The 72,089-nt window shown below is 37.2% G+C and overlaps 1 pseudogene across 1 annotated transcript; it reads left to right on the top strand.

Moving 5' to 3' along the window:
- Positions 1-18,586: 18,586 nt before the first annotated feature.
- On the top strand, positions 18,587-62,759 carry LOC308421692 (eukaryotic translation initiation factor 4 gamma 2-like; annotated as a pseudogene). Its single transcript has 3 exons — positions 18,587-18,660; positions 25,657-25,795; positions 60,172-62,759. The product of its transcript is annotated as a eukaryotic translation initiation factor 4 gamma 2-like (transcript).
- The last annotated feature ends 9,330 nt before the right edge of the window (positions 62,760-72,089 follow it).

The raw sequence follows: 72,089 nt of genomic DNA, 5'->3' as shown, positions 1-72,089 counted from the left end.
AGCTCTTGTGGAAAGAGAGGAATCTGAGAAAGGAGAATGACTGGAATCTCATGGGTGATGGCCTGGCATACACAGTGGCCAAAAATGAAAAAACTGAGTCTCTAACACAATGGAAGATGAGGACCAACATCATAGGCTGTCTTCTATACTCCAGATATATGCATGGAAATGCATATACCTACACATAAACACACACACACACACACACACACACACACACAGACACACATGCTCTTTAGTATTGTGCTTTTGCTTTCAGTATGTGACCTAAACTTAAGCATTTGGAGTAGAGATTGGCATCTTTGAAACACTTATTTTTTCATTCCCAAATTAAAATTTATGGTGATGCGACTGACTTATTTTGAATATGTTTTGGTATAAAACCATTAAGACCACATATATGCAACATTTAAAAAATTTTTATAATTTAAATTTTAAAGTAATGTGTCTGATTAAAGTGATACTGTGTCAAGTCTTCATGGAATATTCTCCAGAATCACATGGAGGTCAAGTAAAACATATTCATAATTAAAGTCAGTAACTTGATTTCATAAAGTTCTGATGTTGTTTATTGACTGTAAGAAACTGTGTTCAAGGAAGAAAAGTGACATTTTCACTTAATCGATGCACATTTTATTAAAATCAATGTAGTCTATTAGATTAGGTCTATTGGAAGAATGTTAATAAAGGCTGATCTGTAAAATGTAAGACATTCTACATTTCCCAATATTTAACCTATTGATAGCTACAGTGATCATTTACTTTATCAACACGCATTTACAGAACACTCATGATGTCATAGGCACTGGAGAAGAATCAATAAAGAAATATGTTTCTTCATTCAAGGTGTTTGGTGAGACAAGTAAAATACCTTAACATTATACACAGGATCTAGTTTTCTCTGGTTATACAGTATTTCTCCATCATTTTAGAGAATTGTTTCTCTTCCATTTTGAATGAGAATTCAATTTGTGAAAATATTGAAGGATAATGGCCTTCCCAAGTGTTCCAAATGAGTATGTGTATGTATCCATATGAATGTGAGAATGGGAATGAGCAGATGCACATGCCTTCATTCAGAGACCAGAGGATATTGGGTGTCTTACTCTATCCTTCACTGAGGGAAGAACCTGTACCTTTGTCTGGCTAAGCTGTCTGCTCTGAAAGCTCGGGGTATCTTCCTGGCTCTGTTCCTCATAGCTTTATTATGGACATGAAAAGCCATGCACAGATTTTACAGGGGTGATAGATATCTATATTCTGGTCCTCGGGCTCATACTGCAAGTGTTTCCCTGGATCACAGTTGTGGATATTTATACTTTGTATAGTGTGTAGTTTTGATAATCATGGGGCTTGTTCTCCTGTTTTTAAAGTCAGGCTTCTAGACAATGTTTGCACATTGGCTTCTAAGAACGGTGAGGTATTTAACTCAGTGCTAAATGAGGTACTACAACTGAGGCTAGACCTTTGTTTTCCTCTTATTTAATCTTCTATATAATCAATCTTCTGTTTCCTAGATTTTTCTCTCTATTAATGTTAATATTGAATTTTATTCCACTATAGCTGTTTGGTTAGGTGATAGTTCAAAACCTATTATTTAGTGTAGTGAAGATTAAACAAGGAAATCAAAAAGAATTGCATAAAAGAGAGAAATTTTTAGTCCAGGGAGGAGTCTTGGCTTGTAAAGTATTTGAACTATAAGCCTGCTGACCTGAGTTCATTCCCCAAAACTGATATATACAAAACAAAACAAAACCCTGAACATGATGGAACACACTTGTGATATCTGTAATGGAGAGGTAGAGAAAAAGAGTTTGAAGCACAGAGCTTGCAGCCCAGCTCATTTAAATTACTTCGTGAGTTTCAGGAAAATGCTCTCTAATATTAGAATAGTGCCTGAGAAAAAACATTGGGGTAATTGACTGGCACACACACACACACACACACAGAGAGAGAGAGAGAGAGAGAGAGAGAGAGAGAGAGAGAGAGAGAGAGAGAGAGAGAAGAGATACACACATACACACATACACACAAATACTTTCATACACATGCACATTTACACACAGGAAATAAAAACAACATAAAAATATACTATGACAAAGTATTGCAGAGCACCTGCCATGGGAAATCTTTGTTGTAAACTTGTCATACCTGGGAATAGAGAACCTCACTGAAAAACTGTCTTTATTAAATTGTTTCCCAGCTAAGCATCTTGAAGTTGCTGTTTGACAAAATTCCTGGCCTGAAACTTCACTGCTTTTGGTGGAAATTTGCTATGAACCATGATCTTTTATATTTAAATTTCTCACCCTTAAAGCTCTTTCTCTATCTCTGCAAGCTAAAGCTAGGATAACAAAAATCTGGTACAAGAGATAATGAAATTAATGAAATTTCCCCAGAGAAAACAGTTTTACAAAAGAGTTGAGTTATTTGTAAGAACATTACTTAAATAAACATTTAGATTCACTAATGAGTTTTATTAGTAAATATAACACAGAAAATTTGAGAAAAAATGTTAACGATGACAAACAGGAAAAGTCTCAGAGATGATAAACTTTAATTAAATAGTTTCTATGTTTGTTTTCATATATATTGAACTAGTATGAACAGAAAAAGAGTTTGATCACACAGTTAATGACAAGACGTGTCATCTTCCTGAAGGTAAAGTAATCATATACATGAATCTTGCTATTCTGTCCTTTACAGAATTGTGATAAAGATAGAAATCATATTGAAACAAGCGTCCATAGCAGAGACACAGAGGAAAATATTTTGTATCAATGAACTTTCTGAACAGAATTATTAGTGCAAAACTTTTCTGATGTTTTAGAGATAAGAAACAAACAAAAAAATCAAACGAAAACATACAACCTTTGCTTCAGCAAGGGGTGGTACAGTATTTTAAGAATCAAAAGAAAAAAAAAGGATGGTGGTTTTATGGCAAATGTTAAAGAAAAATAGTGGAAGTAAAGGGAGAATTACATAAGTGTCATGGATGTTGAACTTTAGCAGAAAACCATGTTTGATATAAAGGAAGTAAATAATAACTTTTGATATATTAATTCTGTGTGAAACTGAACAGAATCAAATTTAAGTAGCATCATTCTGTTCAACATGTCTCTAACCACAAGTTTTATGACACCAACCTTATGAAAGATGATAGTGAATTTAAATTTTAATTTAATGTTAATTCTTTAGTTTTTATAAAATTGCCATTTGCTGTGTTCCTTCTTTATCAATATTCTTATGTAATCAAGTGTGACATTAGAAATAAATGCATCTTGAAATGCTTCATAACCAATGAATAAAGTTTCTGAGAAAGTTATTTTACGCATAAATAAATAATGTGAGAGACACGGGTTCTAAGAGTAATAGATCAAGCCATACCAATATATGGTTCCTCTCTGTCCCTACTCTCATAAAATGAAACTGAATAATGTCATGTGTCTGATTCTTCCTTCAATGGTCTAACATCAAACTGTTCCATGACCCGCCCTCAGCTGCAGTTGGTGCCCAGCAAGATTGGCTTGTTTAAATGTCTGTGAGAAAATTTCTTGATTTTTAATTGTCTTAGTTTGTTCTCTAATACTGTGACAAGGTGCTATGATAAAAAGCTACATGGAGAGAAAGAGTTTATTTCACCTAACAAGTTGTAGTTCATCATGATGAGAAGTACTCTAGAAACTCAAGACAGGAATCTGGAAGCAGGAACAAAAGCAGAGACCATGGATTAATTCTACTTACTGGTTACTCCTCATAGTTTTCTCAGTCTGTTTTCTTAGAGCACCTTGTAACACCTTCCCAAGGGTGCTGCTAACTTGTATGTTGCTGCCTTCCAATGTCAATGGTTAGTTAAGAAATTGCCTTTACAAACTTGCTGTATTTTAATTTAACTCCCTTCCCATGATAACTCTAGCTTACATCAGCTGATGAAAAACTAATCAGGACACTAACATATATATATAAAAAAAAACAAGCTCATATTAGGTGTTACCATCCCTAGGCAGGTTGGCCTAGCTGTATAAAAATTGTGGATTGGAATCAACAATTAAAACACTTGCTGCTCTGACCGAAGACCAACATTTTCAAGTGCATCGGATGCCTCGGGCTTCACTGCCATCAATAATCTTATGAGCCTACCAGCATCAGGAGACACAGCAAACACATTAATAAAAAATAAATTAAGGCCAGGTCTCTGTCATCAGGACTTGGCATCTGCATGTGGAAGGCTGAGCTCCCAGATCAGTTGCACAGGTACTTGTCACCTGGACAAGGGGTGATCCTGGCGCACAGGAATGGGGAGGAGCACAAAGAGTATAATAATCTCTGGAAAAGGGTTCATTCCAGCTCAGAGAGAAGGGCAGGTCTCTGTCATCGGGACTAAGGCACTGCCCACAGGATGATGAGCTTCCATAAGAGCTGCACAGGTACTTTTCTACCTGGAACAAGTGTTAACCTGATGCATAGGACTGCCAGCTGTTCAGCGAGGGAACACAGGGAGCTCTCAGAGTGCAGACAGCATGGTGCCTCTGGAAAAGGGTCCTTTTTGGTGTAGAGTAAGAGCCAGGTCTCCACAATTAGGACTCAGGACCTGTAGGCAGAGCGCTGAGCTCCCAAAACAGGTTCAAAAGAGCTCTCATACATGAGTTCATGAAGACAGAACTGAGTCACTGCCACAGAAAAACCAAAAGAGATCAGTCAATGAATAAATACAATAAAGAAATCACAATAAGAGACAACCCTAGATATGGAAAACCAAAAAAAAAAAGAAAGAAAGAAAGAAAGAAAGAAGGAGTGATACATACAAGCAACACCAACACATTGCAAGAGATGGAAGAGGCTGGAGACAACGTAAAAAACATAGAAAAAAGCCAGAAAATATGCAAAACCCAAAATCCTCCTAACCCAAAACGTCCAGGAGATCCAGGAAACAATTAGAAGACCAAACCTAAGGATAATAGGTGTAGAAGAGGGCAAATAATAACAATTTAAAAGCACAGTAAATATTTTCAATAAAATCATAGAAGAAAACTTCTCTATCATTAAGAACGAGATGACCATGAACATAAAAGTAGTCTAGAGAACTTCAAATAGATTGGGCCAGAAAAAAATTTTTTTTTTCCTGACACATAATACTCAAAACACTAAATGTCAAAAACAACAAAGGAATGCTACAAAGCAGTAAGGGATGAAGTACATGTAACATATAAAGGGAGAGCAATGAGAATTACATCAGACTTCTCAACAGAGACTATGAAAGCTAGAAGATCCTGGACAAACATCATACATACTCTAAGAAAACACAAATGCCAGCCCAGGTTACTCTATCCAGCAAAAGTCTCAATTACCATAGATGAAAAGACACAGATGTTTCAGGAGAAAAGCAAATTTATAAAATGTATGACCGCAAATTCATCCCAACAGAGGATAATAGATGGAAAATTCAACACAAGGAGAGAAACTACACCCTAGAAGAAGCAATATATATATATTAAGTATGTAAGAAAACCAAAAACAGAAAGACACCAAAACTAATTCTACCTCTAAAAAATAACAGGAAACAACAATACTATTCTCTATTATCTCTTAACATCAATAGACTCAATTCCCCAAAAAAGAGAACGGATAGAAACACAAGATTCTGTATTTTGCTCTACACAGGAAACTCATCTACAAGAAACTATCTCGGAGTAAAAGGCTTGGAAGACACCATTCAAACAAATAGGCCTAAGAAACAAGCTGGAATAACAATTCTAAAATATAATAAAATATTTTTTTTCAACCAAAAGTAATCAAAAAAGATAAAGGAATGACACTTTTTAATCATCACATAAAAATCTATCAATATAAACTTTCAATCTTGAACATCTATGTTAAAAGTACAAGGGTACCCACATTCATAAAAGAAACATTACTAAAGCTCAAAGCATATATTGTAGCACACATAATAATAATAATAATACCCCACTCTCATCAATGGACTGATTATAGAAGAGGAAACTGAACAGAGACACAACAAAAGTAGCAGAAGTTATGAAACAATTGGAATTAAGTAACATCTACAGAACATCTCCAAAAACAACAACAACAACAACAACAAATATAGCTTCTTATCAGTACCTCAAGGCATCTACTACAAAACTAACCACATAGTCGGTCACAAAACAAGCCTCAACAGGTATGAAAATAGTTGAAATACTCCTATGCATCCTATCAGATCACCATGAACTAAGACTAGTCTTTAACAACAACATAAACAAAACAAAACAAAACAAACAAAAAAAAACGAATATACATGGAAGCTGAACAATGTACTATTCAACAATAACATGGTCAAGGAAGATGTAAAAAAAAAATTAAATTTTTTTTTAGAATTTAATGAAAATTAAAGCACAACATATGCAAACCTTGGGTTGCAATGAAAACAGTGTTAAGAAGAAAACTCATTGCTCTGAGTGACTCCAAAAAGAAACAAGGGAGCATACACTAGTAACTTGACAGCACAGGTGAAAGCTCAGAAACAAAAAGAAGCAAATAAACATGAGAGGTGAAGACAGCAGAAAATAATCAAACTCAGAGCAGAAATCAACCAAATAGAAACAAAAAGAACTATACAAAGGATCAAAAAGAACTAGGAGCCCAGGAGACGATCTTTTGAGAAAATCAACAAGATTGATAAACTCTTTTCCTTACTAACTAGAGGGCACAGAGAGTGTCAGAATTAACAAAATCATAAATAAAAGTGGTGACAAATAAGAGAAACTTACGAAGTACAAGAAATTATCTGATCCTACTACAAAAACCTATACTCAACAAAACTGAAAATTCTGGACAAAATGGACAAATTTCTAGACAGATACCAGATACCAAAGTTAAGTGATGATCAGGTAAACCATATAAACAGTCCCATAGCACCTAAAGAAATAGAAGCAGTTATCAAAAGCCTTCCAAACAAACACACAAACAAAGCCCAGGACCAGATGTGCTCACTGCAGAATTCTATCAGACTTTCATAAAAGACCTAATATTAATATTTTTCAAACTATTCCATAAAATAGAGACAGAGGGAACACTACCCAACTCATCTATTGAAGTTACAATTATCTCATTCCTAAATCACACAAAGACACTACAAAAAAGAGTATTTCAGAACAATCTCCCCCATGAACTTAGATTAAAAAATAATGAATAAAATTATTGCAAACCAAATCCAAGAACATATCAAAACAATAGTTCACCATGATCAATTAGGCTTCATTCCTTTGATGCAGAAATGGCTCAGTATTAAAAATATCCATCAACATATTTCACCATATAAAGAAACTAAAAAAAAAAAATCATCTCACTAGAAGCTGAGAAAGCATTTTACAAAATTCAACACCCCTTCATGGTAAAAGTCTTGAAATGAGTAAAACTCCAAGGCCCATGCCTAAACATAGTAAAAAGAAATATACAGCAAACCAACATCAAGCTAAACAGTGCAAAACTTGAAGCAATCTCACTAAAATCAGAAACTGGACAAGTCTTTCCACTCTCCTCCTACCTACTCAATATAATACTACAAATTCTGGCCAGAGCAATTAGACAACAAATAGATAGGAAGAAGTCAAAATATCACTAAATGACATGATAGTATACTTAACTGACCCCAAAAATTCCACCAAAGAACACTTACAGCTGATAAAATCCTTCAGCAAAGTGGCTAGTTATAAAATTAACTCAAACAAATCAGGAAACTTTCTCTACTCAAAGGATAAACATGCCCATAAAGAAATTAGGGAGAAAATAACCTTCCCAATAGTCACAAACAGGATGAAATACTATGGTGTGACACAAACTAAGCAAGTGAAAGATTTGTATGACAGGAACTTTAAATCTCTGAAGAAGGAAATAGAGGTAAATCTCAGAAGATGAAAAGATTTCCCATGCTCATGAATTGGAAGGATCAACATTGTAAACATGGCCTTCTTACCAAAAGCAATCTACAGATTCAATGCAATCCCCATCAAAATTCCAACTCAAATCTTCATAGCATTGGGAAGAGAAATTTGCAAATTCATCTGAAACATAAAATCTAGGAAAGTGAAATTTATTCTCAACAACCAGAAAATATCTGTGTGAATCACCATCCCTGACATCAAGCTATATTACAAACTAATTTTGTTTATAACTGCATGGTATTGGTACAGAGATAGGCACGTAGAACAATGGAGCAGAATTGAAGATCTAGAAGTAAGCCCTCACACATACAGTCACTTTATCTTTGACAAAGGAGCTAAAAACAATCAGTGTAAAATAGTACAGCCTCTTCAACAAATGGTGTTAGCTCAACTGGCAGTCAGCATGCAGAAGAATGCAAGTCAACTGCTCCTTATCTCCTTGTACAAAGCTCAAGTACAAGTGGATCAAAGATCTACACATAAAACCAGTTACACTGAACCTATTAGAAGAGAAAGTGGGGAAAAACTTAGAACACATAGGCACAGGGGAAATTTTCCTGAACATAATACCAAGGACCTATGCTCTAAGATCAAGAATCGATAAATAAATGGAACCTCATGAGATTGCAAAGTTTCTGTTAGGCTAAAGACAGTGTAAAAAAATACAAAAAGGCAGCCAGCCAACTAGCAAAATATCTTTATCAATTTCACATCTGATAGAGGTCTAATATCCAATATATTCAAAGACCTCAGGAAATTAGACTCCAGAGAATCAAACAATCTTTTAAAAAATGGGTACAGAGCTAAACAAAGAATTTTCAATGGAGGAATATTGAATGGCCAACATGCACATAAAAAAATGCTCAACATCCCTTTTCCACAAGAAAATTTAAATCAAAACAACCCTGATATTCCACTTCACACCAGTCAAAATGGCTAAGTTAAAAACTCAGATGATAGCAGATTCTGGCAAGGATGCATTTTCTGATTATATGTAATACAGTAATAGAAAATAAACTGTGAGACACAACTTATTAGACAGAAGTGAAATACTGCTATGATATATCTGACCACATCATTTTGGGAGAGGACTATTACAGTAAATATTAGAAAATTTAATTGATTATCTTTTTTTCTGCCCCATGGTTGCACTTCGCAGGCCCACTTCTAGTGTGGAGCCAAATTCATGGATTCTGTTGCTGGGTCTGAGCCTCCACCACAGTCTCACTCCATCCACATGATTCCCTTCCCTGGTGGTATTGCTCTGCCTGCCCCACTGCCTCCATCTCAGAGTATTTCTTTACCCCAAATCCCAACACAAACACAACTCTAAGGCCTGATAGCTTTTCATACTTGTTTATATATATTCAATTCTCAATCCACTAACCCTCTACACAACAAGATTTCATAAAATAGTCAAAAATACTAACTGCCCTTCTCTGTGAGATATTAGTGCTATAAAATCTTTAAAATATTCATAATAACCAATATAGCCCACCTGAATCTAATTCATCCTTCTGGAGGTCCATCTTGGAACTTCTCTCAGTCCTCTCTCATCTTCTAACCTCTGACACTCTTTCTCTCTACCTTCTTTACCCTGCCCACTCACTGGCTCTTGCATTTATTATACTTATTCAAATGAAAAGGTTTTGATGATGTCCTGAGTTTGTGACTAGGCAGCAATTCTTGGGGAAGTAGAATTAACATTAAAATACAAACAGCATCAGGACAATCTACAAAGGTCTTTAGAGTTATTTGGACCAATTAGCTAGAAAAGCCATTGAATGCTCAAACCTTGGTGTTCTGCCTTTGTGGAAGCTATGATAGATAAGTTAGAAGAAAATAATTCTGAAAGAAGTTTGGAAGATAGTTGCCTGTCTTAATGAAGTTTTAGAGTGTTGTTTTAGAGTGCCTGTAAAAAATACATAAAGACCACTCATATAATATATTTGAATTAAGAATCTGGAGTTCTGTATTGTTCCTCATTGGAACCATGAATAATGTTTATCTGGTAGTCAAGTGGAATAAGCTATGGTTAGTAAGAGAGAAGCATCTGGGCTTTTTTAGTGGCTATTCCCAGTTCCCCTATGAAAGCAAGAGACTTCCAGAACCCAATCGGGATAGCATTGGCTGAAATACCCATAAATAGAGATAGAGAGCCTGTAGAGGCCATATCCAGAGATGAAACATGGACCCTGGTTGAGGGATGGGGGCATCTACCCGTCTCAGAAATATTAACTCAGAATTGTTCCTTTCTAAAGGAAATAGGGGCATAAAGAGTAAGTCAGAAAGTGAAGGAAAGGCCATTCAGAGTTTGCTCAACCTAGGTACCATCTGCAGACACCCAAGCCAATCACTATTGCTGATACCAAAAAGCGATTGGTGATATATCCTGAGATATCCTGCCAACCTTTGGAATGAACATGGTGACCACAATGGAGGACTTGTTCAAATGACTGAAGCAGCTGAAGGGGTTTGCAACCCCACAGAAAGAACAACATTATCAACCACCCAAACCCCTGCCCCAGAGCATCCAAGGGACTGTCGTACTAACAAAAGAGTACACATGGAGGACCTCATGACTCCAGCTGCTTATGTAGTAGAGTATTGCCTTTTCTGGACTGAATGAGAGGGCAGGCCCATTTTCTGTTGAGACCTAATACCTCAATATAGGGGATTGCTAGGGTGATAAGCCTGGGGTGAGTGTGTGGATGGGGGAGCGGCCTCATAGAAGCAGGGAGAAAGGGGAAGGATAGAAGTTTTCAGAGAGGAAAGTGGAAAGGGGGAAAACATTTGAAATGTAAATATGTAAAATAGCCAATAAGAAAATGAGAAACCAAAAGAGGCATCATTGATGTGAAGTTAGGATGAAGGTGTCTCTAAGAGTAACCTCACATAAGGGCCTTAAATATGAGATCACTCCATTCCTTTACAGCCCAAAACGTCATCAGTGAGTCCTACATGTCAGCCATTGTGCTGTTTACATTGCAAGATTTGGGGTTTGCACCCACAGTAACATTTTTATGTCACTATTTTTTAAAGTAATAATATATAAAATGTCATATCTCATGCCACATGACTCTAAGGCTATCAAAGTAGAGCAGAAACAAGAGGTTCTTGAAACATGCAAACAATTTGGTTTGGTCTAGTTAAGCACTATGCCAAAGCAAAACACTTCCTCAAAACACAAGGTATATGGTATCTGTGGAACTGCACCTGAGGTTAACCTCTGATGTATACATTTATATACATACAGAATGAAACATTAAAATAAATATCTATTGGTATGCTTGTCTTTTACATATACATTGTGCAGTCCCATGCCTTTCTTCAAATGTTGCTCTTCCCCATGTCATGCTTGTCCCTGTTTGGGGTGTAAAGCACCTGTAATTACTTTAAGTCATGATAGCATCTCTGTCTCTGTCTCTGTCTCTGTCTCTGTCTCTGTCTCTCTCTCTCTCTCTCACACACACACACACACACACACACACACACACCAAAACACACACCTATACACAGGTCCACATCTACATGTACATGAACATTCATTAGCAAAAAGATCTTTTTAACAAATTAATAAATAGTTCCTATAGTAGACATTGCCTACATGCAAATGTAGGAAAAATTGTGACTTTAAGTAGTTTACAACCTGTAAAACTTCAAGATGTTTAGTGATGCATTTTCTAAACTGCAAGTTTTCTAAAATGCATTTTCACTATGTGATGGCTGAGAGAAAAAAACAATACCTCTTCCCGTTTTCCCCCACTTCCTGGCTCTGTGGTTTACTTGGATTTCAATATTAACCTGTATTTTTTCTCACACACCAAACAGGAGATCAGAGTCTTTCTGTTCTTTGTGTATGAATCAAAATGAGCACTCTCATCTTGTCAAACCACCTGACAGGTAGTTTTGCTACAACAAATAAAAACACTAAATATGTAACCCCCATCTACTTTTATGGCTGACATTTCTTCCCAGCATACAGCACACATAATCCCAAGATGGAAGCATCTATAATTCGTGAACACTTTATTTGGCTATAAATCATAAGGTATATTTCCACTGTAAGTCTTTTTTAATGTAATGCCAGCCTTCAAGTACATATATTTTTTTTATTTTGGGGGGAATAGTTTGCAGAAAGTTTGATTTGAGAAGAGCTGCAAGAATAATAGTTATGACCACAAAAGGATTAAAACTATCAGCAGAAATATTTAATGGGACTACACTTAACATAAATATCAATATTAACAATAAGGCCCTAGCATGGCAAGATATTCTCAAGGGTGCAATAGTGGCACTCAGAACTTCATGGTACATAGTCGTTGATTAATTGGACTTAAGGCCTGCTCAGCTGGAGGAAAATCATTATGTTGTGTTGGAAATCAGAGTAGCTAAGGAGGTCTAGTGATGTCACAGATTTAGAGGAGAACCTGCTATCCCTATTTTAGTAGACTTGCAACAATTCTAACTGCATTCTAAAACTTATTCTGAAACCTATACATAAATATAGTTTTCATTTTCCATCAGAAAAACATCTCTCTTCAGAAAGCAAAGGCCATTCCAGAAAATACCCTGTCGCAATGCACAAATCAGTAAATTGTGCCAAGCACAGTCCCCACAAGATAACTCTATAACTCCTGAACCTGAGATTCAGGAAATATCTTAAAGAGGTGCAGGAAGACAGAGTCAAAAGATGAGGAAGTATTCTCTGAGACTATGTCTCTTACAGATGACAAGGAAATTATACCCATGTTATTTCAACAATAAGATTGCCTAAATAAGACCTACACAATGACAAGTTAATGAGGAAGATGGGGATCTTAGAGGGTCCCAACCCTAGAGAAACAGAACAAAACAAACATTAAAAAGTAAACAAAATATTTGCAGGAAACTAATACTTGGCTAGAGAAAATTTTTCTTTTCCAAAGATAAAAAGTAATTGATTTCTGATAAAAAGATGTTAATTCTGAAATGATGAACAGCACATGCAACAAAAAGGACTCAGCAGCATCTGCATATGTGTGTGTGTGTGTGTGTGTGTGTATTTGTATATATGTGTTTGTGTGTGTATTTTTGTATGTATGTGTTTGTATGTAGCAATAATAGCTAAAGAAAAATAAGACAATAATTTGAGAGTGACTGAGCCTTAGCATGGGAGGGATTAGAGGAAACAGACTTGGGAGAACCTGGAGAAGAAAGAAGAAATAGTATAACATATTATTGTTTTAAAAAATAATACAATTTATTTAAATAAAAATGAAGAAATGGGTAGTGGTCATTATCTATGCAAATTGTTTTTCTGCCAGTTCATTTCTATTCATCAGCATTTTGCTAAGATCAACCATATTCTATCTATACAAAGTGAGTTTTCAGCAACTGCTCATTCCATGTTTGATGTTTGCATGAGTCAGTCTCATTTCCTACAATTCAGTGTCAATGTTCACCTGTGCTACTTTTGTCTGAAATATTCTATAAATCTGATTTTTGCTGTATTATTAAATTCAGAAAATCCACAAAAATATAAAACTGTTAAAATATCAAAATGTTCAGTTTTTAATTCTCACATCAACTATAGATAACATTCACAAAAGACAATATTCTTCAGTGTCTGTTTATGCTAGCTTCTTGAGCAGAGGTGTACACACTTTTAGTTCATCTTTACAAAGTCAGTACAGATGTACTTTCCCATTTTCATGAACAAAAATTACAACAAAATGTTATCTGTATCAGAGATCTCAGACAGTGCTACTTTGTGTCCAAATATGGGAATCACCCAAAATATCCAGCAATCGACTTGGGATCTTACTTTCAGCACTTTCTGCTTTTCCTCCCCCTTCCCTTACTGTAAGATTTTCACTGGCTTTGTTGACTTATACCAAAATATCCTCTCATTTAATTGAATTTTATTTTATTTTACTTTTCCAGAGGTAGAGCCAAATAAACAGTTTTTGTTATGTGTGACTGTTGTAAATTAGATTTTTCGCCTAGGCCCAGACAGACCACACCAAACACGGTTCCACATGGAGAGATTTAATAGAACGGGATAGGGCAGGGGTCAAGGCTGGGCAAAGAGAGGAAGAGGAAAGAGAGAGAGGAGGAAGGGTTTTGGTCTTTTGTAGGGGTAGTGACGTCACTTGCTCCCAGGTGGAGATGGGATTTAGAACTGATGTCTTCTGGGAATGCTTTGGCTGTTTCCATGGCAATTGATGTGCTAGGTTCCTGTCACCTGTGGGTGGAGCCATTGCTGGGGAAGGGGGCTATCCTAATGCCAACATTCCTCCCTTTTTTCTTATATAAAAAAAGAGAAAAGGGGAGGGTAGGGAAGCCGATGGTGAAAAGGGAATAGGGGCGTCGGGTCTCCTAAACTGCTTCCTGCTGTCTTGGGGCGTCGTAGGGCTGTAGCTGGTTTTCTCCATCGGGTTCTACTTGGTAATCATTAACATCAGGATTTTCTATAGGCAATGGCTTGTAGTCCTGCAACAGGAACTGATTAATGGTTTGGTTAGAAATTTTTTGTATCTGTCGTTGAAGGAATATAGAGACAAGATTGATAAGGCAGGGAACAAATAGTAATGCTAGAAAGATGACAAGAAGAGGGGTTACGAAGGGGAGTATCCACTTCCATATAGGGTTTTCGAAGGTCCAGAAACTGGAGGTCTCACATTCCCTGGAATTTTGTATGTCAGATTGTAGCTCTTGGATCTTATCTCTCACTATCCCGGATTGATTGACATAGAAGCAGCATTCTTCTTGGAGGAACAGACAAAGGCCACCTACTTTAGCTGTCAGAAGGTCCAGCCCCAGTCGGTTTTGAAGAACCACAGCTGCCAGGGAATCTATCTGTTTTTGGATGGTGAGCAGAGTTTCAGACACTTCTTGAAACCTGTTGTTGAGGGTAGAAGTGATCTCATTATATTTGGTCATGGGAGTAGTTTTTCCTGCTATCCCAGTGCTAGTTCCTACTGCTATTCCTGCAGCTACCAAAAGTGGCACGACCTGAACTGCTCTTTTATGTTGGGCGGCTATCATATTGACGACTGGGATTGGCAGGGGCTCATTTCCCTGGATTACTCCTAGTTCGGGGAAAAGGAGAACCAAAGTGCAGCTTCCTGACCAGCTGCCAGGTAAACGATGGTATGCCTGCATGCCACAGAGGATTGATGTATTTTGGATCACTGGGCACTGTGGCAGAGATGGGGTATCAAGGGTTGTGATCATATTGCAGTCTAAGGAGCCTAACATTCCTACAGGATGTGTCCCAGATGCCTTAAAACAGTTTGCCGTGCCAAGAAGAGAGATAGAGGAGAGGTAAGGGGCCATGGCAACATCAGAGTCGGGACAGCTGACGATGGGTGAGGTAAGGTTATTGGGCAACATTACAGGAGAAGCTGTAAGTGGCAATTGTGAGTTTGTTCCAGGAGGAACACATAGCCAGCAGTCTTTAAAACGACCGGGTCGGGTGATATTAAGGAGCTTGTATGCTGATGTCAAAGTCTGAAGCAAAAGGCGGAAGGAGAAGCTGGTGCCATTTATGAGGGGGGATGTCAAGGAAGTAAGGACCTCAGAGGAGTGTTTGATTATTTTTCCTACCCCTTCTATATCTAGGGGTTGGGCAATTGAGACATATTTTCTCTGAATTTTGATAGTACTCACTGGGGATCCTGGTTGGTTTTTACGGTAGAGCTTACCGACAACTCCAGTCTCCCACCTGGGATCCCATGGGTCTTCTATGTAGAAAAAGAGCGTCTTGCGCTGTTGGTAGAAGAAGTGGCAGGGCCATGATCCTAGCATGTGTATCTGGCAAGACCAATATGGGCAACCCCCATATTCATCTGGCCATTTCTTACAAACATCTGATGTCTGGTCAAAGAGAAAGCAGGTAAAGAGATCATAGTACTTGGATGGGAGGACCGACACAGGGACGACAGCGATTTGAATCGGTTCTTGACATTCCGCCATAGAGCAGTTTCCTGAACCTATTTGGAAGGACTGTTTGTTATCTGCAGAAGTCTCTTGAACCTCAAATCTCCAGATATATGGGCTTCCCTGGATAAAGACAAACAGTAAAGGGAAGATAAGAAGCCCATGTCTAATCCAGTGGTGTTGAATGTTGCTGGCAGGATGGGGTCTCATTTTCTGGAAGCGAGGGTAAGGTGGGTTGTCTCGACGTCTTCTGGAGCTTGACAGAGCACGGTCCTGTTAGGATGTGTATGAAGAATGTTTAGGTGGGGGAATAAAAGGTTTGAGATGGGACAGGTGGACACAGTGAGGGAGTCCCTCCAGTTTGGCTGCTGTAGGTGTCCTGAGAATCACTTTAAAGGGGCCCTGCCATTTAGGGGAGAGTGATGAGGGCCGGTCGTCTGGAGGAGATAGAAGAACTTGGTCTCCAATGTTGACAGGCAGTGGGCAAGGTTCAGTGTGTGGTCAGGGTAGATGGTGGTCAGCGAAGTTCCACAAGAGAGAGCGAAGGTGGCAAAGTAACGGGGTGAGTAGATGGTCTGGGAGGGGAGAGCATTTAGGTGAGAGGCCAGGAGTTAGGACCGGACGCCCATACATGAGTTCAAATGGTGAGACCTGAAGAGGTCGCTTGGGAAGAGCTCGTAGTCTGAAAAGAGCCAGAGGTAGGAGTTTTACCCAATCAAGGTGAAGTTCCTGTGACAGCTTGACAAGGGTGGTTTTTAAAGAGCGGTTAGTTCTCTCTACCTTCCCTGAAGATTGAGGGTGGTAGGGGATATGAAAATGCCAGGGGATGTCTAGAGCCTTAGACAGGTTTTGAGAGATTTGAGAGGTAAACTCAGGACCATTGTCTGATTGCAAGGAAGCTGGGACACCAAATCGGGGAATTATCTCTCGGAGGAGGAGATCAGAGACTGTCTGAGCCCTCTTGTTGGTTGTGGGAAATGCCTCTACCCACCCTGAGAAAGTATCTACCAAGACCAGGAGGTATCTGACTCATTTGACAGTGGGCATGTGGGTAAAATCAAGTTGCCAGTCAGTTCCAGGAAGAGAACCTCGGGCTTGATGGGTAGGAAAAGGAGTACTACGATATTTTGAGCTAGGGTCTGACGCCTGGCAGATTTTGCAAGAAGCAGTGATAGATTTTAAGAAACTTAAGTCTTCAGGGGTAGGCTGCAAGTGGGTCTTAACAAAATAGGACAAGGCCTGGCTGTTAGGATGGAAGAGTTGATGAAGATAGGACAGAGTTTGGCGAATGTCCGGGGGTGAAGGTGGGATGGTGGGCTGCAGTGTAAGAATGTCTTGGGGAGGGTGAGTCGAGCCTAAGCCCCTAAGGGCTGCAGCCCTAGCTGCCTCATCGGCTCAGTTATTTATCTTGGAAACAATGAAATTATTGGTCTGGTGGGATCTGCAGTGGATAATCCCAATAGCCATGGGAAGGTGGGAAGCCTTTAGCATGGCCATAATTTGGTTTGCATTAGTTACTGATCCTCTTTTTGTTGTAAGTAGCCCACGTTCCTTCCAGATGGCAGCATGGGACAGGAGGATATGAAAAGCATATTTAGAATCTGTGTAGACATTGAGGGATTGTCCCTGTGCCAGTTGAAAAGCATGGGTAAGGACTATTAATTCAGCCTGTTGATTGGTGGTATGAGCAGGGAGGGCCTGTGCCTCTACCACCTCTGTGTCTGACACTATGGCATAGCCAGCTCTTCTGTGCCCTTCATGTAGAAAGGAGCTGCCATCTGTATACCAGGTGTGGGTAGCCTGAGGCAGTGTGCCCTCCTGTATGTGTGAGAAATGAGGTAATAGTTCATCTAAAGTTTCAGTGCAAGAGTGAGACAGGGAGTAGTTAGTATCTGGCGGAGGAAGTCGGCTGGAAATGTTAAGAGGTGGGCATGATTGGAAGGTGAGTGTAGAGTCTTCAATTAGTGCTACCTGGAGAGAAAGAACCCTGGAAGGGGGCAGGGTCTGTAGGCCTTTGTAAGTCAGGAGCTGCGACAGGTTATGAGAAGAGAAAACAGTTATGGGCGAACCAAAGGTTAGCTTTTTTGACTCTCTAATGAGGAGTTCAGCAGCTGCTAAGGTGCGAATACAGGGTGCCCATCCCTGGACGGTTAGATCTAGTCTTTGTGACAAATATGCTACGGGTGCAAAAGATGGCCCCAGTTGGTGACCTAGGACTCCAAGGGCAAATCCCTCCTTTTCAGTTACATAGAGGGAAAAGGGGCGAGTCAGGTCAGGTAGATGTAAGGCTGGATCCTTAAGGAGGGCCTGTTGGAGCCTTCGAAAGGGCCTGGTAACAGGCTTGAGGGGAGGTTCATGGATGGAACCTGATGCTGCTTCATATAGGGGGCGAGAGAGGAGGGAAAAGGAAGGAACCCAGGAGCGTAGAAAGCTAGCTATCCCTAGGAATGATAAAATTTCTTCCTTTGTAGAAGGAACGATTAGGGACTGAATTAGGTTTTTTCTATCTAAGGTAATAGCTTTGTGGGTTGGGGTTATTGTTAGTCCCAGATAGGTGACCTGAGAAGTGGACAGTTGGACTTTGGAAGGTGAGACCCTGTAGCCTCGACTGGAAAGGAAGTTTAGGAGAGTGGAGGTGTCATCCTGGCTGATCTCTGAGGAAGGACTACAGACAAGAAGGTCATCTACATAAAGTAGGACCTTAGATCTGAGGGGGGGCAAAGATGACAAATCAGAAGCCAGAGCCTGACCAAACAAGTGTGGGCAGTCTCGGAACCCCTGAGGTAGAACAGTCCAGGTAAGCTGGGTAGAGAAATGGGTGTCTGGATCTGTCCAGGTAAAGGCAAATATGTCCTGTGACTGTGCGTCTAGAGGGATGGAGAAGAATGCATCTTTGAGATCTAGGACTGAGAAATGGGAGGTCTTTGAGGGGATAGTGGAAAGAAGAGTATAAGGATTAGCCACAACAGCATGAAGGAGAACCACTGCAGAGTTGATGCGCCTGGGGTCTTGAACCAGGCGATAGGTTCCATTGGGCTTTTTAACTGCTAGTATAGGGGTGTTAAAAGGAGAAGGGGTAGGGCGAAGAAGTTTTTTTCTTAAGAGGTCAGAAATGATAGGTTTAAGTCCCCTAAGGCTCTGGAGGGAGAGAGGGTATTGAGCTTGGGTTATGTACCTGGTAGGGTCCAGTAATTGGACAACAACAGGAGAATGATGTTTAGCAACAGAGGGGTTCTGGACGTCCCAGACTTGGGGATCTACCTGAGAAGCTGGTAAAGGAAGCAACATGTTTGTGTTAGTAGGTTGGCTGGCTAGGAGGAGAAGCAGAGGGGTTGCTGGCGAGCTTGGGTTTAGGCAAGTGGGGGGAGCAAAGGAAATGGAAACTCCCAACTTCGCTAGAAGGTCTCTTCCCAATAAGGGGAAAGGACATGTAGGCACTAACAAAAAGGAATGGGTGAGAGGTATGCCCCTGAAGGTACAATTAAGTGGTGGGGTTTGGTGAGGGAGATAGGGTTGTCCTCCTACCCGACAATAGGAAAACGAGAGGGAGAAGTGGGTTCCCAAAACTCCGTCAGGACCGAGTAAGTGGCCCCAGTGTCCAAGAGGAAGGAGATGGGCCGCCCACATACCATGATAGATACCCGTGGCTCTCTGTTTGTAATGGTAGTGGTCGGGTCAAGGGAGCCCAGGCTCCGTCAATCGTCCATAGCCAAGCCTAGGAGATCGGCTGGAGAGTTATTTGGGTGTGATGCCCCTCTGTCTTGTGCGACATAAGGGCAGTCTACAGCCCAGTGTCTCTCTCGATGGCATCTAGGACATGGCCCTTTTGGTTTGCGGGGGCTAGGGCAGGCTTTTGCCCAGTGACCTTGCTGACCACACCTATACCAGGGAGCCGGTGGTCCCTTTTGACTGGTGGTAAACCAGTCAAAAGTTCAAATATTAATCTTGTATTCACATATGTATTGTTGCCATAAGACTTTACACAATGATTTTTAAAAATTGACCTGACTAAGGGTGCGTATCCTAGGCTTTATTATGTGGACACATGTAATACAATGAAGGTTCCAAGATTTTCCAGGCACACTGTGTTCATATTCTGTAACACACTATAATCGTTAAAATAAAATTCTGTGTTACTTTATGAAAAATGTCTTCCTGCTTTTACTTCTTACCATGAATCATGGTTTATGAAGTGGGTAGTAGGGCAAGAGAAGATTATATACAGATATATTTACATACCTTTGTAAAAATGGCTGAGTCACCCAGCTCTGTTTACAATGACTCTTCGTTGCAAAGCAATGAAAACAATAACTGGGATTGCAGGTCATTCACCTGCATCCTGCCACGAAGACTAACAGACCCCATAGTACTAAATACTATTTTTCTTTTTGTGTTTCAACAAAAAGCTTTCCAGAAACTTTAGGGAATATGTATGTAGAGTCAAAACTACTGTTATAATAATCCAGATATGTTATCTTTCCTGTTACAGTATACCAACTTGTAGCTGTGGCAGCTTTCTCTGGTAGAACTGAGTCCCATAATGTTCTACGTGCCTGCTATTTCTTTCCTACTGGTCATGAGACCAAGCACCATTATCTCCTGGGGTCTCTTGAGATTAAAAAAAAATGCAAGGAATACTTTCACCATCAACCTAAATATTTGCCTTTATTAGAATACTCACACAGCACCAACAAGCCATTGTTTGCAGGGCACTAGATGAACTTAAAAGTTTAGAAACATATTCATAGCAGAAACTACAGAATTAGGTCAATTGACGAAGTTTTTTGCATGAACATGTGAGAAACTAAATTTAATACCATACTTAGAACCCAAGAGAAAAAAATTGAATATAGTGGCATTGGTTTATAATCTCATTATTGTGTAGGCAAAATCAAGAGTTTCCTTGGGTCTCATTGGACAGCTGGCTTAAACTGCTTAAAGTGTTCCAGTGAGAAATCTTCCCTCAAAATTGGTTGTGGAAGAGGTTTAAGAAACAAAATTTAAAATTGAACTTTATCCCTCATATATACACATGACCATACAGAGAATAAAACAAGAAAAAGAAGGAAGAAAGAAAGAAAGAAAAAAAGAAAGGAAGGAAGGAAGGAAGGAAGAAGGGAGGGAGGGAGGGAGGGAGGGAGAGAAGGAAGAAAGAAAGGAAAGAAGGAAGGAAGAAACTCAAAACTCAATGATTTTTCAAATATTAAGATGACAGGACTTTGAATCTCATGTTAGATATGGCTCCCAGCAATCTTTCTGGCTTTCTGGACAGAGTTTTAAAACAAAGCCACTAGAAGTATTGTCCATTGAGGGTGTAGTTCATTACTATAGCATCTCCTTCAATTCCCAGCAACTACTATTAATGAAAGCATTAGAGAATGATCAGAAATGAAACAGAGGCCATTAACTAGGAACACACTGATTATGAAAGAATAAACTCAGTGCTATATAAAGAGGAGGGCTGAGAAACAAAAACTTGATCACATATGACAACTGCTAAGCTACAAGCATTCTGTCCAGTATCAGCTCTCCTGCAATCTAGATGGGCTGCATAACTCTATTGTAAAAATTACACATAGACTTTTGTAATCTTCAGAAGTGTTGCAGAGAAGAGAAACCCCATTATCAGAGTAAAGTTCCCTGGGACTTTAAATAGTACCTGGCAGTTTAATTGCATTGTGAGCCCTAAACACAACCATCACCTTTAAAAGGGGGCAAATACGTGCAGTAATGTGTAGAATATTGTCACATGTACATTTATAAACCTGATACATCTCCATGCTAATAAAAAATAAAAGGCTCTATCAATTGAAATCACCATTGCTATATGCTCGGGTACAATATGAGATCAGAGGCAAGAAGACTTCAAGAAGTTCTAAAATTCCCAGGCAATGTTAGCAAATAAATTACAAGTGTTCTCATTTTTATTAAGCCTGGGCATTCCTTTCTTTCTCTGAAAAAGGTAAGAGAGAGTGCCAGCTTTATCTCGTGGGCCAGAACACTCCTCAGAACACCTACACAAGGACTCTGTATATGTAAATTATCAATAACTCTTCTAATATAATGCTTGACAGAAAACAGTCCATATCAGTACACCAGTTGAACACCATATATGGATGAGTGGAACAGAGCTTTGGTAATATAAAATAGATGATTTTTGGAGCTTTGTGCTGAGGTAATGTGGTTTCCAAGCAAATGCAATGTACTGGGATTGGTCCTCTGCTACAAAGAGAAGGAAAAAGAAGAAGTGGAGGAGGAAGAGGACAGTTTTAACTGAGGAGATAGCTTGTTCGGGTTCCATCTTACAGTTTAGCTCTGAGTGAGAAGAGAAGATTGTTCAATGTGTCGGGATGCACATCAGTATTTCTGTGCTTTGAAAGAACAATTCCTATTGACTCTGCTTTGAACAATTAAGATTGTATTTCAGAGAAAATAACCTTTCTTCCTTTTGCTACCTAAAAAAAAAAAAAATATTGTAAAACAGTGAGAATAATGCAAGGATTCAAAAGATATGACAAAGAAAGATAACCATGAATTTTGTTTTCTCCCAGGGTCATCAATATTAATAAACTTTCAGGAGGACAAATTTCAAAATCTATGGTACCCACAGTGACTGCATAAGTGCAAACTATCATTTAAAGCATTGCACAGTGATGACTTGGCCACCGGGACACAATAATTCTTAGCCTTCTTGTGCATAGTGATGCATAGACATCTTTCAAAATCCTAAAGATTCAGTTTTATATTCCAGTGAAAAGCAGAGGAAACTGAGTAAAGAAGCAGGAACATATGTGAAGGCAAAAGAAAGATTGGTTTCTCTCACAAACTGTGGAAATTCCTGCCATATTAAATTCCTTCATTATGTTATGTCGATCCACCACTAGTACTAATTGTGATGTGTGGATGGCACAAAAATATATGATGATGATTCTAGAGTTGAGATTATGACAGGCATAGATTTGGGTTCCTACTGACCTATCATTGAGAATTAAATCAGGGATATGTGGCTATGAACAGAAATCTACAGTGTTTGAGGTAATTTTATATCCAGCCACTTTTCTGAAGGCAAAATACAGATTCAAATAAACCCCAATCAAAATTCCAACTCAGTTTTCTATAGAATTAAAAAGAGCAATTGGCAAATTCATTTGGAATAACAAAAAAGCCAGGGTAGCATAAACTATATTCTCAACAATAAAAGAACCTCTGGGGGAATAATCCTTCCTAACCTCAAGCTGTATTACAGAGCAATAGTGATAAAAACTGCCTGTTTTGGTACATAGACAGGCTAGTAGATCAATGGAATAGAACTGAAGACTCAGAAATGAATCCACACACCTTGGTCACTTGAATTTTAATCAAGTAATTAAAATCATTCAGTGGGAAAAGACATTTTCGACAAATGTTGCTGGTTTAACTGAAGGTCATTTTATAGAAAGATGCAAATCTATCCATTATTATTGTCTTGTACAAAGTTCAACTCTATGTGGATCAAAGACCTCAACCATAAAACCAGATACATTCAAACTATTAGAAGAAAAAGTAGGGTAGAGCCTAAATACATAGGCACCGAGGGAAATTTACTGAACAGAACACCAATGGCTGATGGTGTAAGAACAACATTCCACAAATGGTACCTCATAAAATTGTAAATCTTCTGTAAGGTAAAGGACACAGTCAATAGGACAAACCAACACACTGGAAAAAAAATACCTTTACCAATCCTACATCCGATAGAGGAGTAATATTCAATATATACAACAAACTCAAAAAGTTAGACTACAGAGAATAGTAAAATTATTAAGAAGAATGAGGGACAGAGCTAAACCAACAATTCTCAACTGAGGAATATCTAATGGCCAAGATGCACTGAAAGTATTGTCGAACACAATTATTTATCATGGAAATGCAAATTCAAACAATGCTGGTATTCCACCTCATATCAGTCAGAATTGATAAGATCAAAAACACAAGTGACAGCAGATGCCAGTTAGGATGTGGAGAAAGAGGAACACTCCTCCATTGTTGTTTTGATTGCAAGCTGGTACAACCACTCTGGAAATCAGTCTGGTGGCTCCTCCGAAAATTGGACATAGTACTACCTGAGGACTCAGCTATACCACCCTTGGGCATATACCCAAAAGATGCTCCAACATATAACAAGGACACACATGCTTCCCTATGTTCATTGAAGCGTTATTTATAATAACCAGAAGCTGGATAAAATCCAGAATTGCTTCAACAGAGGTACATTTACACAATGGAGTACTATTCAGTTATTTAAAATAAGGACTTCCTGCAATTCTTAGTGAAAATAATGGAATTGGAAAATATCATCTTGGATGAGATAACCTAATAACAAAAGAACACATATGCTATGCACTCACTGATAACTGTATATTACCCCAAAAGCTCAGAATACCAATAATAATAATAATAATAATAATAATAATAATAATAATAATAATAATAATAATAATTCACAGATCAGATGATGCTCAAGGGGGAAAAAAGACCAAATTGGGAAGGCTTTATTCCTTCTTGGAAGGGGGAACAATATACTCACAGGAAGAAAATATGAAGAAAAAGTGTGGACCAGAGACTGAAGGCAAATGCCATCTAGTTATTGCCCCACCTGGGGATCCATCCCATACGCAGTCATCAAACCTAGACAGTATTACGGATACCAAGAAGTTGATACTTACAGGAAGAAGTTGATTTAGCTTTCACCTGAGAAGCTCTGTCAGAGCCTGACAAATACAGAGGCAGATGCCAACCACTGGCCTGAGAACAGGGTCTCCAATGGCCTAGTTATAGAAAGGCCTGAAGGTGGCGAAGGGGTTTGTAACCCCATAGCAACGACCACAATATCAACTATCAGTACCTCCCAGAGCTCCCACGGTCTAAACCACCAAGCAAAGTGTACATGTGGAGTGACCCCTGGCTTCAACCGCATATGTAGCAGAGGATGGACTTGTCGGGCATCGATGGGAGGAAGAACCTTTGGTCATTGGCTTATACGTGTAGGTGAGTTTGTTTGATTTACTAGGGCTACCAGGTCTCAAGCTGTGACCCTATAAAGACAAATGACAAAAGACTCATCTTCCTGTCTTATCCATGTCTTTTCATTCCCTTCCTATGCTCACCACATTGCCTAGCTCCCTGCTTTTAATTCTATCCTGGCAGTTCAATGCCTTGTAGCTTTTACATTAGAATCTCTCCCTGACTTCTTAACGTACTGCTATGATTCCCAGTGGACATGGCACTATGTCTATCCGGATATTTTGGAAAAATAGAGAACATGTTCTTTTCAGAAACCTTACCACTCTGTTCAGGGGTCTGCTTTCTACTAAAGGAACTTATCTTTGGCCCGGGAGGCCTGATTTTTTTTTCAAGTCTCCATCTGAGAGAACTCAACTGTCAATCACTTTCCTACAAATATGCTACTCTTTTTTTGTACATGGTAAAAGCACACTTTCCTTCTTTCAGAAATTTTCTACTTTGAAGCAAATAAAGACATCTAGTTTGAATTTTAAATTTTGTCTTTTCTAGGAAGTAAAAGACAACACTGATTAATATTAACAACTGTTTAATAACAAAACAGATTAAAGTAGCAAACAGCTCACTATAAGATAGATGTTACCAGATAAATCTTGCTATATTCTTCTGTGGTCTTTTTTTTTTTTTTTTTTTTTTTTTCTGTCCACTTATCCTGACTCATATCTAAATTTAGCCTCATTGAATACCTAGTTTTAAATTAAAATTAGCTGTGGTAATTCATTAATTCTTACAGGCACAAAATGGCAGCGTATGATTCTAGGTTCTCTCCAACTCTCCCTGCAGTGATGCCGGCTGTGGACCTTTCAAGAGCTGTGCCAGTGATAACAAGTCCCCGGCAGCTTGCACCAAATGCTTTATATCCATTTTTTCAGGTAAGTGCCTGTAGAGACAAAAGCTGCTTAACAATCCAGGAAGGCCAGAAATTATTTCCAATCAGAAAAGCATTTTCTACTTCCCAATCTTCAGCTCAATAGGGATTCATATGACACAGATAGAACCTTGCTCACAATAATACTTCACAGTGAGCTTTAAAGGAAGAAGAAAGTGATTTCTTTCTTGTAATTCAGGTAGCTTTAAAGCTTCCAGCCAACCAGAATTGGAAAAAAAATTCCTTTGTTCTCATTTCAGAAGCAAGCTTTTTTTTTTTTTTTTTTTTTTTTTGTCTTTCCAACTTACCTATTCTTTTTTAAATATTTTATTGGATATTCTCTGTATTTACATTTCAGATGTTATCTCCACTTCCCCCAACCCATCCCCCCTCCCTCCCATTGCTTCCATGAAGGTGCTCTCTCTACCAAATACCCTATCCCTCCTTAATGCCCTGGCTTTGTCCTTCACTGAGAAAACAAAACTACACTTGAACAAAGGCCTCACCTTTCACTGATCCCAGAGAAATCTATTTTCTGCTGGATATGCACCTGAAGACTTGGTCACTTCATGTGAACTCTGTGGTTTTTGTTTTAGTCCCTGGGAACTCTAGAGGTTTTGGTTGGTTAATAATTTTGATCATCCCATGGGAGTGCAAACCATTTCATCTCCTTCAGTCCTTTCTCTAACTCCTTCATTGAGGTCCCTGTATCCAGTCCAGTAGTTAACTGCAAACATCCTCCTCTGTATCAGTATGGGCCTAACCTGCTGCTGAGGAGGCATCCATATCAGGTTCCTTCCAGCATCAGTAATGGTGCTTGGAAAAGTAGTCTTAAGTACTACGTGCTAGCCTTAAACTCCGGATCCTCATTCCTCTACCTCCCAAATTGGAGATAAAAGTTTGTGCAACCATAAGCACTTTAAGGTGCTGTGGATCTCTTCCTCTTAGCCCTGGACAAGTCAAGTAGGCACAAACAATTGAGCCTCATCCCAAGACACTGAGAAGCAACTTTAAATAAGGATTTGTTTGATTTCTACTTGCCAAAGTAAACCAAAACTGTCACATTTTCCAACTGGCATTGAGAGTAACTGACTTATCCTAAGTAATACATTTCTCATAGTGTTATGAAAAACGACAGTATTGGTGGAGGATCTGTTATTTTATCAAGTACACTGAAATCTCATTTATAAAAATTTGTTGTGGGCCTACTATGTGTAAGCTTTATTCTAGGAGAGAAAAAAAATATCAAATAACAAGACAATTAAAAAATAAATTTTTTTGCAAGAGCGGAGACTGGCCCACCTGCCACCAGGAATGGCGGCTTGTAGAGGCTGAGAAACTGTGACCGGGAACAGACCTTAAGAACTTCTGTTTCCACCCGGAGGCGACTTCAGGATGTAGAGCAAAGCCTGGCCCATCTGCCACCCGGAACGGCAGCTCGTAGAGGCTGAGCAAATGGTAGGTGGGAGACCTGAGCTGCCAGGGAGCAGAGAGATCTCTGCGGAGTACACACATAAAGTGAACCCCCTGGCTTGCCCTGCACCGCCCTGTCTGATCCAGCAACCAGGAATAGAACTTTGGAAATTCTGTTCCCACCCGACTACTCTGAGGCATAGAACAGGGCTCGAACCATCTGCCACCTGGACCAGTGGAGATCCAGGGACACAGACCACATACAAGGGAAAGGCAAGAACATATCACTGACAACAAAATGGCAAGAGGAAAGCGAAAGAGTATATCCAAAGGAAACCAAGACAACCTGGCAATAAGAGAACCAAGGTCTCCCATAACAGAAAACATCGGAATTCCAAACACTCCAGAAAAAGAAGACACAGACCTGAAATCATACCTCAAGGTGCTGATAGAGATACTTAAACAAGAACGGGAGGAAAAGCAAAAAGATTCAGAAGCTTTTAAAGAGGAAACAAGAAAAAAACTCAAAGAACTAGAGGAAAACAGAATCAAAGAGATGAAGGATTGGAAGAGCGAATTTAAAATGGAAATTGACACAATAAAGAAAACACAAAAAGAGATAACCCTAGAGGTAGAACACCTAAAAAAGAAATCAGGAATCACAGAAGCAAGCAATTCCAATAGATTACAAGAGATGGAAGAGAGAATCTCTGGGGCAGAAGACAACATTTTAAACATAGACAAAACAGCCAGAGAAGATGCAAAAAACAAAAAGCTCCTAACCCAAAATGTCCAGGGAATCCAAGACACAATGAGAAGACCGAACCTAAGGATAATAGGAATAGAAGAGGGAGAAGAGTATCAACTAAGAGGCACAGTAAATATCTTCAACAAAATCATAGAAGAAAACTTCCCTAAACTCAAGAATGAGATGACCATGAGCATAAAAGAACCCTTCAGAACTCCAAATAGGTTGGACCAGAAAGGAAATACCTCCCGACACATAATAGTAAAAACATCAAGTGTCCAAAGCAAAGAAAGAATACTAAAAGCAGTAAAGGAAAAAGGTGAGGTAACATATAAAGGCAGCCCAATCAGACTCACACCTGATTTCTCAACAGAGACTATGAAAGCTAGAAGAGCCTGGACAGACATCATGCAAACCCTAGGAGAACACAAGTGCCAGCCCAAGCTGCTATACCCAGCAAAACTATCAATCACCATCGATGGAGAGATGAAGATATTTCAAGACAAATCAAAATTTACACAATATCTGACCACAAACCCAGCACTACAACGAATTATAGGTTGAAAACCCAATACAATGAGGGAAAATACAGCCTAGTAAAAACAAGAAAACTCCTAAACAAGAAAACTAAAAGAAGAAAAAGACACAGACACAACTCAACTCACAAAAGCAATAATGGCAGAAAACAGAAACAACTATTCCTTAATATCTATTAACATAAATGGACTCAACTCCCCAATAAAGAAACATTGGCTATCAGACTGGATACATAAACAAAATCCAGCCTGTTGCGGCATACAGGAAACTCATCTCAGAGACAGAGACAGACACTATCTCAGAGTTAAAGGGTGGGACAAAAACTTCCAAGCAAACAGCTCCAAGAAGCAAGCTGGAGTGGCTATTCTAATATCGAATAAAGTAAATTTCCAACCAAAAGTTATCAAAGAAGATAAGAAAGGACACTTTTTACTCATTTCCGGGGAAATCTGTCAGGAGAAACTTCAATCCTTAACATATATGCTCCAAATAAAAAAGCACCCACATTCATAAAAGAAATCCTACTAAAGCTCAAAAAATACATTTCACCCCAAACAATAACAGTGGGAGACTTTAATACCCCACTCTCACCAATGGACAGATCATGGAAACAGAAACTGAACAAGGACACTGCAAAACTAGCAGAGACTTTGAACCAACTAGAATTAATAGATATATTCAGAACATATTATCCTAAGGTAAAAGAATACACCTTCTTCTCACCACCCCATGGCACCTTCTCGAAAATTGACCACATAATTGGACACAGAGCAAGCCTCAATTGATATAAGAAGGTTGAAATATCCCATGCATCCTCTCAGATCACCATGGTCTATGGCTGGTCTTTAACAACAACAAAGACAACAAAAAGCCCACATACACATGGAAACTAAAAAACGCTCTGTTAAAGGATAGCAGGGTCAAAGAAGAAATAAAGAAAGAAATTAAGGATTTTCTAGAATTCAACGAAACGAAAACACAACATACCCAAACCTATGGGATGCAATGAAAGCAGTACTGAGAGGAAAACTCATAGCCCTAAGTGCGTCCAAAAAGAAACTGGAGACAGCTTACATCAGCAACCTGAAAGTACAGCTAAAAGCCCTAGAACAGAAGGAAGCAGATATACCCAAAAATAGTAGACTGCAAGAAATAATCAAAATTAAGGCAGAAATAGACCAAATAGAATAAAAAAAGAACCATTGAAAAAATCAACAAAACCAAGAGTTGGTTCTTTGAGAAAATCAACAAGATTGATCAACCCCTAGCAAGACTAATTGGAGGGCAAATAGAGAGTATACAAATTAACAACATCAGAAAGGAAAGTGGGGACATAACAACTGAAACTGAGGAAATTCAGGAAATCATCAGATCTTACTACAAAAATTTATACTCCACAAAATTGGAAAATCTGGAGAAAAAAGATGAATTCCTAGACAGATACAATATCCCAAAGTTAAACCAGGACCAAGTAAACCATCTAAATAACCCTATAACACCTAAAGAAATAGAAGTCATCAAAAGCCTCTCAACCAAAGAAAGCCCAGGTCCAGAAAGGTTCAGTGCAGAATTCTATCAGACATTTATTGGGGATATAACACCAATACTCTCCAAACTATTCCAAAAGATAGAATCAGATGGAATACTACCTAACTCATATTTTGAGGCTACAATAACTCTTGTACCTAAACCACACAAAGACCCTACAAGGAAAGAGAACTTCAGACCAATCTCACTTATGAACATTGATGCAAAAATACTCAACAAAATCCTTGCAAAATGAATCCAAGAACACATTAAAATGATCATTCATCATGACCAGGTAGGCTTCATCCTTGGGATGCAGGGATGGTTTAATATAAGGAAATCCATCAATGTAATCCACCATATAAACAAACTCAAAGATCAAAATCACATGATCATCTCACTAGATGCTGAGAATGCATTTGACAAAATCCAACACCCCTTCATGTTAAAGGTCCTGGAAAGAACAGGAATCCAAGGTTCATACCTAAACATAATAAAAGCAATATACAGCAAACCAACAGCCAACATCAAACTTAATGGCGAGAAACTTGAAACAATCCCACTAAAATCAGGGACTTGACAAGGTTGCCCACTCTCCCTCTACCTATTCAACATAGTACTGGAAGTCCTGACTGGAGCAATTAGACAGCAAAAGGAGATCAAGGGGATACAAATCGGAAAGGAAGAGATATAAATATCACTCTTTGCCGATGACATGATATTGTACTTGAGTGACCTTAAAAATTCCACCAGAGAACTCCTACAGCTGATAAACAAGTTCAGCAAAGTGGCTGGATACAAAATTAACTCGAACAAATTAGTAGCCTTCCTATACTCAAAGGACAAACATGCGGATAAAGAAATTAGGGAAAAGGTACCCTTCCCATTCGTCACAAAATCTATAAAATACCTTGGTGTGACTCTAACTAAGCAAGTGAAGGACCTGTACAACAAGAACTTCAAACCTCTAAAGAAAGAAATTGAGGAAGATCTCAGAAAATGGAAAGATCTCCCATGCTCATGGATTGGAAAGTTCAACATCTTAAAAATGGCCATCCTACCAAAAGCAGTCTACAGATTTAATGTAATCCCCATCAAAATTCCAACCCAGTTCTTCGTGGAATTGGAAAGATCAATGTGCAATTTCATATAAAATAACCTAAGACATAAAATAGCTAAATCCATCCTCAACAGCAAAAAAACATCTGCGGGAATCACTATTTCTGACCTCAAGCTATATTACAAGGCAATTGTGCTGAAAAATGCATGGTACTGGTACAGAAATAGGCATGTGGATCAATGGAATAGAATAGAAGATCCAGAAATGAGCCCTCATGTATATGGTCACCTGATTTTTGACAAAGGAGCAGTAAACATTCAATGAAAAAAGAACAGCCTATTCAACAAATGGTGCTGGTCCAACTGGCACTCAGCATGCAAAAGAATGAAAATAGACCCTTTCTTATCTACTTGTACAAAGCTCAAGAGTAAGTGAATCAAAGATCTCCACATTAAACCAGATACACTGAAACTATTAGAATAAAAATTAGGGAAAACCTTAGAACACATAGGCATAGGAGAAAATTTCCTGAACAAAACACCAATGGCTCAAGCTCTAAGGTCAAAGATTAACAAATGGGACTTAATGAGATTGCCAAATTTCTGTAAGGCTAAGGACATCATCAAGAAAACAAAACGGCAACCAACAGAATGGGAAAAGATCTTTACCAACACCACATCAGATAGAGGCCTAATATCCAAGGTATACAAGGAACTCAAAAAGCTAGACACCAGAGAATCAAATAACCCTATCAAAAAATGGGGTACAGAGCTAAACAAAACATTCTCAGTTGAGGAACAATGAATGGCCGAGAAACATCTGAGGAAGTGCTTGACATCCTTAGCCATGAAGGAAATGCAAATCAAAACAACCCTGAGATTCCACCTCACACCTGTCAGATTGGCCAAGATCCAAACATCAGATGACAGCAGATGCTGGCAAGGCTGCGGAGAAAGAGGAACACTTCTCCACTTTTGGAGGGGTTGCAAACTAATACAACCACTCTGGAAATCAGTCTGGTGATACTCAGAAAATTGGATGTAGTACTACCTGAAGACCCAGCTATTTCACTTCCTGGCATATACCCCAAAGACACTTTAATACCAAACAAAGATATATGCACCACAATGTTCATAGGGGCTCTATTTATACTAGCCAGAAGCTGGAAAGAACCCAGATGTCCTTCAGAAGATGAATGGATACAAAAATTGTGGTACATTTACACAATGGAATACTACTCAGCCACCAGAAACAATGACTTAACCAAATTCTTAAGAAAATGGCTGCATCTAGAGAATATCATCCTGAGTGAGATAACCCAGTCACAAAAGAACAGACATAATATGCAGTCACTGAAATTGGGATGCTAACCCCAGAGGCTTGCACTCCCCCAGAAACAACTCACAGACTGTATGAAGTCCAAGAAATAAAAAAAAATATATATATATTTACAAAACAAGAAGACTGACTATTTCCATGTTGCGTTTTGTTTTGCATGTACTTTATGCTCATTGTAACTATTAGGTTTACAATGCATACTGTCAAGCCCTTGAAAAAATCAAATAGTGACTAAAAAATATATTCACAGAGTTTTATGTAAAAATTATTTTAATATCTGAAAAAATAGTACTGACAAAAATGTATAATTTTAAGCAAAAAATGTTTAAAATCTGTACATTTATCTTTGTTTTGTAAAATAAAGTTATTTTAAAAAAAAGAAAAAAAATAAAAATAAAAAAATAAATAAATAAAATTTTCTTTTTGCATGAAGAAGCATGGAACGATGTGCAACTTCTCTCTCTCTCTCTCTCTCTCTCTCTCTCTCTCTCTCTCTCTCTTTCTCTCTGTTTGTGTGTGTGTGTGTGTGTGTGTGTGTGTGTGTGTGTGTGTGTGTGTAAATTTTGTATTGGCTATTTTATTTAGATTTCAAACGTTATTCCCCTTCTGAGTGGTTTCTCCTGCACAATCCGGTCATCCTGCTTCACCCATGCTTCTATGAGTATGCTCTCCCACCCACTCATTCACTTCCACCTCATTGCCCTAACATTCCCCGATGCTGGCACATCAAGCCTTCACAGGACCAAGGGCCTCCCTACCACGTTCATGCCAGATAAGACCATTCTCTCCTCCATATGCCACATGTGTACTCTCTGGATGGTAGATTATTCCTTGGGAACTCTGAGGCATCTGATTGGTTGATGTACACTTTGTGATAGGAGTGAGGGGAATCCAAATTCCAGTTCTTATGCGTTTGATTTACATTTCCCAGCCTTAAGGAGTTTTCTTTGATAGCAGTTCAAGATTTCTCACCCTTCCCAAGTTAGATAGAAACTACTTTAAAGTTCATACTAATTTTAGGGAAGAATTTCCCCTGATTTGTAATCTAAGAATGCTCTGAATCCAAACAGAATATTTAGCAGCAAATCTGGGAAGAAACATGTAGAGTTAAGAAACAAAAGACTGAAGATTTCTGGATTTCTTTTTCTGTTGTAATGAAATACAATAATAAAATCAACTAGAGATAAAGAACATGTTTAATACTCAGTTTAAGGATCTAGTCTATTACTTCAGGGAAGACAAGATATAAAAAAACTTGAGACAGATAGTTAGAGCACTGTACAGTAAAAAGAAAAGAGTAATTAACTAATGTGTGTATGTTAGTACTCAACCCACTCAGCATATTTTCTATATTTGATTAAATCCATGTTCGAACTCATGAAAAAGTGCTGCTCATGTTCAGGAAGTTTCTTTCCACTTCCCTGACTCCAAATCATAAACTCAGAGCATGGCATACCTCAAATCCAACCTAATCTAGACAATTACTGCTTGACTCAACTTTTTTGGTGATTCTACATTGTAAAAATGAGTCTAAATTAACAATCACATAGAATTATCTCAAGGAAGTCTACTAAAGCAAAAATAAAAAAAGAGAAAGAAAGAAATGGTCACTGGGTTCACTTTGAAAATCACTTTTTATGGTCTTATGGGTCAGTGTGATGGTCAGCCTTCAACCTACCTATAAAAACATCCATCCATGATAGGCCTATTTGTCTTCACATCTTTGTTTACTGTGAAAAAAACTAAGTACGCCTTTAAAATTTACTGTGCTATGAAATCTGCTACTTCATTCATTCCCGTATGAGAACTAGTGAAGATCAATGAAATAATAACATATAGCAGAATATCAGAACAAACAGCAATATTCGTGTGTCTATTTACAGGTCATGGTGTCTCTTCAAGTTTACAACCAAGTGGCAGTCACAATACAGTGATCTAACCATGCTTTGCTTGTCTTTAGAAAAGCTTGGCTGCATAATTTCTCCTTTTTTATATATTAGACAGACGTGTACAGACAATATAATATGTTGTGTGCAATGTTTTAAATGTATCTATTTGGGGTAAGAATATCTCTAGCCTTTCTTCATTTGAATTTTTTAAAAAAATATATCCTAGAGTTTTATGTATTTTAACCTAGTAAATTTTAACTTTTCCAATTTGTCACGGCTATTATTTCACACATTAGAAAAAAGCAACAGAGATGGATGAGAATGAACCCCAAGGTCCCATGTAGTAAGAATTCAATGTGCATCTTTGTTATGATCTATCTGGAACTGATAAACAGCACTTTCCATGAATATTTTTAAATGTCTGGATATAAGCATGTAATACTTAAGCATAAACAATTTATGATTTAAGTGAGTTTCCCAGAAGCCACTCATAAAATAAGAAAATAAAAGGAAGGAGAGAAAGGAGACAGTAGTAATGTTAGTTACATCATTGACCTAACATAAGAAGCTACATCCATTCTTGCTGTCAACTAAGAAGCTTAGTAGTTTTCTATGCATAGTTTGATTCAGGCTAGAGAGCAAGAAACCTAACAAATGTTGTCAGTTTCTAAGAAAGTAGTTCCTAAACAAATCTTTAAATAGGTGAATGCCTCTATATTTCTGGATGAATGGCATAGAATGCAAATGTAGACTTGAGAGTTGGGTATAAAATAATCATAGTCCCCTAGGCTATTTCAATGAATATCCTTGAAACGCCAAGTAGAAACCCAGAGCTTATCTGCAGAAAGTAGAGATATATTCTTTCATCTTACCTGTAAGCATGTCTGCATCACCAACTATTTTTGATACCCTAGGCTCCCATTGGCCACTGAAAAATTTCTATGTATTTGTTGGCCATTGCTGCATATTAAACTTAACACAATTCTTAATCTATGTCCTCAGAGCAATGAACACACATTGCTGGATTTCTTTTCCCATGGGTTGCAAGTCCCATCATGCTCATCTTGTTTGCTTAGTCCATTGACAGAAAATCTTCATATGGTTCCTGACCTACTCTTATGGGAGAAACCTCACTATTAAAGTAGCAATGCCCCATGATTTGAGCTCAGTAAAAACTTTGGTACCCAATTTTTAGCAGGCTTCCCTGTCCTGTTTATCTCTAAGGACTATTTCTAGAGTTTCCATAAAAAGAAGTGGCTTTGTCTGAAAAGTAAGCTTGTACAGAGACCACTGAAAGGCTGCACAATTCAGTGCACTCATGTATTGCTGTATCTTGCTGCTTACATGGTGATTTGAGCTGCATTATGAGAAAACGATCATTTCTGCTTCCTTGTTATGTTATGAAAATTAGCCCTATAAAACACTGATCTTTAAAACAATGAGAGCAGTTCCCAAAGGTTTAAAGATTGGTGAGTAGAGGAACTGGTCAGCCAGTAAGCAGAGAGATCTCTGCTGAGTGTGCACAAAAAGCATGCCCCTGCTTTGCTTTACCCAGGGACCAGGAACCCAGCACTGGGACCTCTGTCCCTACCCAGCGATTTTGGGGCGCAGAACAGGGCTCAGACCATCTGCCATCTGGACCAGTGGAGATCCAGGGACACAGACCAGATACAAGGGAAAGGCAAAAACATATCACTGAAAACAAGATGGCAAGAGGAAAGCGAAAGAGTATATCCCAAGGAAACCAAGACAACCTGGCAACAGCAGTACCCAGCTCTCCCATAACAGAAAACATTGGAATGCCAAACACTCCAGAAAAAGAAGACGCAGACCTAAAATCATACCTCAAGTCACTAATAGAGATCCTTAAACAAGAACAAGAGGAAAAGCAAAAAGAATCAGAAGCTTTTAAAGAGGAAACAAGAAAAACACTCAAAGAACTCAAAGAATTAGAGGAAAACAGAACCAATAAGATGAAGGAATGGAAGAAGGAATTTAAAACAGAAATTGACACAATAAAGAAAACACTAAAAGAGATAACCCTAGACGTAGAACACCTAAAAAGGAAATCAGGAGTCATAGAAGCAAGCATTTCCAATAGACTACAAGAGATGGAAGAGAGTATCTCAGAGGCAGAAGACAACATTGTAAACATAGACAAAACAGCCAAGAAGATGCATAAATAAAAAGCTCCTAACCCAAAATGTCCAGGAGATGCAGGACACAATGAGAAGACCAAACCTAAGGATAATATGAATAGAAGAGGGAGAAGAATATCAAATAGAGGCACAGTAAATATCTTCAACAAAATCGTAGAAGAAAACTTCCCTACCCTTAAGATGACCATGAGTATAAAAGAAGCCTTCAGAACTCCAAATACATTGGAACAGAAAACAAATTCCTACCGACACATAATAGTCAAAACACCAAGTGCCCAAATCAAAGAAAGAATACTAAAAGCAGTAAGGGATAAAGGTCAGGTAACATATAAAGGCAGACCAATCAATTCATACCCGATTTCTCAAAAGAGACTATGAAAGCTAGAAGAGCCTGGACACCATAAGAGAGTACAAGTGCCAGCCCAAGCTGCTATACCCAGCAAAACTATCAATCACCATAGATGGAGAGATGAAGATATTTCAAGACAAATCTAAATTTACAAAATATCTGACCAGAAACCCAGCACTACAACGAATTATACGTGGAAAACCCAATACAATGAGGGGAACTACATCTTAGTAAAAACAAGAAAACTCATAAGCAAGAAAACCAAAAGAAGAAATATATACAGACACAACTCAACCTACGAAAGCAATAAAAGCAGGAAACAGAAACCACTATTCCTTGATATCAATTAACATAAATGGACTCAACTCCCCAATAACGAGACACAGGCTATCAGACTGGATACATAAACAAAATCTAGCATTTTGCTGCATACAGGAAACTCATCTCAGAGACAAAGACAGACACTATCTCAGACTAAAAGGGTGGGAAAAAAACTTCCAAGCAAACAGCCCCAAGAAACAAGCTGGAGTGGCTATTCACATATCGAATAAAGTAAATTTCCAACCAAAAGTTGTCATAAAAGATAAGGAAGGACAATTTTTACTCATTAATGGGGAAATCTGTCAGGAGGAACTATCAGATCACAACGGTAAAAGGCTGTTCTTTAACAACAACAAAGACAACCACTTTGGAAATCTCTCTGGTGATACCTCAGAAAATTGGATATAGTACTACCTGAAGACCCAGCTATTCCACTTCTGGGCATATACCCCAGAGACACTTTAATACACAACAAAGATATATGCACCACAATGTTCATAGCGGCTCTATTTATAATAGCCAGAAGCTGGAAGGAACCCAGATGTCCTTCAGAAGACGAATGGATACAAAAATTGTGGTACATATACACAATGGAATACTACTCAGTCACCAGAAACAATGACTTAACCAAATTCTTAAGAAAATGGCTGCATCTAGAGAAGATCATCCTGAGTGAGATAACCCAGTCACAAAAGAACAGACATAATATGCAGTCACTGATAGTGGGATGCTAACCCCAGAGGCTTGCACTCCCCCAGAAACAACTCACAGACTGTATGAAGTCCAAGAAATAAAGAAAACAAAAAATATACATATATTCACAAAACAAGAAGACTTTGACTATTTCCATGTTGCGTTTTGTTTTGCATGTACTTTACGCTTATTGCAACTAGTATGTTTTCAATGCATACTGTCAAGCCCTTGAAAAAAATCAAGTACTGACTAAAAAACATATTCACATGGTTTTATGTAAAATTTATTTTAATGTCTGAAAAAACAGTACTGACAAAAATGTATAATTTTAAGCAAAAAATGTTTAAAATCTTTACATTTATCTTTGTTTTGAAAAATAAAGTCGTTTAAAAAAAAAAAAAAAAAAAAAAAACAAGGCAACAAAAAGCCCATATAAACATAGAAACTAAACAACGCTCTCTTAAACGATAGCAGGGTCAAAGAAAAAATAAAGAAAGAAATTAAGGATTTTCTAGAAATCAATGAAAACGAAAACAAAATATACAAAAACCAATGGGATGCAATGAAAGCAGTACTGTGAGTAAAACTCATAGCTCTCAGTGCTTCCAAAAAGAAACTGGAGAGAGCATAAATCAGCAAATTTACAGCACAACTGAAAGCTCTCGAACAAAAGGAAGCAGATACACCCAAGAACGTTAGACAGCAAGAAATGATCAAAATTAGGGCAGAAATAGACCAAATAGAAACAAAAAAAAAACCATCCAAAGAATCAACAAAACTAAGAGCTGGTTCTTTGAAAAAATCAACAAGATTGATAAAAACCCTTGCCGGACTAACTAGAGGGCAAAGAGAGAGTATACAAATTAACAAAATCAGTAAGGAAAGTGGAGACATAACAACTGAAACTGAGGAAATTCAAGAAATCATCAGAACCTACTACAAAAACCTATACTCCACAAAATTGGAAAATCTGGAGGAAATGGATGAATTCCTAGAAAGATACAAGGTCAAAAAGTTACACCAGAACCAAGTACAGTCATCAAAATAATTTCATAACATCTAAAGAAATAGAAGAAGACATCAAAAGCCTCTCAACCAAAAAAGCCCAGGTCCAGAGGGGTTCAGTGCAGAATTTTATCAGACATTTATTGCGGACATAACACCAACACTCTCCAAACTATTCCACAATATAGAATCAGATGGAATACTACCTAACTCATTTTTTGAGGCTATAATAACCCTCGTTCCTAAACCACACAAAGAACCTACAAGGAAAGTGAAATTCAGACCAATCTCACTTATGAACATTGATGCAAAAATACTCACCAAAATACTTACAAACTGAATCTAGGAACACATCAAAACGATCATTCACCATGACCAAGTAGGCTTAATCCCTGGGATGAAGGGATGGTTTAATATAAGGAAAGCCATCAATGTCATCCACCATATAAACAAACTCAAAATACAAATTTACATGGTCATCTCACTAGATGCTTAGAAAACATTTGACAAAATTCAATACGCCTTCATGTTAAGAGTCCTGGAAAGAACAAGATTCCAAGGTCAATACCTAAATATAATAAAAGCAATATACAGCAAACCAACAGCACACATCAAACTTAATGGTGAGAAACTTGAAGCAATCCCACTAAATCAGGGACACGACAAGGCTGCCCACTCTCCCCCTACCTATTCAACATAGTACTGGAAATCCTGGCTGGAGCAATTGGATAGCAAAAGGAGATCAAGTGGATACAAATTTGAAAGGAAGAGGTAAAAACATCACTTTTTGCAGATGACATGATATTGTACTTGAGTGACCTTAAAAATTCCACCAGAGAACTCCTACAGCTGATAAACAAGTTCAACAAAGTTGCTGGATATAAAATTAACTCAAACAAATCAATAGCCTTCCTATACTCAAAGGACAAACATGTGGAGAAAAAGATTAGGGAAAAGATACCTTTCACAATAGTCACAAACAATATGACATACCTTGGTGTGACTCTAAGTAAGCAAGTGAAGGACCTGTATGAAAAGAATTTCAAACCTCTAAAGAAGGAAATCGAGGAAAATGTCACAAAATGGAAAGATCTCCCATGCTCATGGATTGGAAGGATCAACCTTTTAAAAATGGCAATCCTAACAAAAGCAATCTACAGATTCAATGCAATCCCCATCAAAATTCCCACCCAGTTATTCATTGAGTTGGAAAGATCAATGTTCAATTTCATATGGAATAACAAAAGACCTAGAATAGCGAAATTCATCCTCAACAACAAAAAAAAAATCTGTGGGAATCACTATCCCTGACCTCAAGCTATATTACAAGGCAATTGTGCTGAAAACTGCATGGTTCTGGTACAGAAATAGGCATGTGGATCAATGGAATAGAATAGAAGATCAAGAAATAAGCCCTCATGTATATGGTCACCTGATTTTTGACAAAGGAGCCGTAAACATTCAATGGAAAAAAACAGCCTATCAACAAATGGTGTTGGTCCACCTGGCACTCAGCATGCAGACAATTGAAAATAGACCCTTTCTTATCTCCTTGTACAAAGTTCAAGTGCAAGTGGATCAAAGATCTCCACATTAAACGAGGTACACTAAAACTATTAGAAGAGAAACTAGGGAAAACCTTAGAACACATAGGCACAGGAGACAATTTTCTGAACAAAACAACAATGGCTCAAGCTCTAAGGTCAAATATTAACAAATGGGACTTAATGAGATTGCAAAGTTTCTGTAAGTCTAAGGACGTTGTCAAGAAAAAAAACGGCAGCCAACAGAATGGGAAAAGATCTTTACCAACTCCATAGCTGATAGAGGCCTAATTTTCAAGGTATACAAAGAACTCAAAAAGCTAGACACCAGAAAATCAAACAACCCTATTAAAAAATGTGGTTCAGAGCTAAACAAAACATTCTCAATTGAGGAATATCGAATGGCTGAGAAACATCTAAGGAAGTGCTTGACAACCTTAGCCATCAGGGAAATGCAAATCAAAACAACCCTGAGATTCCACCTCACACCAGTCAGATTGGCCAAGATCCAAAACTCAGATGACAGCAGATGCTGGCAAGGTTTCGGAGAAAGAGGAACACTTCTCCACTGTTGGTAGGGTTGTAAACTGATACAACCACTCTGGAAATCAGTCTGGCGGTTCCTCATAAATTTGGCCATAGTACTACCTGAAGACCCAGCTTCTGGGCATATACCCCAGAGACACTTTAATATACAACAAGTATACATGTACCACAATGCATATGTATGTTCATAGCAGCTCTATTTATAATAGCCAGAAGCTGGAAAAAACCCAGATGTCCTTTAGTAGATGAATGGATACAATTTTTCTGTAAATTTACACAATGGAATACTACTCAGCCATCAGAAACAATGACTTAACCAAATTCTTAAGAAAATTGCTGCATCTAGAGAATATCATCCTGAGTGAGATAACCCAGTCTCAAAAGAACAGAAATAATATGCAGTCACTGATAGTGGGAAGGTAACCCCAGAGGCTCAGACTGCCTCAGAAACTACTCACAAACTGTGTGAATTTCAAGAAAACAAAAAAAAAAAAAAAAATGTCATGCTCAATTCTTACACACTAAGAACACGTTGACAAACCTGGGTTACACCCTGTTTTACATGTACATTTTGCTCATTGTACATAGTAAGACCTTAGTGCAGAGTATCAAACCTTAAAAAAACAAAAAAGAAAAAAAAAAAAAAAAAGCCAAGCACTAACATAATTGTATTTGTATACATTTATGCAAAAATGTTTAAATTTTTTCTTTTTTTTTAATCTTTGTTTTTTAAAATAAAGTTTAAAAAAATAAATAAATAGAATAATGAAGTAGCCATGTCTCACTTTTATAGTCTTTGGAGATCATTTCAACTATTCCCATAGATGTCAAAATCCTGTTCTATGCCTCTTCTCTTTTTTATCTGCATGATATTTTCCAAAAGACATGAAGGGGAAAGATAGGACCACACTCTCTTTGTAAGAAATATAACCTGAATCACATTCACCATTAGAGATATCTTTCATAGTTTACTTTCATCAAGAAAGATATTTTGGTCTGTAAGTTGTCATTTCCATTACAACTTCTGGGTCCTGCATAAGCCACATAATCCTTCAAGACTTTTTACCTGTATGGATTGGAAACATTGTCATCCTTGCATGGAACAACCATTTCCCTCTTGAGCTATCATTTGCTTTGATACCATGAAGGAAAACTGAATGAGATTAGGCACAAAAATTTTTTATCATATATGGGGGAGCAAGGCATTATTCCATGTCTCTACTCAAGGATTTATGTACAGTTAAGAGTTACTAGGGCATGAAAGTCTCACAGAAACTTGCATCTTTCTGAAAATAAATTGTAGGCTGACGACAAATATACAGAGGGAGGAAGAAGCATTTCTCCCAGTGGTATATTTACTCAAGAGTTGACCACAACCCTTTAACTTATCCCTCATAAAAATTATGTCATTAACCCCAATTAAATTCATTGTCCTACAAACAGAGATTTGAATGGATTGCTTCTCTGTTCTGTTACTGAGGATCTACTGGGGTGGGGGGGTAAAAATGACATTTATCTTTTTATCTCCCACAAAAATTTCTAATAATAGCCAGTTGTAAATTAATCAGTTTAAAACAATTTAATGTTATTATACATAAAACAACTACTCAAAAGTATTAGCTGCCATTGTCACTCATTTTGTGTGTTTGGTTGGCTTGGTTTTTGTTAGAACTAGGAATTTGTCCTGTACTGCTCCCAGCCAGATCATGATCTTCTAAAAAGAGTTCTTGATATTTGACCAATTAGATCGTCAACATTCTCTTTTTCATCTCAGATGTTACCATTTCATTATTCAAGTTATGACAGCCCTAGCCAGGTACTCCGCAGCAGTAATCCATGTAGGACCTAAAGCTATCTGAGTCTGATGTCTCTGAAAGAGGTGAATGATTAAATGACATCTTGCAACATAGATTCCTCATTTGAAACGTGGACACATGCATTGCAGCAGAGGTGAAACAGAGCAACAACAAAGAACTTAGCAGAGATCTTTTTTTAGAAACAATAATCCTTAAGGTATCTACTGTATCAAACTAGGAAATGTGTCTCTCATTCATTTAAGGTAACACAATTATACACTATTCTTTGCTGAATTGATAATCAATCTAATAATTTTCTTTATTTGATAATTCATAAGGATCCCTTACCGATTAAGTTGAATCTGTGTTAGAGAGATAGTTTGATTGGTAAAAACCACTGCCATACAAGCATAGATGCCTTAGTTTAAATCCACGTTTCCAACATAAAAGCTGAACACAGTGGTATGAATCTGTAATCTCATATTTCCGGTTTAGAAATGTAAGATGAATATAAACAAATCTCCAGATGATAGAAGGTATCTAGACTTATATGCATAGTGATGAATTGCAGAGAACCTGCCATAATAAAAAGCAGGATAAGACCCTAAACCTAATATTATCCTCTGACCTCTAGAAATGCTCCAAGATGCAGCTTCCTCCCTCCCTCCCTCCCTCCCTATATCCCTCTCTCTCCCTCCCCCCCTCTCTCTCTCTCTATCACACACACACACACAGACACAGACACACACACATACACACACAATGCTGCACACTGAGTGAGATACACACATATTTATCCTTAATTCATGGTTTGTTAATTGTTCTGACACCTAACTGCACATGACATAAACACTTAGATTTGTCAATGGATATCCAAGTGAAGAATAAAGAATTACATTCCTGAATTCCTTTGTTGTAAAAAATTGAGGGTCCTCACTAAGTGTTTTCAAAAGGACATTATAACTTCTCTTCATCTGTCCCACAAGAAGAAAAGAGATACAAATGTGGATACAGATAATAACCTAGAATGAGCTCTGTGACAGATTTGTCACACATCATACACAATTGGTTCACTGTAAAGTTTCAAGTCATTGGCATGTTCTAGCTAAGAACTAAGTCACTCAGGAAGCACTAACAGTCAAACCCTCACTTCATGAAGGCAACTTTCTTTCTTACTGTATCTATTGTTTTAATAGATGTTATTACTATCAAAGGCATACCTTAGAAAGAAGGTGTTTATTTCAGTTTACAGCTCTCAAAGTTAATCTATGAGAAAAGTCATGGCAGGTAAGAGGCCCAGCATGGCTGCACAGTGGGAGATGTAACAGTTTCTGTTCTTGGAATATTTCCTGGCTGTTGATTCTAAGATTTGCTGATGGTTGCTGTCTCTCTAAAACTAATGTCTTTCTGTTTAGCTTCCAATCTGTCTTTTTTGGGGGGACTATACTTCCACCATAACTAAACAGTAATCACACCATAATAAAAGAGACAGATATAGTTCTCTGTAATAAGGAATGGAGGTGTTTATGGTGCTGTGGAGGGCGAGAATCATGTCTTCCAGTTGTTTCTCATGATCATGGAAAAACATTTAGACAACATAATCACAAAGGCCATAAACACCCACATGCTCCTTTGTAATAATGGTTCATTGTGAGATTTGGCTTTGATTTTATAATTATATGAGGAGATATATACATAACTTCTTTACAAATGACTACTGCATTAATCAGGAACTAGTCAGGCTGTGCACTACCCTTCTACCTAGTCAATATAGTACTGGAAGTCTTGGCCAGAGCAATTACAAAACAAAAGGAAGTCAAAAGTCAAAAATCAGAAAGTAAAAAGACAAAATATCAATGTTTGCTGATGATGCTGGCAACGATGTGGAGAAAGAGGAACACTCTTCCACTATTGCTGGGGATGTAAGCTGCTATAACCACTCTGGAAATCAACCTGGTGGTTTCTCAGAAAATTGAACATAATACTACCTGAAAAGCTAGCCATTCCACTCCTGGGATGGATACACTAAAGATGCTCTAACGTATAACAACGACACGTGCTCAACCATGTTTATAGCAGCTTTATTTGTAATATCCAGAAGCTGAAAAGAATCCAGATGTTCAACAAGTGAATGGATACAGAAAGTGTGGTATAGTTACACAATGGAGTACTACTCAGCTATTAGAAACAATGACTTCATGAAATTCATATTCATATGGATGGAACTAGAGACTATCATCCTGAGTGAGGTTACCCAGTTGCAAAAAACACACATGGGATGCACTCATTGATAAGTATTTAGTAGCCTTAGAAAGCTCAGAATACCCAATACCCATGAAACAATTCATAGACATTATGAAGCTCAAAAAGAAGGAAGGCCAAAATGAGGATGCTTCATTCCTTTTTAGAAGAGAGAACAAAACTCTCATGGGAGGAAACGCAAGGGCAAATAGAGGAACAGGGATTAAAGAAAAGATCACTCCAAAGCTGCCTCACCTGGGGATCCACCACATATGCAGTTATCAAATCCAAGCACTATAGTTGGTCCAACAAATTACTTACTGGTTGGAACCAGACAGAGATGCCCTCTCAGGGCCTATTCTAGAGTCGTATAGATACAGCTCAGCATGTTTGCAGCTAACCATTTGTCTGAAATCTGGGATCCCAATGAGGTTGCTAAAGAAAAGTCCTAAGGAGCTGAAAGGAGTTACAATCTCATGGGAAGATAACAACATTATCAACTAACCAAACCCTTCAAAACTCCCATGAGTAAAACCCCAAACTTTGTGTGCACTTTGAGAGACCTATTGATCCAATTGTGTATGTAGCTGAAAATAGCAGTGTTTGGCAACAATGTGAGAAGATGCTTTTGTTTCAGAGAGTGCACATTTCCCCAATGTAGGGGAATGAGAAGGCAATGGGGTGGAGAGGGTGACCAGAAGGAAATGCACCTTTAAGAAGGCAACTGGAGGAGGAGGGTTAGGAGCTGGGTGTGGTAAAGGGAAAACAACTCAAATGTTAATACAGAAAATCTAGTAAAAACCAACAAACAAAAATACAATTGGCTTAGGGAAAATAATGAGAAAGCTTTTGACTAATATTGTTTTATAACTAAGAAAGTTGTGATCAGTAAAAGACTAAAAGACTGAAGTGAAATAAGAAATGGAGAGAGATAACCTGAGCCTGCTTGTGGGATGGCGGGAAGGGAGACAGAGAGAGAGAGAGACAGACAGACAGACACAGAGAGACAGAAAGACAGAAAGATAAAGAGAGAGAAAAAGACAAAGAGACACAGTGACAGAGAGACACAGAGAGAGAACTGCTAGTTGTTTCAGAACGCAACTTCAGAACAGCAATAAGTCACCTCTCATCTAAAACTTGCATCATTGCTTGAGATTGATAGTCCTCAAATCCAATATTCGCATTCTCAAGAATCTCAAATTGACCAAGGCTGGTCCACAGAGTTAAAGTTTGCTCAAGGAAAAGAAATGAACAGGAAATGAAGACTCTAGAAAATGAACTGATGATTTATATGCTTATCTTTGGGAGGAAGGCAAGTATACATTGTAGAAACAGTACTAGAGGGAGAGTATATAAGGTTATGAAGTTGCAAGGTTGATGAAAGTTTAGATAATTAAATAATACATGTATAAAGTTAAGACTCCATTTTTTAATGTATGTGAAATATTGCAGATCAAAATACCTAGAGAGACTTTAGAAAGGGGTAGCTACTTTATTTGAATACATTTTAAATTATTGTAAAGAATTATTTAATCTCAGTTGTCTGTTATCTTTCTGTTCTTAAATAAAAGTAGTTACTAAAGATGGCTGTCTATTGTACCAGAAAACTGTAAGTGCTGTGCCCAGCCATCTGTGAAGAATAGGATGTGGAAATTTTATGAGAAAATGTGTTTTTGCTTTGTGTTTAGTTTTAGGGAAACAAGGACTGGTACTCATTGAATTTATGTAAGAATATTCATTTCTAATCAAAATATTAGCCATGATCAAAACCTTGATGATGAAGCTTTAGTAAATCAAAGACTGGATTAATGTTCTCTGTTGTAGAAAAGGTAAATGAATGGAAAGGGAGACCATATGAAAATGAAAAGAAAGAAGGAAAAGAATGTGAATAATGAATGAAAAATGAAAAGAATGAAGAATAATGAGAATTGTGAGGGAAGGAGAGAAAACTTGAATTCATAGCTTACATTCATTACTGTCTCTGGGCCCTTATTGAAACAGTGCAGCTAAATTCTCCCATTTCTTGAAACTCTACTCACACTGAGGCTGGCTCTGTACAGGCAGGAACCCAAAACAAAAAGCTAGAGGAAGAAACTAATGCAAAAGCTATGAAGGGTTACTGCTTACTGGCTCCTCACCTAAGGAGCCATTGTAGGACAAACTAAAATCCACCAGGTGATCATCCTGAGATGAGTCTGCTTTGGAATATTAAATATTCCACAAGAGATTTTTTCCAAATAACAATACAAAAGAGAAAATTATTTTATGATACATTCCTGCTATAAATAAGCTTTTAATAAACATATATAACAATCACTAAGTGTTCGCCACCATTTTGAGCAGATATCTTCAAAACTACTAAGAAATACTTTTTCTAGTGATACTATATAGACAAATCAAACACATGACATCTTAGTTTTAATGATGATCCCATAAGAATAATGAAAATTATATCAATATTTTATTGTGAAACTCCTATTATGTCTTTTTTAAATGAATTGAACAACTTTATTTAAAAAAAACAAAGATAAATGTACAGATTTTAAGCATTTATGCATAAAAGTATGCAAATAAATTTTTGTAAGTACTTGATCTTTTTTAAAGGTTTGATAGTATGCATTAAAATCTTACTAGTTACAATGAGCATAAAGTACATGTAAAACAAGATGTAACCTATAAATACTCAAAGTTTTCTTGGTGTGTAAAGGTTAAGCATAATGGTTTTTCATTTTTTTTTCTTTTCTTTTTTTTTTGGGGGGGCTCTGTTTTTTCTTCAACTTCTTATAGTCTGTGAGTTGTTTCTGGGGTGTTCAAAGCTTTCTGGGGTTAGTATCCAATTATCAGTGACTGCATATTATGTCTGTTCTTTTGTGACTGGGTTACCTTACTGAGGATGATATTCTTTATTTTCTTAAGAATTTTGTAGAGTCATTGTATCTGATAGCTGAGTAGTACTCCACTGTGTAAATGTACTACAATTTTTGTATCCATTCATCTACTGAAGGACATCTGGGTTGTTTCCAGCTTCTGGTTATCATAAATATGGCTGCTATGAACATTGTGGTGCATGTGTCTTTGATGTATGTTGGAGGTTCTCTGGGGTATATGCCAAGAAGGGGAATAACTGAGTCTTCGGGTAGTATAATGTCCAATTTTCTGAAGAATCACCAGACTGATTTCCAGAGTGGTTGTCCCAGTTTACAACCCCACCAACAGTGGAAAAGTGTTCCTCTTTCTCCGCATTCTTACCAGCATCTCCTCTCATCTGAATTTTTGATCTTAGCCATTCTGGCTGGTGTGAGGTGTAATCTCAGGGTTGTTTTAATTTGCATTTCCCTGATGGTTAATGATGTCTAACACTTTCTTAGATGCTTCTCAGCCATTTGATATTCCTCAATTTACAACTTTTTGTTTAGTTCTGTATCCCATTTTAATAGGGTTGTTTGATTCTCTGGTGTCTACCTTCTCGAGTTCTTTGTATACCTTGGATATTAGACCTCTATGTGGGGTTGGTAAAGATCTTCTCCCACTCTATTGACTGCCGTTTTGGTTTTTGGACAGTGTTTTAACCTTACAGAAACTTTGTAATCTCATTAAGTCCCATTTGTCAATCTTTGACCTTAGAGCATGAGCCATTGGTGTTCTGTTGAGGAAATTTTCCCCTGTGCCTATGTGTTCTAAGGTTTCCCATATTTTCTCTTTTAATAATTTCAGTGTACATGGTTTAATGTGGAGATCTTTAATTCACTTGCACTAGAGCTTTGTACAAGGAGATAAGGAATGGTCTATTTTCATTCTTCTGCATGCTGAGTGCCAGGAATGACCTTAGCACTGTTCTTGTTGCTGATGGCATGTTAAGCAGTAGAGAAAGAATGTCTGTACTTTTATAGCATACATTATTATTTTGTTGATAGGATAAGTTATACAGAACATTGTATTAAAGAACAAGTATTGTGTGAGAAGTTTCCTGAGGAGACAACATTTGTACATTTACTCACTGTAGATCTGGAACACATTACATATCAAAATAATATTCCGTGAAAGTTCACCTTGGTAAAGCAAAACTTTTATTTGGTTTACTAAAAGAGGATGAAAGATGGATTGCTTTCAGAAACAGTGAGAACTCACAGACAGAAGCCTCAACTATAATTTCACTCCACTATGGAAGATAACCCATAAAGTCTCCATACTTATTGCTCTCTGCATGATGTAGAGGATGGAGAGGCTATTCTCTCATACTTGGGTCATGGTGTGAATCAACATTTGTTGCATGTAATAACTTTGATGAGAATACAAAGGTCTTACTCAACAAATATAGCAATGAAACATTGGAAATCAGTTCAATAGCAGCACAATAGCTTTGTAACCTCCGCTGTGGCCTGTGACCTGCTTAGCCCTAAGTTCTTAGCCTAATGAAAGCACCAGGTATTGTCTTTGTCTTTTGAAGTGGTACTTAAATCCAATCAGAATTTAAGTGGTTACTTCCATGGTGTTTGTGTCACAGTTGTACTATAGGGCATGCCTTTCTGTGTCAATCATTATTCTAGCACATATGCCTCAGTATAGGCACATCCACAGCATCCTTTTACAGTCTAAAATTCATTCGAGAAGGAATTAAGTTAAATATCAGCAAATATCTCCATGTATGTGACATAAGTATGATCTGGTGTTTACATAAGTTTCATCTTGCCATCAAGTGCTAGAAATCAGCTGAGACTAATGATAGAATGATATAGAATAATAATAAGTCTGAAATGTTTTGAGTATTGAGTCATTTATTAAGTAATGTAGGAGGTACATTTTAATGTGAGAAGTGCCTTTTCTAAGCAAGTTAGTATGGCCTGTATATGAGAGCTACCTGAGCAAGCTAGAGGAAACAGTCCAATAAGGAACTTTTCTCTGTGCCCTGGTCCTGATTGAGTTTCTGCCTTGACTTCCCTCAAAGACAGTCTGTAATCAAAAAAGAGAAGCTCAAAACTTTTCTCAAGCTGCTTTTGGTTGTGGGGTTTATTATAACAACAGAAAGCAAACAATAGCGCCAAGACACTTGATATAAACTTCTAGGCAAATTGATGCACTTCAAGTCAAGAAAATACCCTGTCTCCAATATGATGGAGGGAGTCTTTAAAATTACATCAAAATTGTCTCTTACCTCATCATGAACACATATATGGGTACATTTCTTCATTCATATGTACTTGTATATGCCTGAACATACCATTTTAAACTACAAAATTCCATCTCTGTATTTTTGTCTGCTCAATAACGTGTACTCCACTCTTCCAGCTTTTCTTATTTTTACAAATGTTTCCACCATCTACTCAATTGGTCATGCAAAATCTAGGAGTTTTCTTTCCTTCATGCCTTTCTTCTAAGACCTTGACCCTCAGTCTTCGCTTGATACATCCTTTAAATTAATCTCATATCTCAGGATTTCTGAATCTTCACAACTGTTTACACTGGATACTGTCATCTTACTTGTTTTCCTGGTGCATAACCTCAGAAAGAAAAAGGTTGTGTTGGCTTGCATTGGGAAGGTACTATCCCCTGTGGCAGGTGAAGTGTGATAAAATGAACCTGGGGCACTTCTACCACTACATCCATAGGAAAGAAAAGATAGAGTGATGAATGTTGGAGTTAAGTTTACTTTTCTCTCTTTACCCAGTCTAAGACCAGAGACAAGTGAATGGCACCTCAAGATCACTATCTATTAATTTGTGTCTTGGGACTCTGTGCTACCAGCTACTGATTTCAGGCCCTTGTCTCAAATTTCCAGCATTCAGTCTGTCAGTGGCCAAATACTCTCCAATGATCATTTCACTTTCCTCTCAGAATGGATCTTTATTATTTATCCCACAGAAAAAAACTTAATAGTATCCCTAGGTGACCATCCTCACCCAAGGGCTCAAAAATGACTAGCAGTTTGAAATTCCTTCCTTTCTTATAAGCCACAAATTTGAAATATCTTTAGCGTACTTGTCTAGAAATCCTGTGCTAGAATTCACATAGAGCTACGATAATAACCGATAGGTGATGGGTTAATGTGCAGGAGTAGGAGAAGGAAATCTCAATCATAAGAAATCCTTATATTCACTATTCACAAACTGAAGAAATTTAACAAACTTATGCAACTTTACTCAGCAAACATTTACTAGACTTTAAAATATTAATTAAGTTAATGTTATAAGATTATCCTAATAATCAATGAGTCAATAAACTACAAATCAACCTGTGAATATCAGTAATATCAAAATTAACTTCTATGAACATCTTAAATTAGTTTCATTAGAAGATAAACATGGTATCTTGCAATAAGTGACCAGAAAACAAAACAAAACAAAACAAAACAAAACAAAACAAAAAAAAAACATATTGACAAGGCAAGAAAAAGATACTGAGAGAACAGGTCAGATGGAGAAAACACATGCTTCTCTTTACTCTCAGAAGAATTAGTAATCAGTAAGACCCTGCTTCATTCTCACAACCTCATTTTGCCACCATCATTTTATACACTGTATGTGAAGCCACCCAAGTGGGTTTTCATCACCAGCATTTTAGTAAGTGAAATAAAAAAGAATCTATGAGACACAGAGAGAAGAATCTGAAATTTGATAGAGCAAAAATAAACACTCCTAATTTTTTTGTCTGCTGCAGCAATGGAATTTGAATGTCTATGTAACATCATATTATTGTACAGGATGTATTCTATTATTCAGAAAACAAACATAAACAAAAAACAAAAACAAAGAAAACAAACAATGAAATGGAAAAGCCTTAAAAAGTCTTTGTTTTAGCCATAAACACATAAAGACATATTAACTCCAAAATGTGCAATTCTGCTTCAGGTAAATCCTTTGTTTGGAAAAAAAATTACATGTTTTTCTACCCATTCTAGTCTATACAATGTTGTTTTATGTCAAGGTACAGTTGTTTATTAATAAGGTTTATGCTTTTATTCTCTGATTCTTATATCTCCCTTCAGTATTCTGAAGATAAAGCATAGATTTTCTGTATTTCTAGGTCTTACTATATCCCATTTAAAGGCAATAAATTGTATCACTCTTGATTTATAACTAACTGAAAACTTCCTGGTGATATTCTAAACCCTGGCATGCTTTGGACACAGGGATTTTCACTCTCATACTCCAAAATTCAGTAATATCATGAGAGTGTTTATTGAATTAATACATAAAAATAAGCTGGGAAATAGAAAGGGCAAGTTTCTATTCAAAAGTACTTCCTAAGAAGCTGTACAGTACTCAAAATTAAAGTTTGTTGAGTACCATAAGTAGCTAGAAACTCCCATCCTTTCCAGGGCCTTGTAAGTGTAAATTCATTTGACACTAATAAATTACCAGCGATATTTGAGATTAGGCATCAAGTTAATTTAGAAACACCTTCAAATCTGAAACTAATTTATAGATGATCAAGCAAAAAAAAAAAAAAAAAAAAAAAAAAACTAAAAATGAACAAATGAAAAAATACCCACAATGGCAGATTCAAAATGTCAGTGAGGGTTTTCTCTTCAAAAAGTAGCAATATATTATCTTGCTGACATGAAGTCCTTCAAATCAATATATATTATATTAAAGCTTGGAGTTTAGAAGGTTTCTTTTTTAATAAAACATCAAAATAAGAAAGAAAAGTATTGTTTCAGCACCCTGTGTCCCTAAGAGACACAAGCCTTCACATCCTGTTGATGTTGACATGAGAAAGTGGTCTGGACAGTGAAATAAAATAAATATTCAGAATCCTTCCCATACTGGTCACTCTAAAGGCTTCTCTGGGACAGTGATTGCCTCAGGGGTTTCAGGTCCTCTAGCCTAGGGTTCCTTAAACTATATTTTATTATGTCCAAAAAATATATATATATGCACATTTATCCATATATATGTATATATATATACATATATATTTATGCATGTATATATGGTATCTAAATCAAATATGTAATAATAGCAAGTCATACATTTTAAATGATTATTTGATTTATAAGCTTATACCACATATTAAAGCATATATATATATATGGCCCCATACTTTTGAGTTGATGAACTTATTATTTTCATACTTTATGTGGTGGTACACAACTTTAATCCTAGAACTGAGGACATAAAGACAAGTAGATCTTTTCAAAAACCCCCAGAGGGGAGACCCCCACTCAAGTCTGGATAGCACAACCCCTAAAGAATTCACAAGAGACTGTCCTTGCTGCAATTACACAACAACTATTAACAAAAACAAGTGCACTGGGGTCGAGACTCATATCCAACATAGGAGTAGAAGAGTTCGACCCTGAGTAGCTGGAAGAAGGGGTATTTAAAATAAAAAACCACAACCCAAAGGGGTTAGGGAGTGTGTCCTTGGAAAATGGCTAAAATACCAGTAAAGATTCACCAAGGAAACTCCTGGTTTCTCAAGATTGTTCACAAAATTTTAATCTGTTTATGATCAGCCAGTCCCTAGAACAGAGTTGCTGAACCAGCTATAAATATTATGATCAGCCAGTTTCTGGAATAGAGAATAGAATTGCTAACCTGTTGCTGAACTGTCTAACATACATTTTTGGCTCTACTCTACCTGCTAGGGGTCTTTGACTTTACCTGTTAGGGGGTCAGGATTTATCTGGTCTTTCACTTTGAGCTTGTAATTAATCTGATCGACAGTGCTAATTTTACAAGAGTCAGAGCTACACAAAGATAATCCTGTCTCAAGAAAACATAAATACATATATACTTACCTACATATATAAATAAATGAAATAAAGAAAATTGTACTAGAATATTCAGTAATGCAGGAGTGTAGCATCTTCACAGCTTGTTAACATTGATCAGTATTTCAGTGTTATCATAATCAATAATTTCAATACCACCCTGGATGAATTTGTATTAAACAATGGCAGCATTATATTTAGGGTCACTAATAAAGAAACTATTAGAAATTCTCTCCAAATCCCAAGTCAAAATTTACTGAATAAATAGTCATGCTTAATGTCAATGAATAAAATGGTAAATTTTAAATCATACAATTTAATACAACATGATTCAATGATATAATAGTTTAATATTTACTTACATGGTGAAAAATGACAATAGGAAAATATGTCCCTTTATTTTTATTTTTTTAATTTTTGTTGCTACTACAGAATGTTTTACTAAGACCATACAATATAAAATGTGCATTAGCAACTGCAGTTCATATCTTGCCCCAGTATTTGAACTGTGTTGCATGGAGCAGACAGTGCAATACAGAGCAGATGGAATAATACGCCAAGTAAAGGCCAGGGACATGTCAAAGCCCGTGCATTCACTCTTTGCTACAAAAAGAAGCAGCAGATAGCTAAAGACATGTCCACAGTCTTAGTTTGTACATTTGTGATAAAAGGCCATTCACAATCTCTTCTCAAATAAAAATAACTGATAAGATGTCTCAGCGGGGAAACATCCTTGTGGTCAGATCTGATGACCTGAGTTCAATTCCTGGGCACCAGATTGGACAGAGAAATGACTTCACAAGATGAAGTTCATTTCACAAGGTTACACCATTCACATATGTACATGTTGTACATGTGTATGTTCAAAAGCTATACATAAATATAACAAAAAATCAAATATAAATTTTTATTGAAGTGAGAAAAAAAACTCAAATCTGCTCCTTGTTGTCAATAAAATACTTATAACAATTAATTTCTGCAGACTAAAGGTGTGTGTGTGTGTGTGTGTGTGTGTGTGTGTGTGTGTGTATTTGTATGCATATGCATGCATTATGTGCATATAAATAATGGGGCCACATAGGTGGTTCACAGTAAATAGCATCTGTTTCTCCTAAAGGGAACAGTTTCCAACAACCAAGTCATTCATCTTACAATTATCTATAATTACAGGGTCAAGGACCCAATAGCCTTTTCCCATCCTCTATAGGCATTGAATTCACATGGAAGACTCATACTCAAGTGTACATCCACACAAACTTTTAAAACAAAATCAAGTCTAGTAAATAAACAACTTATTAGAGTGAAGAGGAGACATTAGGTAAATAACGCAAGTTCAGACACAGGAGTCTAAATCTATTTCAGTTTCTCATGAAGAGGTCACTAGAGTAATTAGTGCTATGATGACTGCCTTCACTACAGCAAACTTCAGATCTTTTGAAAGACAAAGAACTTCCATGAAAGCTGACCTACAACCTTAAATAAACTTTTTTAATGAGCCTGGTAGTGAAAAAAGACAACCTTCTTTAACAAAGAGATGTTTTGGGCTGATTGAACATGTCTAAATACCTCAGTGAAAGACTCCACACTCTAGACGCATTTTGTAGAAAATTATTGTTTGTCCTGTAACTTTAGATAGCACCCCTTATTTCTTAATGAGTTTCTATTCATTCTATTCCTGAGTTTGTGTTTCTGATTCTGGTTAATTATGTTTTAGAAGACTTCTGACTACACTAACTTTTCTAGAAAACTTTGGGTGAAGTTGTATGGGTCTGCATATTGCAATAAATAACAGTTGGCATTGTTTATTCATTACAAGGAAGTTTCAGATTCACTGGCTATTAAACACAAAGCTTCATGCTAGGTAGGCAGCCCAGAACTAAACTGGAGCATAGCCAGGGAAAACTGGGAGATACATGAAAGAGACAGACAGTCTGCAGTTGAGAATCAAAAATTTTAGCAAACCCAACAGCATATGCTGCAAAGGCTGCTTACATAGTGATAATATTTCTATTATAGAAAACATAACAATAGCAGTGAAGCCTGTTTAAGTCCTAAACCTCTACAATATTTAGGTGTGTCCATAACTTCCCCTGCCACCCTGTCTTACATGAAATATAACCACATTCCATTTTACAAGAACCAACCCATCATGTTATTAATTAAAAACAGAAAGAAGAAAAGGAAGGAAGGAAGGAAGGAAGGAAGGAATAAAGGAAGAAAAGAAGGAAGGAAGGAAGGAAGGAAGAACTACACAATGTCCTCCATGCATGGCTTGCTTACCATTTCAGAATGTTTGCTGCTTTTGAAAACACTGAAGTTGGGTTGCCATCTCTCACTTTAGACATTCAACAACTACCTATAACTTCCACTTCAGATGATCTGATACCTATTCTGGCCCCTATAGTCAAAACATTCATATTATAAATAGGAATTATTTTTCATTGTTTCTTGCCTTGGTTTCATAAAAGATTTCTGAAAGAGATACCCAAAATCCCTCCTAGTAGTCCATAGTAGGCTCTAATAGAATGAACAAATTTATAATGGAGGGAATGGAGAAATGTAGGAAATAGTAGAAAGATTAGACAGAAAGTGAAGGTAAGTAGTTGATGAACAGTAGAGACAGGGAGAACTATGTTTATAGAGGTTTTATTTGTAATAGCCAGAACTGGGGAAAACCCAGATTTCCCAAAATGGAAAAATGAATATTGAAAATGTGCTTCATTTATACAATGGGATACTAATTGTTACTACTTAGCTAATAACAATGAGGACATTATGAGTTTTGTGGGCTAATGAATAAAACTATAAAATATCCTGAGTGAAGTAACTCAGACCCAAAAGGACCTGAGTGGTGTGTATTCACTAATAATAAGTGGATATTAACCAAAAAAACCTAAAGAATATCCAGGATACAGTCCCCAGAACTCAAGAAGATTAACAAGCTGAAGGGATCAAGTGAGGATGCCTCATTCTCACTTAAAATGGAGGAGAAAGCAGTCGTGAGGAGCAGAGGAAAAGATGGACTTGTGTGAAAGAGGGGACCTTAAGGGGAAGAGGGGAAATGATCAGTACTTAGGGGGACAGGACTGAACCCTTAAGGGTCGATTGAAAGAATGAAAACAGGCAAAGTTGAGAGGTAGCACATGGAGGAGGCTTTAGAATGTATCTGGGAGGTGAAAGATGCTCAGGACTAAAAGTTGAAGAACTTAAATTCAATTCCCTACAGTGGGAAAGGGAACTTGTAGAATCCACCTCCAGTAGAAAATGTGTGCATCAAGTAGAGAGATGAGGTTTCCATACCACAGTCAAAAACTCTGCCCAGAAGAGTGCCTGTTTAAAAGAACTACAGGGCCAAAATAGAGGAGGGTTTGAAGGCCCAAATGGGGATCCAACACAAGGAGACATTCCACGGCTTGATACTATTACTGATGCTATGGTGTGCTTACAGAAAAAAGCATGGCTACCTTCTGAGAGGCGGTAGAAGCAGCGTAAAGAGTCAGATGTAGATACTTACAACCAATAAAAGGGCTAGGGATCCACGTGGTTGAATTAGAGCAAATCTGGAAGAAGCTGAGAAGGAGGCTGAGTCCAAGGACAGTGTTGTTTGAGAGAAGGTTGCCAGATGTGGATAGCTACAGGGGATTTCTAGCGATGTTGTCCTAAATACAACTATGTCAGCACTGTCTAATATTAATAACTTTCCTTACCAATATTTTTTTCACTTAAAATGTTCTTCAAAAACATTTTTCTCCTTTATTGAAAGAAAGAGATAGATAATTGTACAGAGGCCTCTCTGGGGGCTTTGAGACACCTGTGTTTATAAGAATAGTTACTGAGATTTACCAAATGTGGGCTATGTACACATTCTTATATTTTTTAAAATTACTCTCATCAACTCTTTTGCTTTCTAGTTTCTATAAAATGTCTTGACAAAACAAACAACTTTTAGAAAAAGGGTTCATTTTAGTTTACAATTGCAGGCTCCTGTTCATTAAGTGGATCCCTAAAGTAGGAGCTTGAAGCTACTAAAGACATCACATTCACAGTCAAGACAAAGAGAAAAATAAATTAATGAATGTATAGCTGCCATTCAGCTGACCTCCTCCCCTCTTTTCTCGTCCAGGTCATAGTCATGGGGAGTGCTATTACTAAGCCAAATTTTATATATATATATATATATATATATATATATATATATACATATATATATATATATATATATATATATATATATATATAATATATATATATATAATATATATATATTAAGCTGAGCCAAAATTTAACAACCAAGGAGTTCCCAGAAAATGTACCCACAGGCCAACCAAATCTAAATAGTTTCTCAGGTGATTCTACCTTATGTCAACTTTCTACAGTGTGTTAAGCTGATAATTTAGCAATGTCTAAGATATAACTTCAGAAGCCACCATAAAGACATATATGACCACCCTAGAGATGACTTATTAATTAAAGGTGCTTGATTATTTTACAGGTAACTCAAGTTCTGTTCTTAGAATATATATATCTTCAAGGTATCTGAAACAATATGGTTAATATCCTATATTTAAAGTAAACAAACAAATAAGCCAAAAGGTAGATAAAAGAAAATGGAGAGTAAAGAATCCAAATAACTTCCTCTTACCTCACCTTACCTTCAAACAAACCTTATCTCATCTTTTTTCTCTTGACTTTTCACCTTTTTCTGACAGCAATTACACTCTCTACTTTTAAACAATAAATTGTTTAAAATTTTTACAAATGTATGTAGTCATATAGAATTAATCTTGTTGTTCATGGTTTATTGTTCTTAATATATTTTCCCTTATACTCTATCATATAATCTGTAATGATAAGACAATTTTGCCTTTTTGTGGCTGAGCAGATTTCATGGTATAAAAAATCTCACATTTTCATTATGCAGCGATGCACTTTTATGTTAATAACATGTATTTCATACAATGAATAATGCTAAATAAATAAAAAGACATAGATAGAGAGATGGCTCAGAGGACAAACTTGAGCCTATGCATTCAAGTATAAGAACCTATGTAAAAATTTATTAATAGGTATGTATATGCTTTTAACCCCTAAACTTCTGCAGAATAGAGAATAGATTCAGAATAATTACTAAACATCAAATAATGTCATCTAGCTCAGGTTTAACTGTAGAATATTTTCAATGACATAATGTCAGGAGTGATGAGACAGAACTCTTAATACCTTTCCCTAACCTACACACACACACACACACACACACACATTGAATCCTCAGACACATGTGCACATGTAACATTATACATAAGCACAGTGTGAAAATACAAGCCTATTTGTAGGTAAGAATATTTAATTTGGGTAAGAAATTAATACTTTATAAATCAACTTGCATACTAAAAACAACCCTTAACCTAATGAATAGTTTTGTCAGTTTGACATGTAGTAGAGTCACCTCACTCATTTGTTTAGGTGGTTGTATGGGTATGTTTTTAGAACAAAATATCAATATTTTAACTGAGATAGAAGTATCTATACACTCTTAGCAGAACTGTCCCAAAGAAAGACAATTCTACACTAGGTAAATGTGAAGAAAGCATGCTAAGTACTAATATTAATGCATTGATTCATTGTTTTTCAAGGAAAATGACAGGTTCACCTGCTTCAAGTTTCTGCTTCCTTTACTTTCTAGAATAATAAGACTGTATACTGAAAATTCTAAGATGATAATGCTTATTCTCCTCAGTTTCTTTTGCAAGATATTTTATCATAACAGAAATTAAGATTTTTCCATGGAGAGAAAAAATTACCCTTTCCACCCAAGTCCAATCTAGTGAATAAATGCATATGTTTATAATATTTTATGACTATAAAGAGTAGTTACTTATGGAAATGGCCCATAGGCAGCAGTGTTACTGAAAAGCTCACACTAGCCTGCATTTTTATTAATGATTAATCAGTCTTAAAACATCATGAATATTTGCATTCCGCTTGACAAAGTAGAGTCTATTTTTTTTTTAGGAGTCCTTACTAGAAACCGGAGGGTCCTCCTAAATCTTTTAAGTTTTGATGAGTTCTTGAGATTTGTGGGTTGTTTGCCTCTTGTTTCTTTATTGAATAAGATGTTTTATCTTTGAATCTCCATAGCCTTAAGAAGAGGAAAGGGTGATCTATGAAGGTGCCAGTGGGTACCAGGTGGTGGCTGCAGCAGCTTTTCCTCTACCTGAGACTTTCAAGCCATCACTGTCTCCTTCCTCCCCCTTACCTCACCCTTTTTTTATTTTCCTTTCCACTTCCCCCTCACTCCCTGAAGACCTAATCCAGAGAAGACAGTCCTGGTGGCAGCTGCTAAGTTTAGGTAAAGGTGAAGGCTTTTCATTTCTACCATCCCCTCCCATGCCCTCCTACCCATCCATTAATATTATTCTTTTGAAGATTCTTTCTTCTCAAGCTGATAACTTGGAGAGTGAGATTGCAGAAGGGGGTACTCCTCTTTTCAGTGCTTTTTAGGACACAGAAGGAAGTAGGAGTGCACCTCAGCACTATCCCAAGACTGTTGGCAACCCCAGGGCCAAACGCTCAGAAATGGATCCCTGCATGAAGCTCTAGAGAAAATGGCAACTCCACAGCAAATAACTGCAAAGGAAAAAGAAGGGCATGATGCAATCTTCAGAAAAGTAAGAAGTTTACTGAATAAGCTTACTCCTAAAAAGTTTGACAGGCTATGCGTAGAGCTCCTCAATGTGGGTATAGAGTGTAAACTCATCCTTAAATAGGTCATACTGCTGATTGTGCACAAAGCCCTAGAAGAGCCAAATATGTCTGCTCAGCGATGTCTGCGATTGTCAGAAGATGCTTCAATCTTTGATGGGACAGCTGCAGAGGGTCAAACAGGACAGAAGTGAAGTACAACATTCACATGCCTCTTGATTTCCAATTTGCAAGATGCATTTGAAAACCAAACCAGAAATGTTGATGTCTATGATAAGCATGAAAATCCCCTCCTCCCTGAGGAGGAGGAACAAAGAGCCATTGCTAAGATCAAGATGTTGGGGAACATCAAATTCATTGGAGAACTTGGCAAGCTCAAACTTATTCACGAACCTGTCCTTCATAAGTGCATCAAAACACTTTTGAAAAAGAAAAGAGTCCAACTCAAAGATATGGGAGAGGATTTGAAGTGTCTCTATTAGATAACAAGGACACTGGGACCTTGGTTAGACTATGAATGAGCCAAGTCCTTAATGGATCAGTACTTTGACAGAACATGTTCCTTAATGTTTAGTACAGAATTGCCAGGATACTATAACATTATGAGAGCACCATTGGATTCCTGGCAATACTTTTCTTGACAATGGACCAAAGACAATCAATCAAATCTGCCAAGATGCAGTTTAAGATCTAGGAGTGTTTATTCCTGCTCCTATGGCTCAAAGGAAGAAAGACTTCTTCCTGGAGGGACATTTCATGCCATCAAAAATAAAATGGATAGGAACATACTTTGAGGGCTCACTTATATGTCTGGACAAATGCCAGGTAGTGGAATTGGTACTGGCCCAGGAGTGATCCAGGATAGATTTTCACCCTCTATGGGAAATCATTGTTCAAATTAACTCCTCAGTGGTCATGGGGGACATCGTGCCTCCCACACAATCGCAGTTTGGAGAGATGGGGGCAAATGTATGAAAAGCCAGGGGATAAGCCAGCTGTACCACAATGAGAATCAGGGACTCTTATTGTAGCTGCAAGGGCAGTCAAGGGATATGCCGCCTAGGTTTTCCCAAGAAAGGCCAGCTTAATGCAGATGGGATTAGTTTGAGGTCTGCTCAGTAGTTTCTAATGAATAGAAACCAGGTGCCAAAGCTTCATCCCCAGATAACTGTGATTCCTACCAGTGCACAGTCACGACATACTCAAATGACACCTCTGGGACAGACACCTTAATTTGGTCTCAAAACTAATCCACCAGTTATCCAGGAAAAGCCTGCCAAGACTAGAAGAAAGCCACCACCATCAAAGGAAGAACTACTGAAAATGACTGAAGCTATTGTGACTAAATATCACAACTGGAAATGCCAACGATGCTGTCAGTGGTGTGAGAGAAATGAGAGCTCCACACTTTCTTCCTGAGATGTTAAGCAAAGTGATCATCTGGTCGCTTGATAGAAGTGATGAAGATAAATGAAAGGGCAGCTCTTAGATAAGTGTACTCAAACAAGAAGTGATAGTCACACGCGACAAGTTTATGCAGGCTTCCATGAAGGTATTGGCGTAGTGCCCCAAACCAGAGGTTGACATCCCTTTGGTGAAATCTTACCTTGAAGCTCATGTTATAATTTCAGAGTTGGTGAGCATTTCAGAAATAGCTCAAGCACTAGAGAATGACACTCATTTCCCTCTCTTCTTACTCTGTCTTCAACAATTAGCAAATTATAAGACTGAGAATTGATAACCAAACTTTTTCAACAAAGCAAAGTCAATATGCAGAAAATGCTGCCAGAAATTGATCAGAATAACCAACGAATGTTGGAGATTTTAGAAGGAAAGGGACTGAGTTTATTATTTCTGCTCCTTAAATTGGAGACAAAGCTATTGATAAAATTATGCTGGATCCATCCTCTCAAACTATATTTAAATGGATTAAAGATAATATCTCACCTAAACTTCATGTTGATAAAAGATTTGTGAACATCTTAATGACCAGCTTCTTACAGTACATGTCTAGTGAAGTTAGCCCACCCAGCGATGAACAGATTCTTCCTCTGCTCCTTCAGAAGAACAGTTAGAACAGAAAAAATAGCTGCTGCTCTTTTAAGCCAGTAATACAGAAATTTCTTCATGACCATGTGGATCTACAGGTCAGTGCCCTCTTTGTTTTGCAGGTGCACTGTTACAAGAGCAGCTTCCAAAAAGGCATGTTACTTTGATGTTTTTATTTCTATGACATGGAATTTACTGAAGAGGAAGTTTTCTTAGCTTGGAAGGAAGACATAACTCAAGAATTTCCAGAAAAAGGCAAGGCTTTATTCCAAGTGAATCAGTGGCTAACCTGGCTAGAAATGGCTGAAGAAGAAGAATCAGAGGAAGAAGCTGACTAAAGAACCAGCCAAAGCCTTAAATTGTGCAAAATATATTGTTGCTATGATGTAACTTCATTTGATCTAACCACTGTGAAAATTCATTCCACTGTAATGTCTTTCACAATATTTAAAGCAGGAGCACATCACTAAGGTTTCCTTCTGCATAAGGTGTTTGAACTGTGATGTTTTAATCATAGTCTACCATCAAACACTTTAAGACTATCCCTAATGATTAGATAGGACATTGGCAGCATGCAATAATTACATCCTAAGTTCTCAAGCAGAGCCAGTCTATTGCCAGGACCTTCTTTGCTGCCCGTTGCCATGGGCTGTTTTAAGTTAGAAAACTGAACAGCAACACTGAATACCGTAGAGATGCACTTGGCTCAGTAACACTTGAGTTGTTGCAATATTTGATTATTCATTTGGTTGTTACAGAAAAATTCTTAAGTGTGATTGATGGTTGCTGCAGGAATAGTATATTTCCTGTATTTCTACCTCTAGTAATGGGCTTTATGTGCTAGATTTTACTACCCTTGAGCCTGGACAAGTGCACAAGTCTTTATAAAAGAAACATGGTTTGCTTGCACAAAACTTATCAGTTGAAGAGATCATCAATGCCCTTAGAGCAATTTTTGTGGGTATAAAACAAATGGTTAGAATTTGAATTGGCCCCTCTTATAATAGTGTTGAAATTAAGTTTACTTAATTTACCAAGTCATGTTCATTCCCTAATTTTATATACTTGTATCTATCAATAAATGTTGTGATACTTGATGTAGTTGTAATGACTTCAAATAATATCTTCAAAGTTATGGACAAATGTTCACTTTGTTTAGAGGTATGAAGTTATCTCAGTTTAAGAACTTGAGAAATTTTAATTTTATAGTCTTAATAAGTAGTGACTCAGCCTGTAAAGTAACAGCCATTAATTAAAATATTAAATTTTTTCATCTTGGGAATGTTTCCTATCAGTCTAGTTCTAATGTGAACTATAAACTTAATCTGGCCTTTAACATTATAGACCTCGTGTCAACTCTTTGGCTCTGCTTTCTGAGCACCTAAAGAATAACTTGCCTCATCCACCAAACTCTTTACTGAGGTACCTGTTTCTTAATCTCCATTTATTTTTCACAGCAAGACAACCAGAACAAGAAACTGAAAAACTAAACTGCTGCATGCTCTAGAACCCAACATATTCTAAGTCATCCTAAAACTGGCTTACTCTCACTGCTTTTCTTCTTTTTTTTTTACTTTTTTTTACTCTTGCATATTTAGTTACTTTACTTGGAATAGTCAGTATACCCTTACCCTTTAACCTTCACATGTGGTATAAATTCCAAAGAACTAGTCAATGAATGGGAAACTGAGCTTTACTTCTTTTACTACTCTTAATCCAAAGAAGCAAAATCCAATGCACTCAGGTCATAATGACCATAGAACAAAGCATGTTCAAAAACAAGATGCCCAAGACCCTCTTCTTCCTTAGTGACCAATGTCTCTTGTCTTGTTTTTATATGTCATAAAGATATGTTTTTATGAGCCATATAGGCAGACTAGAAGATGCTTTCTACTTAAACCTCTTTAGGTTTCTTTGGGTCCTCTCTCAGAGGAATGAGAAATACTCAAGGGTATAGGCTCTCTGAAAGTGCAACCTAATTCTCTGAAGTTTCATGGAATAAACAATTTTGGAGATGTCTTAAGGACAAGTAACTAGTTTCCCATGATTGAGACTCTCCTCTGCTGCACTGTAGTTCAGTATCATCCCCCAGAAATGTTCACTACTTCTGTAACCAGGGTGGTGGCTAGCAAGGAAGCAGGGTGGGAGTAGAGATTTAAAGGTGGATCTCTAGAGTGTCCCTCATATTTTTGCTTCTTCAGTCTTCTGAACCTCCCTGTGCACTTGGGGAAAGGCACTAACACAGAGGAGGCTGCTGAGCAACATGATTGAACAAGTGGTTTTATGCACGTTTTCTATTCATAACCTCAACAATTATAAGAACCTGGGTTTCTATTTCCTATTAATGTTTCATACCATAAAAAATGACTGGAGAACAGAAGCCTCAATCAACAATTCTTATGTTACCTCCAATTAAAACTTTGGTATTCATCACAGCCATTTTAGACACAATCTAAACTTATGAACAAAAATGAAGAGGAACTGTAGATATTGCTTATTACTGATGATAAGTAGCAATAGATGAACATCATACAAAAGGGGATTTGAACTTCTGCAGTGCTCAATTTCTGAGTCTTCAGTTTTAACCCTACACATTTTAACTTAGAGATAACAAGTATGCCATTCATTTTCTTCTCTAACCTCTGAGAGATTATTAGAAATCATATCAGCAGTCCCCTCTGGTCAGTCATTTTATTACAGGAAAATATTTCTCTAAAACATTGAAATTGTATTCTACATATTTCTAGTAAATTTCATGAAGCTGTTCATGTTTAAAATTTCACATAAGGGAGGCATTTGGGTAACTGTGCTGTAAGAAAAGTAGAATTGAGGGTGAGAAAAAATATATATATATATATATATATATATATATATATATATATATATATATATATATATATATAATTGTCATTTCTACTTACTTAAAGGATTGGAACTCATTGCACATTTCTAAAACGCCTAAGACCATTGTTTCTTTCTACAGCTATCACTTAGCATGACTTTATACATACCATTTCCTGCATGTTTGCCTGTAGATTAGGGGACAACTTCTGTTGAACCTCACTTTCTTCCTTGTTTGAAACAATACTGCTTGCGGTTTATCACTGTGTACGTCAGACTGGCCTATGAGATTCTAGGATTTCTCCAGTTTCCTCTCCTACATAACCATAGATTTTAGAAATCTTAACTCAAATACTCACATTTCCATGGCAAACAATATAGTCACTGAGCCATATATTCAACCTCAATAAAGTTTGCAAAAGTGTATGATTTTTTTAATTTATTACTTATGTAATTGGTAATGCAATTCACTATTCTGCCACATACTTAAAACTTAATAGGGATGAATATAGCAATCTTTGTTTCCAATATTTTACATCAATACATACTGTGAGTTTAATAACTTGACCTCAAAAAGGATAACTTTACATGAATCTTTAGATAATTCTTTTACATTACACATTTGTTTGTAGATAATTTCCCAATATTACGCACATGCATGTGCACACACACACACACAAACACACACACAACACAGAAGTAGTGGTTGAAGGAGAACTTGATTGTATTTAGGTTCTCAGGTTGGGAATAGAGGGAAGCAAGACCCTTGATCTATAATTACTTTCAAAAGACTAGTAAGACAAAGTATATTTTTCCTATACCCTTCTGCAGGAGAAGACACAATACAGAGAGGGTAAAAAACATGTCTGGTAGGTGGATTTGACACAAATCAAAGACACTAATTGCAAGAAACTCTTGCTCTATTTTTCACATAGCCTGTTACTTAAGAGAATTATAATCTCTGGGATATTCTTACACAGCCCCATTTTCAAACCCCCCTCATATTGGCTTCAGATAAACAGTCTAATCGAGTTAATACTTAGGACCTTGGCACTGCTCCCTCTTTTCATTGTTCACTCATTCACAGAGCAAACAACCAGCCGTTTTCCAAATCTCTGAGCCATGGTGTACATTCAGCTCTCAATCTTTCTTAGGTTAGAGGAAAATGCCCATCACCTGCTGTTCTTCAGTGACTTTTCAATGATCTCTAACCATGCTTACTAAAAATGGAACCCAAGAAAATTTATTTCTTACAGCATCAGGCACACTTGTACTCTGAGCAATCTTACTAGTCCTAGGTGAAATACAAAAAAAAAAAAAAATAGCCTTCTGCTGTTAGATATGGTGTGTCATTAGCCAATCACTTTATGCTTTGGAGATGAGGATGCTTGAACCACAATGGGAGACTATTAAAACTTAAGTTCAAAAGGATTACTGGATAGCTACCTATAGCTGTGCTATGGGCTATTTTGTTTTCCCTTTAAGCATGGCACGATTGATGCATTCCCATTTTGAAAAAGAGATTGTCTCATTTTTATAACCACAGAAACAAAATACATAATACACTGATTACCAGATCCATGGTGATCATAAAAATATTGATGATATTATCTAGAAGAAGCTATGGAAGGAGTCCAGCCATTATTCTCCTTTCTGCCCTACTTTGGCTGCAAGTGGTGTTGGACATGTTGGAGTACAGAAAGTGAAATATTAATAAAAGGGAGACAACGTTAGAAAGTCTCCATGATGCTATTATCCAGGATGCTGTGAGAAGGCAACTGCTTCATGATCTTCCATATTTCTGTAGATCACACTGATGGGTGGAATTATTCCCGTGGTTTATTGCTAGTTTCTTATCTAGGGTGAACAGACTTTAGTTCTCCTTTTATCATGAAAATTTACTTTTAACCTCTTGATGGAGAATATCATTAATTACCTTTTCCTCTATATACAGCAATACCGTTACAGGAAGAATACTGACAGTAGCTGTCCACCATGTAAATTCTTCAAAATTCTTTTCTATCTAGACCATCTTTTCTTCATGTGTTTTATGATATGTTAATATGCAGTATGTAACTGTGTATGTGAGTGTAACCATACCTGTGCTCACATATGGTGCATTTTCCCACACAGTGCATGTGTGAATTTCAGACGACAAACTTCGTTGTTAGTCTTTGCCTTTCACAAGATTTGAGTCAAAGCCCTGTTGTTTTCTATTGTGTATACCAGGAGATACATACCCCGATTGTGCCATTTGTGAACCACAAAAGACCATTGAGGAGCCAATTCTGATGTAATGACATTACGATTTTGTTATTACACACTCAAGTTTGGAGTTACCACCTACCTGCATACCTGCCCACAGAATGGTTTTTGGTGAGGCTTCCCAAATTCTCGTCAGGACAAGGTTTTATAGGAAAAGGAATTAAATGAGGTGAGGCCCAATCTGGCAAGCATCTAACTAAATGTCTATTGTAAGCTGACAGGTGGGTGCTGCGAAGCAAGACAGTATACAATCATCATAAGTCTGGAAGTACATGTGAAACAATCAATGTAATCTTGGATTAACTGTTGCTATGGAGTAGCTAGGAAGAACCTGTAGTCAAGGACAACCCTTTGGGTTGTTTCTGGTACTTAAATGCAGTTTCGGTTCAGCTGTGAGACAAATTCTCAGGATTTGTTTGTTTGTTTGTTTGTTTTAAGATGGAATAGGTTTGGCCTCTCATCCCCATGTATAGAATTTTCTCCCTCCCTATGCCTTTTTCATCTTGTGCTAGGAGCACTGAAATTACATATTTATGTTATATCTCTGGGTTTTCATGGGTTGCTGGAATCCAAATTCAAGTGTTAATGACTGCATGGCAATGTTTTACCCACCATTTTCATTTATTTATTTGTTTATTTATTTAAATTTTTATTAGATTCTCTCTGTATTTACATATGAAATGCTACCCCCTTTGCCCACCCTGCTCCCATTCCTCCTCCTCCACTACTTGTCTTAACAAAGGTGCATTAGCTCCCAGTTACCCACTCTACCTCAGTGCCTTGGCATTCTCCTACATTGAGAAAATGTGCCCTCCCTGGACCAAAGATCTCTTCTCACATTGATGTCAGACACTGCTATTCTACTCTGCAGCATATGCAACTGGAGCCATGGGCTTCTCAATGTGTGCTCAATAGTTGGTGTTCTAGTCCATGGGAGCTGTGGAGGATTTGGTTGGTCGACAATGTTGTTCTTCCCATGAGGTTGCAACCCCTTTCAGCTCCTTCATCCACCATCCCCAGCACCCTCAATGGGGTCCCCATATTCAGTCTGATGGTTAGCTACAAGTATGCTCATCTGACTTTGGCAGAGCCCCTGAAGAGGCACCCCTATCTGGTTCCTACCTGCAAGCACCTCCCAAGGTCAGCTATAATGCTTTGGAATGGTGGCTATATATGCTGTGGATTCCCAAGTAAGGGAGCCCTTGAACAATCCCCTCTTCAATTCCTGCTCTTCCACTTGATCCTGTACCTTGTCCCATGAGTGTTTTGTTCTTTCTTCTAAGAAGGACTGAGTCTTCCACATTTTGGCCTTTCTTCTTTTTGAGCTTCATAAGGTCTGTGTATTGTTTCTTTGGTATTCAGAGCTTTTGGGGGCTAGTATCCAATTATCAGTGACCGCATATCATGTGTGTTCTATTGTGACTGGGTTATCTTACTCAGGATAATATTCTCTAGTTCCATCCATTTGTCTTGGAATTTCATAAAGTCAGTGTTTCTAATAAATGAGTAGTACTCCATTTTGTGAATATACCACACGTTCTGTATCCATTCCTCTGTTGAATAACATCTGGGTTCTTTCCAGCTACTGGCTATTATGAATAACATTGCTATGAACATCCCAGTGGACCTTTACAATACCTCATATTTTATATTCTAGAATATTGTATACTTTAAAAATAATTCCAAGTATGACTTGCTAATATAGTTTCAAATCATAAATACTAATGAGTAAAAGTTTTCAATTTGGTTTGAGCTGTTCACAAAACCCAAACTCAGGTCTCACTTTTTCTAGAAAGTTTTCTGAGTAACACATTTTCTTCCTCATTAAATGTTGCACAATGAATGTTTGAAAGAATAATGAATGACAGATGATTGAATAGCCTAGGGAAAATTACCAAAGGCAGTACAATCATCTGCCTCATAGTTGAGGAATTCCATTTCTGTGGCTGTCCTCCTGAAGGGACAGTTAATTAAGAAATAGATGTGAACTGGCTCTGATTCTCTTTCATGGTAGGAGGTAGAGCTTTTCAAGTGAAGACCTTGTTCATAAGTCATGTTTCCTGGAGAAAGAAACTTTCATATTCCCAGATCCCATGGAATGACTACAGAGATTAAAAAGATAAAGTTCTATTTAGTGTGGAAGTTAGTAGTAGAAAGAATCTAGGGTCACCTGGAAGACAGGTTTCTAGACATGTTTTTAAAGGATTATCTTGATTAATTGAAGTGAGAAGACACACTCCCTGTAATTGTCAGCATGCACTGGATGGGATATTAGACTATCTAAGTGGAGAAAGGGAACTGGGCATTAACATGTATTCAGTATTCTCTGCATCCATGTTACAAATCTCATGTTTCCTGACTTCAAACTTTTGACACCTTGACTTCCTGTCCTGTGAGACAGACTAAACTCATTTTTCCCTTAAGCTGATTTTTGTCAAGAGTGTTTTATCACAGATAAGAAACACAGGTCCATGCTCACCTAGCAGCATGCTTCTTTACAGTACTGGAGACCCTTTGCTCTCTCTACTTAAAAACGTGGTTCTTACATCTTTCTTTTCTAAAGACATCTACTTCTTTGACCAGTGACTCTGCATTGATAAAAAAAAAAAAGTGTGTAGAACATTCCTCAAAATCTGAGTAAAATTTTACTTTATCTCTGATGATCTAATTTTCCAAATAATTATAAAGAGTGTTTTTTTACTCCTATAGTGATTGATTTTGTCTTTGTTTATCATTGGACCAACCATCAGAGAAATTATATAAAGGACAGAGATTTCATCTCATTCCTTCCCCTTGTTTGGCCTTCAAAAAATATTTCTTTTTAATTTTTTTCAGTATGAAAAGAACAGGCTATTCTTTTATTCTATAAACATGACTGTCTTATGTTTCTATACTATGCTTGTTGCTTGTATGTATATGTATATATACATATATATTTTTACAGGATTTATTTTATTTACATTTTAACTGTTATCCCATTGTCTAGGTTCCCCTTCATATCCACTATCTTATCATTCTTCTCCCTGCGTTTGTGAGGATATTCCCCCATTCTCCCATCCCCAACTGCCTCCTTACCCTGACATTCCTCTACACTGCAGCATCAAGCCTTGGCAAAAAATTATCCTCCCATTGATGCCCAACAAGGGCATTCTCTGCTACATGTGCAGCTAGAGCAATGGGTCCATTAATGTGCACTCCTTAGAGTTGGTTTTATGTGGAGTACTTTGATCCACTTGGACTTAAGCTTTGTACAAGGAGATAGGAAAGGGTAGATTTGCTTTCTTCTGCATGCTGACTGCAAGTTAAACAAACACCATTTGTCTGTCGAAGAGGGTGTCCTTTTTCCATTGAACGTCATTAGCTCCTTTGTCAAAGATCAAGTGAAGATAGGTGTGTTGGTTCATTTCTAGATCTCCAATTCTATTCCATTGATCTACCTTCTCTTAAGTCCAGTTGTTTAACAACTTCTATTTGTTTTATTGTGTCTCTGTTTATTTTTTGGTTCCAAGATCTACCCATTGATGAGAGTGAGGTGTTGAAGTTTCCCAATATTATTGTGTAAGGTACAATGTGTGCTTTGAGCTTCAATAAGGTTTCTTTTATGAATGTAGGTGCCCTTGAATTTGGAACATAATTATTATGAGTTGAGATTTCATCTTGGATATTTTTTTTCATTGAGGATTATAATGTGTTCTTCCTTATCTTTTTTGATAACTTTTTCTTTGAAATTTGATTTTATTTGATATTATAATGTTTACCCAAGCGTGCTTCTTGGGACTATTTACTTGAAAAATTGTTTTCCGGGACTTTACTCTGAGGTAATATCTGTCTATGTGTTTGAAGTGTGTTTTCTGTATAGAGCAAAATGTTGGGTCCTCCTTATGTATCCAGTCTGTTATTTTGTATGTTTTTATTGGGGAGTTGAGACCATTGATATTGATAGGTATTATGGATTGGTGATTGTTATTTCCTGCTATTTTTGTTTTAAGAGGTGGAATTATGATTTTCTGGCTCTCTTTCTTTAGGTAAGTTGACAGAAGATTACTTTCTTGCTTTTTCTAGGATTTTGTTTCCCTCATTGTGTTGAAATTTTCTGTCTTTTATACTTTGTAGGGGTGAATTTGTAGAAGGATATTTTGTAAATTTGGTTTTGTCATGGAATATCTTGGTTTCTCCATCTGTGTTAATTTTAATATTTTGCTGTATACAGTAGCCTAGACTGGCATTTGTGGTCTCTTAGTATGGAATCTGCCCAAGATCTTCTAGCTTTCATAGTCCCTATTGAAAAATCTCTTATATTTTTGATTAGTCTACTTTTGTATGTTATTTGATCTTTATCCATTTTGGCTTTTTATATTATTTCTTTGTCTTGTGTATTTGTTTTTTGACTCTTATGTTACTTGAAAAATTTCTTTTCTGGTCTAATCTATTCAGAGTTGTGTAGGATTTTTGTATATTTGTGAGTATATCTTGCTTTAGATTAGGGAAGTTTTCTTCTATCATTTTGTTGAAGATATTTAAGCTGGGGACCATCCCTCTCTTTTATACTTATTATTGTCAGG

Source organism: Micromys minutus (assembly GCF_963924665.1).
Source record: "Micromys minutus genome assembly, chromosome: 6".
Classification (NCBI taxonomy): domain Eukaryota; kingdom Metazoa; phylum Chordata; class Mammalia; order Rodentia; family Muridae; genus Micromys; species Micromys minutus.
Note: the sequence above shows the minus strand (reverse complement) of the source record. Positions and strands in the feature narration are given on the sequence as shown.